Raw genomic sequence first — 72,089 nt, forward strand, 5'->3', positions numbered from 1 at the left:
ACAACTGAGGTGTATGTGATGTCAATTAGTGACAAGATAGAGACAAAGAAGTACATGGGGGTGTGCAGCTGTGAGCTGCAGGAAACTGTTGCCACAATAAGAAGGTTTCCACTCAGAGTAAGCAGGTACAGCACTAAAAACACACCAAAGAGTGGAGCTTGGAGGCGTGGAAGATCTGAAAAGCCAACAATCAGGATATCAGTGGTTGAATTTAGATGTTCTGTTTCCATTCAATGATCACTGCAACTACTGCAGGGATGGATTTGAAGATGATCTGCAAATAAACAAACAAGCAAAGTCATTATTATTATCGCTGAAACAGATGACTGTGCTCGAGTGCCTGGAAAATGGTACTTCTTGCAGTGATGTAAATAAAGGAGTATGATCTTTTGGAAAACTGAAAACCCTAATGAATAGTTCTTTTTTTCCTTTTATTCTGGCAGTGCTTATCTCGGAATATCTTATTATTCATTGTATAAATTACAGTAGGGCTTTAGTTGCAATGGTTGCATTTAGGAACATGGATCTTTTATGGAAAGCATCTTTTGATCTTCCCTCCACAATGCGAGCTCAGTTCTAAAGGCAAGAATTTCCATTGTGGACTTCTGAATTGTGAATATTGACAAAGTGAAGTTGCACCTCTACATCATTATCTAATTCAAATGCATACCTGACTATGGGCCTCATTCCGAGTATGGCGATAAGGGATAGCGGCCACCGGTAACAAGACCGGTGGCGGTGATCCCTTACCGCCATACTCCGAGTTCCCTTTGCGCCCTCGCCCTTAATGCCTGCTTTGAGCAGGTGTTAAAGTCGAGGGCGCAAAGGGGTCTCCAAGCCAATAACGGTGACCGTAATGAACGGTCACCGTTATTTGCATCTTCCCCATTCCCATTGAGCCCTATGGGGGCTCATTTGGGAATGGGGAAGAGCCTTGGTGAATGGGGAATTACCGCCCCGCCAACCTTGGAATGGGGCGGTAATTCCGCCATCCACCAAGGTGCTGCCGGTCCGGGTACGGCGTCAACCAAGGCGTTAATAGCGCCATTGGTTAGCGCCGTACTCAGAATGAGGCCCTATGTGACTAGTTTTCATGCCCTTCCTTGCATTTTAGACTTGCATCATGATAAACATGAGGAGAGCATGCACAAGCAGGGGAGGGGACGCCATCCTTGAGTGGGACACAATCATTGGTGATATCTCTTGTCTCTATATAGCCAACATGTGCTGTCACATCAGGGAACCTTCCACTTTATAATCTATTGTGTTGTCTAGGTGCACCCTTTGCCCTGGAGCCATGGATTGTGAATCTGCCTAGAGGTGTGCCTAGTGGTTATGATTAAGTCAAATATCTTAATGAATTCACCTTTTGTATGCCAATGTCTAAAGTGTGTGTAGTGGTGCAGATGTGAGTCCCACCCTTGTCATCTAAAATGTTAGCTTGCTTGACAAAAAATATATTTTTTAAATTGCTCACCTAAATATCAAATCAGCAGAGACAAATTGTAAAAATTAGAAATTCGTGCATCAGCTGATTTCATTCAGGGTTAAATTGTACATCATTAAATTCTAAACCATGAATACAAACGTCCTAATTTTAAACTGTCCGGCAACATGAAATGTGGAAAAGGTGAGGATGAAAATCATGGGTGAGGGTGAAAACCATCCCCATTCCCATTTGAGCCCCCATAGGGCTCAATGGGAATGAGAAGCATGCTAACAAAGGGCCCATTAATGACGGGCCTTTTGTTGGCACGCTGGGCCGCTCGCGGGACCCGCTAAGGACGTCTGGTAAAACCAGGCATCCTGAGCGGGGCCCGCAAGCGGACCTCGTAATGGGGCGGTAAGAGGTTAGCGGCTCCGGCACCTTTACCGGTGCTGTTAACCCCTTACCGCCCTCCTCGAAATGATGCCCTATGGCTTTCACAGAACACACATTGTCAATCAATTAATCATTAGACTATGATGCAGACATCTTGGAATCACAGCCCAATGTTAACTACATTTGTTAAATTCCGTTGGGTACAGTGAGGGAAGTTATTTGCAAAGAGCTGAACACAAGCTGCACAGAAGTGTAATCTGTCTCACTGCACAAACAGCTCAGAAATATATGTTTGCTTTGGTTTGAGATGACATGTTAGCATGTCCCCACTTAGATGGAATTGTGAATGTCAGCATGTCCACACTTAGATGGAATTGTGAATGTCAGCATGTCCACACTTAGATGGAATTGTGAATGTTAGAATGTCCACACTTAGATGGAATTATGAATGTTAGCATGTCCACTCTTAGATGGAATTGTGAATGTTAGCATGTCCCCACTTAGATAGAATTGTGAATGTCAGCATGTCCACACTTAGATGGAATTATGAATGTCAGCATGTCCACACTTAGATGGAATTGTCAATGTTAGCATGTCCCCACTTAGAATTGTGAATGTTAGCATGTCCACTCGTAGATAGAATTGCGAACGTTAGCATGTCCACTCTTAGATAGAATTGTGAATGTTAGCATGTCCCCACTTAGATGGAATTGTGAATGTCAGCATGTCCACACTTAGATGGAATTGTGAATGTTAGAATGTCCACACTTAGATGGAATTATGAATGTTAGCATGTCCCCACTTAGATAGAATTGTGAATGTCAGCATGTCCACACTTAGATGGAATTGTGAATGTTAGAATGTCCACACTTAGATGGAATTGTGAATGTTAGCATGTCCCCACTTAGATAGAATTGTGAATGTCAGCATGTCCACACTTAGATGGAATTGTGAATGTTAGCATGTCCACACTCAGATGGAATTGTGAATGTTAGCATGTCCACTCGTAGATAGAATTGTGAACGTTAGCATGTCCACTCTTAGATAGAATTGTGAATGTTAGCATGTCCCCACTTAGATGGAATTGTGAATGTCAGCATGTCCACACTTAGATGGAACTGTGAATGTTAGAATGTCCACTCGTAGATAGAATTGTGAACGTTAGCATGTCCACTCTTAGATAGAATTGTGAATGTTAGCATGTCCCCACTTAGATGGAATTGTGAATGTCAGCATGTCCACACTTAGATGGAATTGTGAATGTTAGAATGTCCACACTTAGATGGAATTACGAATGTTAGCATGTCCACTCTTAGATGGAATTGTGAATGTTAGCATGTCCCCACTTAGATAGAATTGTGAATGTCAGCATGTCCACACTTAGATGGAATTGTGAATGTTAGAATGTCCACACTTAGATGGAATTATGAATGTTAGCATGTCCACTCTTAGATGGAATTGTGAATGTTAGCATGTCCCCACTTAGATAGAATTGTGAATGTCAGCATGTCCACTCTTTGATAGAATTGTGAATGTTAGCATGTCCACACTCAGATGGAATTGTGAATGTCAGCATGTCCACACTTAGATGGAATTGTGAATGTTAGCATGTCCACACTTAGATGGAATTATGAATGTTAGCATGTCCACTCTTAGATGGAATTGTGAATATTGGCCTGCGTCGCATCTAGATAGAAATGTGATTGTTAGCACGTGAAAGTTGCATTAGAAAGTGTGCCCTATAGCCTCTCCGTGAATTTAGAAATGTGCCCAACATCCACGCTGGTAAATCGAATTTAGAAGTGTGCCCAAGACCCTCTGTGAAAGTTGCATTTAGAAGTATGCCCAATAACCTCGCTGTGAATTTAGTAGTGTTCCCAATAGCCACTCTGTGAAAGTTGCATTTAGAAGTGTTCCCAATAGCATCGGTGAAAGTTGATTATAGAAGTGTATCCAATGACACTCTGGAAAGCTGCATTTAGAAGTGTGCCCAATAGCCTCTCCAAAAAATTGAATTTAGAAGTGTGCCCAATAGCCTCTCTGGTAAATTGAATTTAGAAGTGTGCCCAATAAACCTCTCTGTGGAAAAGTGTATTTAGAAGTTCGCCCAGTAGCCTTGCTATGGAAAATTGAATTTAGAAGTTCGCCCAGTACCCTCTCTGGGAAAGTTGCATTTAGAAGTGTGCTCATTGAAAGAGCATATAACCCATCATATCACACCACCACGCTTACTCTCTCCTTACATCACCACTCAACTAGAACACAGAGATACTATGACACCATTCGGTATATCTGTTCTCATACCAACATCCGCCGCTTACTCCACATCATTCTATGTAAACACTGCTGGTATCACACCCCCAGCCAGGCGTTTTCCTCAGGCCTAACGCAGCCACATCCGTTCCGGATAAATCCTGCCAGAACGAACACATTCTCCTGATCTCTAAACCACCACATCTACCGCTAAGAAGCAGCTATTACACGAGTACCGCACGAGCTGCACACATACCCGGTGCTCACACGCACCTTTTTGACTCTCCGTTCTCTCTCTACTGATCTGAACTTCGGTTCCCAAGGGCGTTCAACCTACCAGCGCCTTCAGACCATACCAATGGTATATAAGGCGCTATATAAGTGCAAAATAACATAACATAACATAACATCTCACTTTATTTTGTATGTAGTGAGAATGCATTGTTCCATTCCCATTATTATTTATGTGTTCATTTATTGAAGGACAATTTAATGAAAACAGTCCATTTATGGCAGAAATCCTTAAAGAAAGGTTGTTAACATTGATTTACAGAGTGGAGGACCAGTGTCATTAACAATGGTGGAGAGGATGTGCATAGAAGACCAGATGATGCAGGCCATGTACAAGCATGAGACAGGGACAACATCAATTAATTTTAGTAGCACCCTTTCCAGACCACCCCCTTCTAGGACTTAGCAGAATAAAAGGTTTGCAGAGGGCACATATCATTTCATTTGGTGAATTTTCATATTGTTTTTGGAAATATAATGTTTGTTGTTTTTTTTTTGGAGGGATCAGCGTGTAGACTGGAAATCTCCCAGTGAAATTGGCCCTTTCTAATGTGCTCCCTTGGAGTTAGAATGGACCCAGGTTCCTCTTCTCTGCCTGTTACAGAAATCCTTCTATCAGCAACCTTTTGGTCTCTCTGATTAATCCATCTCCTCTTGAGCAGGTGTTTTCCTTCCCTGCAGCTTTTAATTCCAGACACGGAGTGATATTTCTTGTGTGTTCTTGCTTTTTAAAATGTGCACCATTCCCACACCTATATGGCACTATTTGATTGGTCAAATATTTCCATTGTCTTTCGTCATAGTCAAACACTCCTAAATGATATGTGACCCCCATCTTTTTTGGTTGATTATAATTTATGTGCATGTGAAAGGAAAAATTGTTGAGCCCAATCTGCTCTTGTTACTTGCAAAAGCAAAATCATATTTTCCTATACACTTAATCAGAGCAACATGCCACACTAATAGAACACGTTTGTGTATGTGGCATGTATGATTTGCATAGTTATTCATATTATGATTTTTGATAATTGTAAATATGATAAAAACGTTGTCAATTCGTGCTTGGCTTCATATGAAAGAGATTCTCAGCTTTAAAGCATTCCTTTTGGCTTGTATGTAACTGGTAGGGTTGTAGTTTAAGTAATGGTAATTTAAATGGCCCCTCATTTCTTACCAATGTTCCAACTTTGAATTTCTTTCCCTGGGATGATTTAACCAATGCCCGCTGGCCTCCCAGTCAATGATTAATCTGGACCTGCTGACACTGGCCTCCTTTACTTTGGTTTCAATTTAACTGTATCTGGTTAGCTCATTGCCTTAAATAATGTCAAAAGAGACACATGACTGGTAATGCCATCTGTTTGAAGGTAGGCCTTAGGGGAAAAGAGTGAGATATCATGCAGCTGTCCTGATGGGCATCAGCGAGCACACAACAAATTTCATTTTTGAAAAATATTAATGGATGTGTTAATCCTTATACTAGGCTCCAGCGGGTGGGCTTTGTGCAGATGGCCTTTTGTTTCTGATGGGCCTAATGGTTCTTCATGATTACAGGTAAACAATGGCCACACATTCCAGATGCTCAATGCAAGTCACAAGAGAGTCTTACCCTCCCCCACATTGGAGCCTGTATCCCAGATTGAAGCGAAAACATTAGTTTTTCATTGATGTCACTCAGAGACTAACCAGCAATGCATCAGGCCAACGTAGATCATGTTATGTCTCATTGAGCCTAAATGGCCTATTAACTTCAACTGCAACGTCAGAGTGAAAGCCAAAACACCATACTTTGCCATGTACATAAGGTATGTGTAATTCTGAATACATTTCCACTTGCCATTTTAAATCAAATGTAATCGTATAAACTGGTTTTCTCAAACGCATGTTTGACATTTTCTCCTGTTAGAGTTCTATGATTTATAAGAGATAAGGTCATTATTGATGATTAACAATGCATCTCTGCCCATCAGAAGTGTTCTTGTTTATAGATTCCAATGTATTTTATGTTTTAGCATAACAAATGTAATGTTTTTTCCTAAATATAGACAGTTCCTGTCCCGCATGGATGCAAGTCACTACCTGCATCCCACAGAGACATCACTTTGAGGTAATTGAAAAAAATATGCCCATGGGAAGAAAACAAGGCATTATTCTGGCACCTGAGTCAGTCTCCATGTCTTATTTTAGGTGCTGTCAATTAAATGAGGCCCCACCTTTGCACATGCTTTATTGGTGCAAGATTTCTACATAAAGTTGAATCATTTGCAACACCATTAAACAGAAGTTCATCTTGTCAGTGTCTCACGCTTTTGGATTCTATTTATGGTGACACGTTACATCATCTCCAACTCAATGACTCAAAATGACATTATTCTGTTGGTGCATGAGGGAAATGGGGATTGGAAGACATCACTATCCCTACTGTCCTTCACCTGCCCTACCTTGAACTACAAAAGTAAAACATCTGAGCGTCTACGAAAATGTTACCACGTATCCCAAATTAAAGCATTTTGATCAGGAAGAAATTTTGTTAAATATTAAAAAACTTTCCAATTCTCGTGCACCAGGTCCGGATGGCATAACCAATGCTATGTTAAAATCGGATCCGGAAGCCTGGGCAGAGTTTTGCAAGGTCCTATTTGATAAAATTGTTATGGAAGGTGCTACTCCTATGTCGTGGAAGAAGGCCATTGTTGTGCCTATTTTTAAGAAAGGCAACAGATCAAACCCAATGGACTATAGGCCTATTGCCTTGTTGGATGTTATAGGCAAGATATATGCAACTCAACTCCAGCATAAACTGATGGAATGGCTAGTTCTAACTAAACATATAGACGCCATCAAAGTGGGTTTGTGAAGGGTGTAGGATGTTGCCTAAATCTTACACTCATTAATTTAATGAAAATGGACGTGATTAGGAAAGGATCAAAAGTGTACCTTGCATTTGTCGACCTGTCTCATGATTTTGATAGCATAGACAGGGAAATTCTTTGGACAAAACTAAAAACTTGGAATTGTCCTGATAGCCTTTTATCTGCTATTAAGGATTTACATACTGATACTGAAATCCACATTCTTTGGATGCATGTGGCACTCTGTCTAAACCCATTTGCACCCTTTGTGGGGTCAAACAAGGGTGTCCTCTTGCGGCTATAATTTTCAATGCTTTCATTTCGGACATCGGTGAAGCTCTTGGAAAAGTAAAAGGATTCGATTCTAAAATAGTTGATTCTGCTCTGAACTGGATCCTTTATGCAGATGATCTAGTTTTAATGGATCTTACACGTATTGGATTACAACGAAAACTTCATGTGTTGGAGTAATATGTACGCGACAATGGTTTGCATATAAATCCAAGCAAATCTGTCGTTTTAACATTACAAGATCTTACCAAATGTGCATCCAAGAAGTTTAATTGGCACCTTGACGGCGAACCACTGCAACAGGTAAAACAGGTAAAATATCTAGGTATGTGGTTGAACTCCAACATAAATGATCAAACTTGGGTTGAGAAAACTAAAGCCAAATGTCGTCAATTAAGTGCCCAAGCAACAACCTTAGATAAAAAATATGGCAAGTTCTCATTGGTACCCACATTAAAGTTTTATAAGCAAAAAGCTGTGCCAGCTGTAATTTATGGTGCAGAAACTGCCTTTGGATGTCCATCAAATTTATGGGATAACCTTGAAAACATCTTTTGGGGTAGAATCCTGAAAGTTGCTAGGGGGATAACGGCAGCAGTGGTGAGATATGAATTGGGGTTAATCTCAATAAATGCAAAGGTCACATGGAACACTCTGTCAATATTCCGTAAGATAATTTTGCCCAATGGTGCACCACAAATGAAAATTCTTCATGACTTGGCAAATAAGCAATCAAATACAGTCTTTTCGGGCTGGATAAACCAATGTCATCAAATTCCAACAGACATAAATAGTGACGTAGTCACATTGGCGGAAAACCCGGATGCCGTAAAGAAAAGGTTGTGGGAACACGATTGGATAAGCACAGGCATAAATAGAGCTAAATATTCGCTCATGAAGAATGTTCCTCCTGAAGGAAAAGCCTATAATTCCACGTACAAATATCTTGAAAAATGCCCAGACAAACACAACAGAACTCTGCTCATGAAATTCAGACTTAATCAATTCAAGACCAAAGAAGTAATTATGCCATGGACTAAATATGAGAAGTTGAATCCAAAATGTAGATTATGTGACCACTATGAAGAAAACATCAAACATCTGATTCTCACCTGTAAAGCCTTCTCCACGATAAGAAAGACACTGTTTGAATCAATTGTGGCAAATAAACCTCATCATACTATGGAAGAATGGTGGGAGGAATGTTTTTCGGAGGCAAATAATAAATTAACATATGCTCTGACATTTCTCCTCAAAAACATTGATGAAGAACTATCTAAATCCAACGCAAAATGGACTTAAATCTTGTTTGTGACCTGTGGTTTATTTTGTCTAAATCAGTGTTCAGTGATTTCTTTTATCATTTTTAATTGCTTAATTTTTGATGTTTTTTCTTTGCTGTTTTCTGTTTTTGCTAATTATGATATTTAAATGTGTGATTTGTTAAATGTATTTTTATCATTTCTTCTTTTAAAGGTTTGAAAAAACCAATAAAAAAATAAATAAAATGAAATCATTTGTGCACAGATGCTTTTCAACTATAAACTCTTGTGAAGAATGCTGCCTCTTCTTTCTCTTAGACACATGGTGTTCATAGAAAGTGTGGCTGTAAATTCAAGTCTGCATTACTGCAATACTATTTATGAAGAACTGTCTCATTGCCTCCTTATCAAATTACAACGTAACCAAAATGCTGATGTTGCACGGCATGTGGTTTTTGAAAAGGTGATCATTCGTCCAAGGTCAGAACCTCCCTTCCCTAGTTACCAGTCCACCGCCAGATTACTTTAGACATTGCCTGTTTAATCTTCAAATGTCTCCATGACTTGGCTTCTGCCTTTGATGTGTATAAGTGCTGCCTTATTCTCCCTCACAGTGGTTTTGTAGTATTAACACACTTCTTATTACATCCCTAACTTTCAAATCACCATTAATGCAGGGAGGAATTGTGTAGGCCAAGGTCCAAAAATCGGAAATGGTCTTGAATCAATCAACAATCAATCAATCAGTTTGAATGTGTGGCTTTCCATCGTTAAGCATATTATTGGGATCTGTCAAGATTTGTTGGACACATGCACACTGGCATGAAGCACGAGATGATCCAGAATGAACCACCATAGACCAATAGTTTATCACATCGCCATCTCAAAGTACAGACTTCAACTTCCCTGTGTGGGTCCGCAAGCAGGAGATAAGAATGCTTACAGCCATGAGAAAATACTGGAGTTAGGATTCCACACTCGCTGACCGAGGTAATGCCATTAGTAAACACAACGATGGGGTGAACGGCAAAATGTTGGCCAACACTATTAAGCATCTGGCCCGTATTGCTGCCTTGAGATGCACAGACCAACCTCTGCAGCTGTAGTGCACCATTTGAATTCTTAGACCCAATATCCATTGTCAGGATTATGTGTCATGCAGAAGAGAATGGTCTAATGTTCTTGGGCCCTGGGGGTGCTCCACAGTCCTATAAAGACAGCCATTGTTTAAAATGGTTAAGGAGGAAATTAGTGGCATTTCAGAGTGGCAGGAATGGGAGAAGGAAGAGATAGAATGAGAACATGAATGAGAAGAGGAGGGGCAGATGAGCAGGAAAAAAGATAGGATGTAAGCAAACAGAGGGGAAGGAGAACAACGAAAATTGGTGGGTGAGATAGTAGGAAGGGATGGGGCAAGTGGAAATATCCAGAGATAGAAATACAGAGAAGGAAGGGAGAGAGTGAAGATAGTCGAACAATAGTTATAGCTGAGGAAAGATCAGTCAGCAGGCTGTATGGGAGGAAAGGTCTTCATGGCCCCCCTCCCCTCCATTCTCACCAAGCATTCAGACTATGGGCCTCATCACGAGTTGGGCGGTAACGCCGGCAGTATTACTGCCGGTTCTATTAGCCCTACTGCCAAACCCCCCGGCGCTATTAGCGCCGTATCATGGGTTTGGCAGAATGGTTAGTGCCCATTCCCCATTGGGCCCATTCGGGAATTCCTCATTCCCCATTCGGCCCAATGGGGAAAATTTGCGCTATTACCGCCGATGGATTTCCCGCCGGCGGTAATAGCGCCGAAAATCGGCAAATTTGCCACAGATTTCCCCCCAGCTCAAAGCTGGGGGGAAATCCGCCAAGGCCATGATCTGGCGGACCCTTAAATGCGGCGGTAATAGCGCTACCGCTGCATTTAAGGGTTACCACCAGACTCGTGATGAGGCCCTATGACTCGTCCAGCAGCCACCCGTGCGTCTATGGGCAGGGATGCAGAATGACTGCGGACCGACACATGTGGCTGCAATGCTCATCTGTTAGGATGGTACCAGACTCCATTTTGTGATACACTCAGACTCCATTTTGAACATGGTAATTTAGGCCTCACTGGCACAAGCAGTCTGCGGGGCTGCAGCTCTCCCCTCCTGAGCACGCACAGCGAGCCCGGCGCTTCCCTCACCCTCCTCCCCTTGGCGGCTCTGCTGCAGGCCTGTTCTCACGGGAGACTAGGCGCGAACAAGCTACATTACAAACACTGTATCTTTCACCTTCCGCAGTCCATCATTGACCTGCAGATGACCGGGCTCAAGCTGGGGTTTGAGAAAAACAAGCTATCTCCATAAAACGTGTTCTGTCCCCTCGCAGACCCCACGTTTTTGATATATGCTAAGGATAACCCCCAACCCTGTTCCCCGTCTGAAGTGCCAGACACGTATGCCAAACCTGTGTGCCACCGTGTTTCACCCTTGCAGATAATCCCCCTGAAGGAACTGTAAATTCATTCCTGTTGTTCTTTACCACGAGAATGATTGCATATAATGAAACAAGGAGACCCTCACTTGTCCCCCCATCTGCACACAGAAACGCCATGACGTGTATGTTTAAGACCCTCGACCCTGATCAAATAGCACTGGTTGCTGTAGACTGCACAGGGCAATGTTTAACACCAATATGTACTCAATGATGTTCTAAACATGTTTAATTTTGTGCATGATTAATCAGTAGCGCCATATGCAGGGACTTTTATGGTATGTGGTACAGAGGATATATAGAACAGTTTTCTCAATCGTATACATATTTGCTGAAAATTGACTCATGCAACCCATGTAATAAGTGGTGCATTGTACACCCTGTTATTGTACTTACACACTAACCTGTTCCTACCTCATTCATATGCTCAATGTGTGCGTGTGTGTGTGTCCCCTGCCCAGCTAAACAAGGCGCGACCAGCAAAGAGTATAAGGCCTCTTCTCCCCTCTCTAGCAGTGCTGCATACCAGCCCCCACCCTTCTCCCTCCTCTAGCCAGGCTGTGATGTAAAACCTTGGGCCCACCGGCGGTGTAATGCTATGACTGCAACACCTCACTTGTCCTCTGGAGTCAGCCCTAGGTATTCACCCTCCCGGGCCCCCAGGCCCTTCTTATCCTACTGCCTCTCTGATGTATATCATGTGTCCCCTGACTGGAGAGCAGTCCAGTTCACCCCAACCTTGACTGACCATGATGGCCATATATTTACTCCTAAACTAACATACTATAAAGATGTCACCCTGCCTTTGCCCCACTGATAAGCTTCTTAAACCTATGAAAGCTGCTCACCTTTTGCTCACCCCTTGTATAACATTCTTTAGAATAATGAACAACTCAGACCCAGAGTTATGTGTTATGTCTCCTGTGATGTTAGAATAATGGTTTGTAGGATTTACATGGCATCTTGAATTACTGTTAACAAAGAGTGAGTGTGTGAGGTCACAAGGGCAAATGTTAGCATAGATGAAGATGTATCAATCAACCATCATCGGACTAAAAGCTCCACCCTGATGAGTTCGGCCGACCTACAAGCATCACCCTGGCACCACGTGGACCTCCGCCAATCCCGGAGGACCGAGCATAAAGATCTTATAGTATCTGGTCTTCACCACCCAATCCCCACAATTTATTTGCCTCTTATAGCTTACATCATTATGATGCAACGTTGTAATAAATGTGAATGTTTGCTGATGTTTCGCCAGAGCGCTCTCGGAGTTTGCAGTTCTCTGGTTGCCCTATATTGGTTTAGATAAACCTTTACCTTTTTTACTTCACCCACACTTGGTCTTGGTGTCATTCCCATTTAGGGTGTGTCCATTATTGACTCTCACTGGGGAGTTCTAAATGCCTTATTGGGGGACGCTCACTTTCAAGGGTCCAGACTCTTCTGTAGACATTACGTAATATTATGCAAACCATTTTTCTATTTAATAAAAACAAATAAAATCTCAATTTTTTTAATTTCTGTTCAATCTTTTCTTTAGAATTATTATGAAGTGGCCAGTTTCCAAAAACATGTGTAATATTTATGCTCTTCAGTGCTCTTCATTTTTCTTTTATTGTGATTTAGTTCATAGAAATTAAAACACATTTTAATTACATATAAAATCACATTATCATACAACAAATTAGAAGTAATTGTAACTAACTACTTCATTCATTAATTTAAAGCTTTCTTAAGTATATTTTGTAAATTAAGTACAACTATAAAAAGACACAACAATCATTTAGACTGAGAGACATCTTACAGTCACAATCACTTTTCTCATCTTTCAACGTACAGACATAAACTTATATGACATCTTACAGTCCCATTTCTTACAAAGACTCAAGATCCAGCAATGGTCCTATCCTTAGCCAAAGCTTAAACAAGGCCATGTTCATCAGGAACTTTCTCCAGAACTGGTCACTTTTTTATTTCCTCAATCCAATGAGTACATTCATGTAGATAATTCATATGTAAATGGCCCATATATTTACAGCGTGTTGCACTGATTCTACTACAAATGGTACTCTAGATAGCCTCCATCCTCTATCTTCCTTCTGTAGTTTAAGAGAAACCATGGAACTGTTGCTTTGAGTGTTGAAATGGACTCACTTCTTTCCCCGAGATATCCTACTTGTGGGTGGGCAGGGAAAGGCCATTGCTACTGGATCCTGACACTGGGGGTGGCTATGCGAGGCATCAATGCGAAACTCCTAAGCCGGCAGTTAGCAGTGTTGTCATTTTTGGACCAATTAGGTTTTAAAGCTGGATTAACGGGGGAAATGGGGTCAGTTGTGTAAGCAGATCTGCGGACTGCTGGAGGAGTGCAGACCTCTCCTTGAAGGCGGCGCAGTGGATGGAGTTCTCGAGAACCCCAGTGAGATGCAGAGCATATGCAGCAGGAAGCAAGGCTGAAGGAAGCTGGAGGCCTATGGCAGACTGCGGAAAGGGAGATGGTGTGACCAGGCAATGTTTCGGAGTGAGGCCCAAGCTGCAACAGATGACAGATGCATCAGTGGCAGGAGCCGAAGTGAAACCACAGAGAGCTGCTGTGGAGACAGAGTGAGGCACCACACAAGAGAGAGAGCTTATGTCAGCAGGAAGCCTTGCTTTATCGCTGTAAGCATCGACCGGTGAGTCAACCTAGGCAGGGGGATACCTGGATGGCAGACGAGCATGTTAGTCCTGTGACAGCTGTAATGAATGCTGATCTGAATGAAAGCAAGTATTTTTGAATACCCATTTGAATGAACGCAAGTACCATTGAATACCGATCTGAATGAAAGCAGTTTTGTGGAATCTAACGCTACACAGGAACTGAAAAAAACAAGCATTGGCAAGAGACATAAGAACATGCACATCTGCAACAAGTGAATAGTGGCAAAACAAGCAATGGTAAATCATCTCAAGGATGTGAAATGAGAATAAGCCAAGCACCACTGTAGAGTTGCAACAGTGGCAACATGCATACAAGGAAGAGGAGGCAAGTACGGTTTGTGTTACGTGACCTGTAATGTGTGAACTAGAGTGAGGACACCTATCTATAGAAAAGTCATTTAAAATACCTGCAAAGAAACCTGTGATTGAATATATTGTGGGAATTCTGTGTGTACTGAACTTAAGGAACGGTAATTTGTGAAATTGGTGAAAGGTAACCAAACCAGAAGAGGTTAGAAGCATCACAAAGACTCTTGTTTTTAAAAAGTTGAAGACTTTAAAGCTTGGGGAAGAAACCCTTTTGCACTGTGAACTATCTCAGACCTTGGGGAAAGGAACCCCTTTGGAAACCAAGAGCTGGAAGAAGCTCTGTCCAGTTATTTGAACACTTATCATTTGACATTGAAATCCCTACACATTGTATACAAATAGATGCGTGGACAAGCATAGGAAGAAGAATACTTTCGCCATTTACAAAAATAAATACATTATATACAGATTACAGAGTTAAAAACATAGTAAAAACATAGTTTCTAAAAATATAAAACTGCACATTTATAACCATCTGCAATGTAAGAATATAATTAAAGTGTCCGTTCCAAAGCAACGACAATGTACTCGCACATATCATTAACAAAACATGTGTCGTTGCAAGACAAAACAAAATTCATTGCCTCCAAAACAGTTCTAACACTCTCACCAACAAAATGGGCCTCATGACGGGTCCGGTGATAACCCTGCCGGTGCTACCAATGGGTTGCCGCCGGACCTGTAATCATTTACCGGTGCCTGACTTCTTGGTGCCACCGGGCTAGTCCAAGTCTGGCGGTGGGAAGTCAACCGCCGGTACATTTGTTAATGTCCATTCCCATAGAGTCCATACTGTATGGGACTCTATGGGAGTGGGGACACGGGAGCACAGGCACCATTAGCAACAATGATGGTGCTCCCGTGACAAGTCTAGCTTTCGCTGCGCCCGGCAGGGTCAGACCTGTCAGGCACAGTGACTCTGGGCAGGCAGACTTGTAGTTTGCCAGTCCTGAAACAAGGGTGCCGGCACCCTTGTTTCCAGACCGGCAAACATCTAATGAGGCTGAATGTCTTTTAAGCCATTGGCATCTTAGATCCACTAATTTTGAACAGATAAGCAAAATGCTCTGTAACTCCTCAATTGCATCGCTGCCTAAGGGACAGAGCTTAGATCTACACTGCTGCGACATACGGCCCCTGAGTGGTAAAACATTCAACGGCACCATTGCAAAAAATACTTCTATGAATGGGAGACCGAATATTGCTCAGGATGACAAAATCCTGGTGTGAGCACCTTGCTATTGCCAAATAGCTCAATAAGCAGATATTTAGCATACTATTTATTGCAAGATTAAATTCTAACTTCCTTGCTTTATTTTTCAAATCACACAAGGACAGCCGACCCATGTTTAACTGTTTAAAATCGATGTCCCACTTCACATTTTACATAATACACATCACTTCTTGTACCTGGGGTATTCACCATAGCTGACTCCTTTTGTCAATTCGCCCAGGACATTGCTAAAATTCACATTTCTGGACAAGCCTAAGGGTGTTTTACGAAAGTAGTCAAGGGAACCAAATTCAACATGCACACCAATAATTAAAACACCAAATTCAAAGGCCAGAGCCAAGCCTGGGTTGCTTTGTCCCACGCCAAGTCACCTCCTCAGAGAAATGTGCAAGATACGATCCAGCTGCCCCAGAATTTGCTACAATACAAAACAAATGAAAACACCTTTGCCGTAGGACATGGTGAGCTTGTGGAAGACTAAGGAGGGGCCATAAGGAACAGTGCGTGCAGTGGCAGGAGACCGGAGCAGTGATGCCTATGAACAGGTGGGTGTCATGAAAAAAAATAAATAATAATTATAATGGATGCATTTATGTGAATTCATGCATACCAGGGATTTGTGTTTCTTTGAGATTGCATGAATGGATTATGTGCATGAGAAAGAGAGGTGTAATGCATGTGGGCATGCATGCATGCCAGAGACTTTATTCCCATAAGTGTGTGTGTTTGTATGGGTTCCAGTGTGAGTGAGTGCACATTCGAATGACTGGGCATGTACGTTCCAGTGAGTGCACATTGTAATATGTGGACAGGATATGGCCAAGGAGCACTGTGATGTGGCTTGGCCTCCAGAACAGAAGGACACTGATTGGAGGAGGTTGTGGGGTCAATGGGGAGAGAACATGGCACCGACTTTGAAACATTGCAGACACCATTGAAAGGTGTATTAATACATTATGGGCATAGCCAACATGAGTATGTTCCTTATATGCGAATACTAAAATATATTGAAGGAGTCAGCAAGGAAATGTTTTCTGGCAGTAACATCCTGTGCAAACTGAATATTATTGTGTCTTTAGGTGACCACAGTGGCATCTATTGGTACTGCCAGCATTGGTATTTCTTCTTATAGTGGTATTACTGGTAGGGCATTACATGCAAAGGTAACAGTAATGTTCATTTTGATGGGGATACTGGCATATACTGGCCAGCATGGACAGTAGAAGCATATGATTTTAATCTCCCTCAATGTTGCTTTCTTTAGAGCAGTATCAATCTCTCTCTCTCTCTCTCTCTCCAGGTTGTCTCCTCCTTCGCCTCACTCATGTGCTCATTTTCTTTGCCTCTCACTCATCGCTATTTCTATCTCCTTACATGCTCACTCTAGGGGCCTGATTTACAAACATGATTTAACTTCAGAAGCTCCCATTGAACATGTTTTTTAAATCAGACCATATGGGCCTCATTACGACCCAGGCGCTAAGTGGTTAACGGCGCTGTAAAAAGCTGCAACGCTGTTAACCACTTAGCGCCTTACTACGAGGTCCCTTTGCGGGACCCGACCTTAACGGCTGGTCTAGACCAGCCGCTAAAGTAGGGGCCGCAAAGGGACTCTCGAGGTAAGTATGGTACTGCAATTTGCAGTACCGTACTTACCGCCTTCCCCATTCCCATTAGGCCCTATGGGGCAAAAATGGGAATGGGGAAGGGCCAATTTTCAATAGGGAATTACCGCCCCGCCAACCTTGGAATGGGGTGGTAATTCCCCATTGAACATTGGCGGACTCGTTACATTACCGGCAGCACCCATGGTGCTAATAGCGCCATGGGTTACTGCCAGTATTGTAATGAGGGCCTATATCTGTTTCCTTTTATGGAATATATTTGCCCACTTCCTCTCTCTCTCTCTCTCTCTCTCTCTCTCTCTCTCGCTCTCTCTCTCTCCCCCCTTTCTCTCTCTCTCTCTCTCTCTCTCTCTCTCTCACTCTCTCTCTCTTTCTCTCCGTCTCTCTGTCTTTATCTCGCTCCTTGTCTCTGTAACCCCTGTGCTCTCTTTGTTTCTCTCTGTCCCCTTGCCCTTTCACTCTCACTCTCTCCTTCCCATGTAGACTTTCTCTAATCATACTTAAACCGTTCTCTGTCTTTCTATCGCCCAATGCTCACGTATGCTCTCTCCTCTCATGCTCACACGTTCACCTTTCATTTGATCTCTCTCTCTCTTTCTCTCACTCTCTATCTCCTCATGCTCTGTCTCTCTCACCTTACACCTTGTGTATCCCTCTCCTGTCACATATGCTCTCTCTTTCGCTCTTGCTTTCTCTTTCACTCTGCCCTCACTCCCCTATGTCCTCGCTCTCTCAACTTCTCCCTGACATCATTGCATGCATACTCATCATATTTTCTCTCACCTTCACATGCGCCCCTATTTTCCCAACCAAACATCAATAGTACAAAAGTCCAAAATACAGAAATGTTCAATCAAGTTTCTATAATAATACAGACTTTAATTAAACACAACAATATGCACTAAACTATACTTAAACACATAAACAAAATCCTACCCCTGGAAAGGAAGACAAAGAAATGCCCTATGTTAATTTGGGCTGCTGGAATACACAGGGCTTTGAACATTTGCTGGGAGAAGGCAGTATTCGACTCAGAGACTTTAATGTTATTTGTCTCCAGGAGACATGGCTGCTTGTATCTCTCTCTCTCATCTCTCTCTCTCTCTCTCTCTCTCTCTCTCTCTCTCTCTCTCTCTCTCTGAACTGAACCCAGATAGCTCCTAGCCGGGGCTTCTGAGGTTTTATTAAATGTCTGGATGCCTGCTTCCGGGGCGGATGGGCTTGGTCCAGATGTCTGGGGGTAGGCATCATGACAGCAGTCCCCCCCAAGGCCCCTCCTAAGGTCGTTCTTCCTCTGGGCCCTGGTTTGTCTGGGACGTTCTGATGGAATGTTTACACTAACCGGGGTGCATGGACGTGGTCACTGGGTTCCCATGACCTTTCCTGCGGTCCGTAACCTTTCCAATCAATTAAATAAAAAAGTTCGGATTTAACCATCTTAGAGTCTAGGATACTCTTTACCTCGAATTCAGGTTCTCCATCTATCAGGATGGGGTCAGGTGGTTTGGTTAATCTTGTTCCCGGTTGAACTGGTTTTAGAAGTGAAACATGGAAGACAGGGTGGATCCACATATTAGAGGGTAATTCCAATTTAACTGCTACTGGGTTGATAATGTTTTTAATGGTATAAGGTCCCAAATATCTAGGATTAAAAGTTCAAGTCCCTTTTAGAGGTATGTGTCTGGTAGCCAGCCACACTTGATCTCCAATCTGGTATTGGGGAGTGTCACTCCTATGCTGATCTGCATTCTTCTTGTATTTCTATTTTGCTTGTTTCAAATGTTCAGTTGCTTCCTTAAAGGCTTGAGTAATAGTAGAGTGCAGATGGGTCACTCCCGGCATTTCCAAGTGCTGAAGTGAATCAAGTTCTGATGTTCGAGGATGATGACCATACATTGTATAAAAGGGGCTTTGTCTGGTTCCTGAATGTACTGAGTTATTGTATGCATATTCAGCAATCCATAATATATCCTTCCAATTGTTCGAGAGTCTGGTTGTTCCTCTCCGTCTGACCATCGGTCTGGGGATGATGACTAGTGGATAACCTCACGTCGATTTGAGCTAGTTGACAACATTTCTTCCAGAATTGCGAAATGAATTAACTACTTCGATCAGAAACCAATACAGAAGGAAATCCATGTATTCGAACAATGTTTTCAAGAAATTTCCATGGCCAAAATTGAAGCGGAAGGTAATCCCTTTAAAGGAATAAAGTAGGAGTAAAAAGATCAACAACAACTAGGATGGTGTTAAACCCATTACATGGAGGTAGATCAGTAATAAAGTCTAGGGACAAAGTGTGCCATGGTGTAGGTGGAACATCCAAAGGTTGTAAAAGGCCGGCTGGTTTTTTCTTCTGACTTTTGTTTTGGGCACAATTACCACAAGACAGCACAAATGACTTTACGTCCTTTCGCCAGGTGGGCCACCAGAATTGTCTTTTAATTTTAGCTTCAGTCTTGGCAATACCTGGGTGTACTTGCATCAGAGCATCATGGTAATTGGATATTACTAGTTCTTGTAGTTCTTTGTGTGGTAGAAATAGACACCCTTGATAGTAGGGTAAATCATTGATGGCTGAATAAACTGGGCCCTTTTTTACCCAGTCCTGCAGGCCAAACTGGATGCATCTGTTTCAACTATGTATGGGAGCTCAGGGCGTGGATGCTTCAAGATAGGTGCCGACGTGAATTTCAACTTCAGCTCTTGAAAGGCCTTTTCGGCCACTTCGGTCCACAAGAAGCGTTTGTTTTTTTGCAAAAGTGTGGTGATGGGGTGTACGACCTGTGAGAAGTCTGGAATAAATCTACGGTAGAAATGAGCAAATCTGAGCATGCTTTGTACTCCTTTAACTGAATTGGGTGATGGCCATTTGAGAATTGCATCCACTTTTCGAGAGTCCACTCAGACTCTTTTTGGAGTCAGGATAAATCCCAGGAATTCAACTTCAGTAGTATGAAAAACGCATTTTTCCAATTTCGCATATAACTTGTGCTGACGTAGTTTCTGAAGCACTGCACAAACGTGCATAACATGATCTGATTCTGAGGAAGAGTACACTAGAATATCGTCGATGTATACGACAACACAGACGTAGAAGGACATTGTTCATGAAATACTGGAAGGCTGCTGGTGCATTGCACAACCCGAAGGGCATCACCTGATATTTGAACAATCTGTATTTGGTACGAAAGGCAGTTTTCCATTCGTCACCTTTCTTTACACGTACCAGATGATACGCCCCTCTGAGATCTAATTTAGTGTAGATGCAAGCATCCTTTACTTGGTTTAGTAACTCGGGAATCAAAGGCAATGGGTATCGGTTCTTTACAGAAATCTGATTTAATGCGTGGTAGTCTATACATGTTCTAAGGTCACCTTCCTTTTTAGGTACGAAGAACAAAGCTGAGGAAACAGGGGACTTGGATGGACGGATGAAGCCATTAGCTAGGTATTGGTCTAAGCATTGTCGGAGGTGCAGGTTTTCAGGTTCTGTAAGGGCGTAGATCCTATTGCATGGAGGTTGTGCACCGAGTATGAGGTCGATTTGACAATCGTATGATCTGTGTGGCGTTAAGGTGTTTGCCTGTTCTTTTTGGAAAACGTCCTGGAATTCTTGATACTCCTAGGGTAACTGTACGACGGGATTAGTGACTGTGGCTAGGCCTTTGTTCAAGGTCTTTTCCGGGTAACAGGTGCATGCACAATCCGGGAAGGTTATTCTCTTCTCTCGCCAATCAATGCAAGGATTATGTGTTTCAAACCAAGGTATCCCCAATATTATTCGGAACTGCGGGGATTTGATTAAATCAAACACAATAGTCTCTCGATGCTCATCCTGACCCAGCAATGTCATCTCTGTAGTGGAATGAGTTACAGGCCCAGAGGCAATTTCAGTTCCGATGACAGTGGTGATGACATCCGGAGTGGTCTTTTTGCAGAGAGATAGATTCATCCTAGAAGCCAATTTATGGTCCATATAGTTTCCTACGGCCCCGCGATTGATGTATGCCCTTGCTGCGTGCATACGTGAAGGGAGCCTTGGATCAATAAGGACCATTGGTATGATTAAATGCGAGGTCTGAGTGTCTTTCTTCAAGCTCGGCAAGCGGACCTCTATGCTTGTCAGGCGTGTTTTTTTCCCGATTCAAGCTCTGTTTGATTTTTATCAGCTACTCCGGCCACTTTCTTGGATGGTTTTATAGGAGAAAATGTCCTGAAGCCCCACAGTAAAGACACAATTGCATCTGACGTCTTCTTTCTCCTTCCTTTTGCGTTAGGGGTTCCTTAACCCCCCCAATCTGCATAGGTTCTGATGCGTCTGTTCCTTTGGAGGTAACATTTGGTTTAACCAATACTCGGTTTTTGAATTTAGCTCGATCAGCATTTCTATTCTGAAGTCGGTGGTCTAACTGGACCACTAAGTCTATATATTCTGTGCAATCCTGGGGTGGGTTCACAACCTGGGCCAAAACATCTTTGAGTTCACCCCGAAGCCCATGATGAAATAATGTAATTCGTTTTTCCTCTGGCCAGCCGGTTTCCACCACTAACCTATTGAAGGTTGCGATACAGGGTAGCAAGTCCTGAGTGCCTTGTCGCAAGGATAAAAGTTCATTATCCAGGGCCTGACACTGTGAATGACTGGCAAACAATTTTTCCATGCTCAATTGAAAACCTTGAAAATCCCGAAGAAGAGGGTCATCCTGGTTGACCAGCGGGATTGACCAATCTGCTGCGCTGCCACTAAGGTATGATAGTACAAACGCTACTTTAGCTTGGTCGTTTGGGAAAGCCCCTGGTCTGCATAGAAAGTGCAAGCGGCACTGGTTCATGAACACTGCAAATCTTTTCGGGTCCCCAGAAAAACGTTCGGGTGGAGCTAAAGGAATGCTCCCTGGTAGAACCACTTGCACAGGATTGCTCGATGAGACAGGAGTTGGACTACCCCCGAGTCCAGGTAGTGGTGTTTGGCCAGCTTGGCTTTGCAGCAGTGTTCTAGCAAGATCATCAGTGCGTTCCTTTGACATAATCAGTTCTCTCCTGAGGGCATTAGTATCTTGGTGCGCGGAGTGCACCTCTGCCCTAAGTTCGCCTAACAATTGGGCTAGTTGGTCGGTTTCAGAGGTTTCCATTACGCCCGGGTGGGGATTTGTAGGTCGGCTTCGCGTTCTGTTATGCTCACCTGGTTCCCACAGGGGCGTCGATAGAACCCAGACAGCAGCGGCCTCCACCAACGTGAAGCACGGGGCAAAGATGGCTGTCTGGACGGACCCGCCCAGTCTCGTGTACTTGACTCGTAGGAATATACTCCTGTAGATGGAGAAAGGGATTTAGCCCCGTAGATTTGAGTGCAGACCCCTCCCACGGCTCCCGCTCTCCCCACTGGCCACCTCCGATATTCCCAATTAGTGTCCTCACCTTATGTTTCTTATTGATGAACTCTCCATCCTGCGTGGCTTGCAGGGGCGCGTAGATACCAAGTTTAAGAGTTCAATATGTCCAAAGTTCACTCTTGCACCCATAGGTGATTTTGCTGCAACAAATACTGTCTGGAGGTTGCTGGTGGCATTCAGGTAAGAGTCTGTATTACCCAACACTATCTGGTAAAGTTGTGTGAGTTTAACTTGTTGTTTCTTCCTCCCTTCATAGATGCGACGTAAGAAGATGCGGCTTTTTGAAGGATAATGCCTCCGGTGGTAAATCAGGTAAGCCTTGTGGTAAAATTATTGTCTTTGTAGTCTCTCTAGGCTCACCTCGCTATTCCTTTGTTTTTTCCCCCAGGTATGAAGATCGGTGTAGAAATGGTGGAGGCAGCGCCAGTCGGAGATGCTGTGGACTGGTGAGAAAGGAGCGGCGCTGCAGCTGCGATGCGACGCGTGTCGAGGTAATGTCCCTTCAGGCTCGGAATGGTACAAGATCCTGAGTCAGGTAAGGAATTAGATTAATGTCCGTAATCTAACCTCTTCTCCTATTTTCCCTTTTCTTCTAGGAGCATCGGTTTCAATGTGGGCGTGGCAGAGATTGGATGCAGTTTCGCAGGCACGGTGAGCGTTACGCTGCTGAATGCAGAATAACGTGAAGCGTGTGTTGTAGATCGGGCGTGGTTTAAATAGCCTCAAAAGTAGTCCCAGGTAAGAAGTCCCTACAACCACACCCGAGTAAAAAATAGTCCTTGCAGAAAAATAGTCCCTTCCAGGTCTCACGTTGGCCTGGATGCATGTGCAGCATGGTCTGCCTGAGGTAAGTGATGACTATGAGCCTGGCGCCTTAGGCGCCAGGACTGATTCCTACAATGAGCCTGGCGCCTAAGGCGCCAGGACTGAACCCAGATATCCCCTAGCCGGGGCTTCTGAGGTTTTATTAAATGTCTGGATGCCTGCTTCCGGGGCTTATGGGCTTGGTCCAGATGCCCGGGGGTAGGCATCCTGTAACACTCACCTGATTCCCGCAGAGGCGCCGGTCTTGACTGGGTGAATGCCGTATCTTCAAAGGTGATGTGTAACACACGGTTGGCTCTTTGGGCTGGACCTCTGTGCACTGTATGTCTGACTCGAAGAGTAAGATGTCTGCAGATAGAAAATATGGGATTAATGAACTGGGGTTATTGGGTGCCTCTCTCCTCTTCCCTTTCTCTTCTCCTGTAGAACCCCAAAGGTTAACGCCCTCACCTTAGGTAAGTGAACGCCGAGCTCTCCATCTGCCTCGGGGCAGGGTGCCGTAACCAGTTTCTTCACTGGATAAGGGTGCAGGCCTCTTGACCTCAGAGGACTGCTGTCCGTCGTTAACTGCACAACCGGTAACTTCTGGGCACTTCAAATGTCTTAAAAGTCTTTTGTAATGATATCTCTTGTTTTGCAGGGTTCCGGCGATGGCGGATGGCGGGCTGATGAGAGTTGAGGATCGAACCCGCGTGAGGAATAGAAGCGCCTGGAAGCACGTAAGTAAGCGCTTGTAGCCTGCTTCACGATGCGCACTAACTGTCCCTTTTATCTTGCAGGTACAAGTTCGGAGCTTTAGAGAAGCTGAAGGGTGCTGGAATACCCACTGGATTCGGCGTGGGAAGGAGTAATGGCACGTGAGTAATAAAGTTGCCCAATGTCTTTAAACGCACCTTCTTTTGTCTTTCAGATGCGGGATGCAGCGCCGAAGGCCTCCGGAGCGTACGAAGAGCTGGTAAGCTTTTGTCTTTCAGATGCCGGAATGCAGTGCGAAGACCTCCGGAGCATGCGAAGAGTAGGTAAGCCTTTGTCTTTCAGATGCCGGAATGCAGCGTGAGGCGTTGGTGACAGCCGATGGACCAGGTAAGAGATGCGCTGCCACTGAAGACCGTAGTGCTAACCTGTTCTTTCTTTGTCTTTACAGGTGCTGCTGAAGACTGGATTCCAGGATGGTAAGCCTTTGTTCCCTTAGGCCCAGGATCAGAAGCAGAAGACACGATGAGCGTTCTGCTGCAGAGAATGCAGAATAACGCAAAGCAAGATTCATCCATCGGGTGTGGTTTAAATAGCCTCCTGTAGTGCTTAGGTGTCTCCTTCCACAGCCACGCCTAAGAAAAGAGTTCCTGCTTTCCAGAAGAGTTCCAGTGTTCTGAACCTAGGGAGTGGCTCCTGCCCCACCCAACAGGAAAGGTAGTCCCAAACAGAAGAGGATCAGGGGTTCAACTGGCAGGTAAGTAAGCAGCATGGTCTGCTGCAGGTAAGTCCACCCAAGCATTATGAGCCCGGCGCTTCCAGCGCTGGGACTGGGCATCTTTATGAGCCTGGTGCCACTGGCGCCAGGACAGGGTCCAAAAGGTCCCAATTGGGACTGGCTGGCACTTGGAACCGGGGTTATGGGTCTGCTTCCAAGGGAGTCGGGCAAGTCCTGATCTTTTGGAAGCAGAGATCATGACAGCACCCCCCCTCAAGGCCCCTCCCAAACCGGGCTTCTCCGGGGGTTTGGGCTTGTTAGGAAATGTTCGATGAAATCTTTTGATTAGACGAGGCGCGTGGACATATTCTGTAGGTTCCCAGGATCTTTCTTGGGGACCGTAGCCTTTCCAGTCAATCAGGTAAAATAGTTTAGATTTGGAGATCTTGGAATCCAGGATGCTTTTGACTTCAAACTGGAGTTCTCCATCAACTAGAATAGGTTTTGGAGATGTAGTTAGTCGGGTTTGAGGTTGCACGGGTTTTAATAGAGAGACATGGAAGACCGGATGTATCTTCATGTGAGGGGGCAAGTCCAAATTGACCGCTACTGGATTTACTATGGTAGTGATGGAATAGGGACCAAGGTATCTTGGGTTGAATGTGCGTGGTCCTTTTAGAGGTAGATATTTGGTGGATAACCAGACTTGACCTCCTACTTGATATTGGGGGGCTTCCTTCCGATGTTGGTCTGCTCCTTTCTTGTATTGTTCTTTAGCCCTTTGAAGGTGAGAAACGGCTTCCTTAAAGGCTTGGGTGATTGTAGAATGCAGGTGGTCTACTGCTGGTGTTCCAAGATCTTGGAGTGGATCCAACTCCGAGGTTCGAGGGTGACTACCGTATAAAAGAAAAAACGGGGTCTTCCCAGATCCTGAGTGGACAGAGTTATTGTAGGCATATTCAGCTATCCAAAGGATATCTTTCCAAGTTTTTTCAGTTTGTTGTAGCATGCAGCACAAATACTGTTCCAGAGTTTGATTGGTCCTCTCGGTTTGTCCGTCGGTTTGAGGGTGGTGGCTGGTCGAAAGTCTCACATTAATTTGAGCCGACCGACAGCAACTTCGCCAAAAATGAGAAATAAATTGACTACCTCGATCCGAAATTAGAACTGAAGGAAAACCGTGCAGTCGGACGATGTTTTCGAGAAATTCTCGGGCCAGAGTTGCTGCTGTTGGTAAGCCTTTGAGTGGAATGAAATGCGCCATCTTGGAGAATAGGTCCACGATTACTAGGATCGTATTGTATTCGGAGCATGGAGGTAGATCGGTGATGAAGTCCATAGAAAGCGTATGCCAAGGGCGAGGCGGGATGTCAATAGGGCGTAAGAGGCCGGCTGGTTTTTCCTTTTGACTCTTGTTTTGGCATCTTTGTTCGGGAATGATAGGTACAGGTTTAGGATTGATCAAATGTTCTTCCACTCCCATCCGAGAAAGGGCATCAGCTTTACCGTTTTTTGTACCAGGTCGATAGGTAATTATGAAGTCAAACTCGGCAAAGAATAGTGCCCAACGGAGTTGCCTAGAGGATTGAGCTTTTGCGGTTTTCAAATATTGCAGGTTTCGGTGATCTGTAATCACAGTAACAGTGTGTCGGGCCCCCAGAAGATAATGCCGCCAAGCCTTAAAGGCGGACTTGATAGCTAGAAGTTCCTTATCAGTAATAGTGTAATTGATTTCAGGAGGCGAGAATTTGCGGGACCAAAATGCCACGGGATGCAACTGATTGGTTACTGGGTCCTTTTGTGATAGAACTGCCCCCATGACAAGGCTCGAAGCATCAGTTTCAACGATGTAGGGGAGTTCTGGGCGAGGATTTTTTAAGATCGGTGCAGAGATAAATCTAGTCTTCAAATTCTGGAAAGCTTGTTCCGCCTCGGTAGACCATTCAAAACGTTTGTTTTTCTTTAACAAGGCGGTGATGGGCTGGACTATTCGAGAGAATTCGGGGATAAACCTGCGGTAAAAGTTAGCGAAGCCTAACATGCTTTGAACACCTTTTACGGAGGATGGCGATGGCCATTTGAGAATTGCATCGACCTTCTTTGAATCCATACGCACTCCGCTAGGTGATAATATGAATCCCAAGAATTCAACTTCAGTCACGTTGAAAACACATTTTTCCAACTTAGCGAAAAGTTTGTGTTGACGCAATCTCTCGAGGACCATTTTCACGTGTTTCCGATGTTCAGTTTCTGATGAAGAATAAACGAGGATGTCGTCAATGTAAACAACAACACACACATCTATGAGCTCTCTGAGGACATCGTTCATAAAATATTGAAAGGCGGCCGGGGCATTGCAAAGTCCGAAGGGCATGACCTGATATTCAAATAGCCCATACTTGGTGCGGAAGGCCGCCTTCCATTCATCGCCCTCTTTTACTTGTACCAAGTGGTAGGCTCCTCTAAGATCCAGCTTTGTATATATGCATGCTTTTCTGACTTGGTCCAGGAGTTCAGGGATCAAAGGTAACGGATATCTATTCTTAACAGTGATCTGGTTCAGGGCGCGATAATCTATACAAGTTCTAAGGTCCCCTTCTTTTTTTGGAACGAAGAACAAAGCTGAGGAAGCAGGGGACTTGGAAGGACGAATAAACCCATTCGCTAGGTATTGATCCAGGTATTGTCGGAGGTGAAGATTCTCAGGCTCGGTGAGGGCATAAATTCTACTACAAGGAGGAGTAGATCCAGGTATCAGGTCTATCTGGCAGTCATAAGACCTATGAGGAGGTAGAGAGTTAGCCTGATCCTTCCGGAAAACATCTTGGAATTCTAGGTATTCAGGAGGTAACTGGGGAGCCTCCGAGGAAATTGCTGCCAGTGCAACACCAGGTCGAGGGTGACAAGTAGAGACACATTCTGGAAACTGAACCGTTCTTGCTCGCCAATCGATCTGAGGATTGTGCTTCTCTAACCAAGGAATTCCTAGAATAATCTGGAACTGAGGGGCCTTGATCACATCAAACACGATCTTCTCATGGTGTCCATCTTGACTTACTAGTGTCACTTCTTGGGTGGTATGCTTTACTGGTCCGGAGGCTATCTCCGTACCATCCACCTTAGTAATGACGTCCTTTACAGCCTTTGGACAAAGAGTCAGATTCATCCTCAAAACCATTTCATGATCCACATAATTGCCGATGGCACCGCTGTCGACGTAAGCTTCAATCGCATGTAATCGATCCGGATGTTCAGGGCTAATGAGGACCATAGGTATCACGAAATGCGAGGTCACGGAACTGGTTTTAACGCTCGGCAGCAGGACCTCTATTCTTGTCGGGCGAGGTCGTTTCCCTGCTCAGAGTTTGTGACCCTGGTAACTGCAGCTCCTACTGCCTTCTTGGCTGGTTTCACCGGACAGTCTCGAAGAAAGTGCCCCGAGTTTCCGCAATAGAGGCATAATTGCAGCTGTTTTCTCCTTTCCCGCTCCTTTTGTGTTAGTGGTCCTTTCAGGCCCCCTATTTGCATGGGTTCCCCGGAGTCTACTCCTTTGGTAAGAGTTGGTGGTTTGGAAAATACTCGAGCATCAAACTTGAAACGATCGGCCTTCCTGTTCTGCAGTCTGTGGTCAATTTGAACGACTAAGTCAATAAAGTCCGAACAGTCTTGCGGGGGATTCACTACTTGGGCTAACACATCTTTGAGCTCTCCACGTAGACCTCTATAAAACAGCGTAATCCTTTTGTCCTCAGGCCATCGAGTTTCCACTATCAGTCTGTTGAAAGACGCAATATAAGCCAAAAGGTCTTGATTACCCTGTCGCAATGAAAGGAGCTCATTGTCCAAGGCCTGCCCCTGTGAATGTCTTGCAAACAGTTTTTCCATACTGAGCTGAAAAGCTTGAAAATCATGGAGAACCGGATCATCTTGATTAACTAGAGGGATCGACCAGTCTGCCGCATTGCCACTAAGGTACGAAAGCACGAAAGCTACCTTAGCTTGATTAGTTGGAAAGGCTGCTGGCCGGCATAAGAAGTGCAACCGGCACTGATTAATAAATACTGCAAACCTCTTTGGGTCACCAGAAAATCGTTCGGGCGGAGCAGAGGTACATTCCCAGGTAGGTTGATCTGCACTGGGTTCGTAGAGGATGTTGAAGGAAGATTTGCCCCTGATGCGTGTAACGGAGTTTGTCCGGCTTGTGACTGTAGCAATTGTCTAGCGAGATCGTCTGTTCGCTCCTTGGAAATAATCAGTTCCCTTCTTAGAGCATTTGTTTCCTGACGGGCTGCATGCACTTCTGCTCTTAGTTCCCCAAGTAACTGGGCTAGCTGGTCGGTATCCGAGGTTTCCATAGCGCCTGGGTGGGAGTTTTGCGGTAGGCTTTGCGTTCTGTAACACTCACCTGATTCCCGCAGAGGCGCCGGTCTTGACTGGGTGAATGCCTTATCTTCAAAGGTGATGTGTAACACACGGTTGGCTCTTTGGGCTGGACCTCTGTGCACTGTATGTCTGACTCGAAGAGTAAGATGTCTGCAGATAGAAAATATGGGATTAATGAACTGGGGTTATTGGGTGCCTCTCTCCTCTTCCCTTTCTCTTCTCCTGTAGAACCCCAAAGGTTAACGCCCTCACCTTAGGTAAGTGAACGCCGAGCTCTCCATCTGCCTCGGGGCAGGGTGCCGTAACCAGTTTCTTCACTGGATAAGGGTGCAGGCCTCTTGACCTCAGAGGACTGCTGTCCGTCGTTAACTGCACGAACAGTAAGTTCTAGGCACTTCAAATGTCTTAAAAGTCTTTTGTAATGATATCTCTTGTTTTGCAGGGTTCCGGCGATGGCAGATGGCGGGCTGATGAGAGTTGAGGATCGAACCCGCGTGAGGAATAGAAGCGCCTGGAAGCACGTAAGTAAGCGCTTGTAGCCTGCTTCACGATGCGCACTAACTGTCCCTTTTATCTTGCAGGTACAAGTTCGGAGCTTTAGAGAAGCTGAAGGGTGCTGGAATACCCACTGGATTCGGCGTGGGAGGGAGTAATGGCACGTGAGTAATAAAGTTGCCCAATGTCTTTAAACGCACCTTCTTTTGTCTTTCAGATGCGGGATGCAGCGCCGAAGGCCTCCGGAGCGTGCGAAGAGCTGGTAAGCTTTTGTCTTTCAGATGCCGGAATGCAGTGCGAAGACCTCCGGAGCATGCGAAGAGTAGGTAAGCCTTTGTCTTTCAGATGCCGGAATGCAGCGCGAGGCGTTGGTGACAGCCGATGGACCAGGTAAGAGATGCGCTGCCACTGAAGACCGTAGTGCTAACCTGTTCTTTCTTTGTCTTTACAGGTGCTTCTGAAGACTGGATTCCAGGATGGTAAGCCTTTGTTCCCTTAGGCCCAGGATCAGAAGCAGAAGACACGATGAGCGTTCTGCTGCAGAGAATGCAGAATAACGCAAAGCAAGATTCATCCATCGGGTGTGGTTTAAATAGCCTCCTGTAGTGCTTAGGTGTCTCCTTCCACAGCCACGCCTAAGAAAAGAGTTCCTGCTTTCCAGAAGAGTTCCAGTGTTCTGAACCTAGGGAGTGGCTCCTGCCCCACCCAACAGGAAAAGTAGTCCCAAACAGAAGAGGATCAGGGGTTCAACTGGCAGGTAAGTAAGCAGCATGGTCTGCTGCAGGTAAGTCCACCCAAGCATTATGAGCCCGGCGCTTCCAGCGCTGGGACTGGGCATCTTTATGAGCCTGGTGCCACTGGCGCCAGGACAGGGTCCAAAATGTCCCAATTGGGACTGGCTGGCACTCGGAACCGGGGTTATGGGTCTGCTTCCAAGGGAGTCGGGCAAGTCCTGATCTTTTGGAAGCAGAGATCATGACACATCCTGACAGAAATCCAGCCCAGTGTGAGGAAGAGGAACACATCTACAGTAAAACATGTAAGACCTTACCTTCAGATCCTCAGTCTTCACCGGGGTCAAATGGCCCCAGGAAACACTGTAGGCTTTCCACATCAACGGAGGCTGACTTGAGGACGAATGTGTCTATATCAGATGAAGACTTATTATTGGACATGATTACTGCTCAGGTGGAGGAAAAGTCATCCACGAGTGCAACCCTAGATACGAACATTATTGCAGCATTCTCTGTGACCATGAGTCCCTTCATGATATTGTATGAAATCATTGCCGATCAACTAAAAGATCAATCCACCTTGATTGCTATGCTCCACACTAAAATGATTTTTGTGGAAGGGTTCATCTCTGCCCTAACTGAAAACAAGCATAAGCAGGAAGAATACATTACCAACTTTTTGAAGTCTATTCTGGAACCCTTGATTAAAGACAAGGAAAAAGGAGACAATCTATGTCGAGCTCCACCCAGAATGGTACCATTTTTGACACAGCCTCAAGTAGCACCCATGCAAGCCTTGGGGGAACTGACACAAACCCGGGTGCTATAACAACTTTACCAATTCCAGCAACTAGTCCCACCATAGTAGTGGACAACCCTGATGGCACTGATAAATCATCTCAGGAAGGTAATAAGATGAGCCTAAAATCAACCAACAATGCACATTCAGAGGTTTTCATGCCTCCTCCAGGGTAATGGAACCTCATTGGAGTGGAGGAAAATCAGTTCCCCGGGACCTCAAAGCAGATCCCCTCCAAGAGACAAAATGGAGGGATTGGTGAGGATGGGAGGAATCACAGGAACCCAAAGTAGACTGAGGGTGCATCCCAGCCAAAATTATTGAGACCACTGGGCCACTGGCAGTCACGTCCTCTTCGTCTTCGAAAACCTATGAAATCTTCATAAATGGTGGTGACATTGGAAACGGCCTCATAGGAAAGACTGGGCAGGGAAAGAAATGTCCACAGTCTAACAAAAAAACTAAACATGTGAATTTTGCCCAAAAAATTGGGAAAAGCAAACAACAAGGTCCACCTCCAGTCATAAAGATCTTCAATGACTTGGCTCACGAACAGGGAAAAAGGCAAGATGGGACCCAAATACCCCGAAACATAGATCTAAATGAAGATTCTTTTACAAGCATGGATACTGTTGAACTTAGACAGGAAACTAGAAAGATCCCAATTGACTCAAACAAAACAACAAGGCCAAAAAAAGTTTTGAATTTCATAGACTTGGAGGACCTGATGAATCTCTTAGTGTTCTCCAGCTGATTGGGATGAGGTCCTTGGGATCGATACTTCCTTGTAAGACCGATTTAAGGCACTGATAACCAACAACGCCAGGGTATACTCGCCTAGCATTTTACTGGAGGCCATTAACTTTGAGGGTATCGACGGTGAGACATCAAGCGATTCTGATTGCGAGGATCAACAACAACTGCCCACAACATCGACTGTAATCCCTTGTTTCAAAATAAGAGTTGTATCCAGAGTTCACATGAACATATCCTTTAGAGAGGATACCCCACCATTGATGAGGTGAAGATTGTTGAAGTTCGAACAAACTAGCAGGGCAACTGATAAACAATCAAAATGGTCAAATAGGAACCAACTGTGGACAACAGGAATTATGAGAACAGCACTTCGAAGGAGACTACATCAGCTCCCATTTGCATGTTATTAAGTACAATCCTTTGCATTCAAGATAACCTTGTTTTGAATAGAGCTCATATTTTGAGACTCTTTCGCAGTATTAATACACTTTCTGGGTTCAATACTAAGGTAGTAGAGTTTCCGGATGACTCTAATTATGACAATGTCATACTGCATCTTGCATCTACGGAAGTGAAAACACTATTACTGCAAAACACGGACCGAGAAAGAAGAGAAGATGAAAAACTGCAGGCTCGGTTGCTGGCCTAAAATTGGCAAACTAATAGCAATAACTGAAGACCAAGGCATGGGAAGAAAGGCAATGTCGAAGTGAATTGGCCCTTGAGAATAAACAAAACTCTAAGTGATGAAGCGCTGAGCAAAACCCATGATAAATTCAGAATTATGATCAGTAACTCTAAATCATCAAATATTTCAGTTGGTGTGCCACAGGGGCCCATGAACATTAAAGACAGGGACAACTGGGATTTGGTGGTCAGTACATTGACCCAGAGATCATAATGCCAGGGCCCAGGAAATAACAAACCCCGCCCTATGTTACTTTGGGCTGCTGGAATACACAGGGCTTTGAACATTTGCTGGGTGAAGGCAATATTCGACTCAGAGACTTTAATGTTATTTGTCTCCAGGAGACATGGCTGCTTGTATCTCTCTCTCCTCTCTCTCTCTCTCTCTCTCTCTCTCTCTCTCTCTTTCTCTCTCTCTCTCTCTCTCTCTCTCTCTCACTCGCTCCTTTCTCTCTGTCTGTCTCTCTCTCTCACTCTCCTTGTCTCTGTAACCCCTGTGCTCTCTTTGTTTCGCTCTGTCCTTCCCATGCAGACTTTCTCTAATCACACTTAAACTTTTACTCTCTCTTTGCACGTTCTCGGTCATTCCTTCCTCACACATGCGCTCTCTGTCTCCCAACTCTTCTGGCGTGTTCTATATCTCTCCCTACCTCTGGTCCCTCATTCATTCTCTTTGCATTTTCTCTCCATGCACTTTCTATCGCCTAATGTTCACTCATGCTCTCTCTACTCACATTCACGCTTTCACATTTCACTTGATCTCTGTCTCTCTCACTCTCTATCTCCTCACGCTCTGTCACTGTCTCACCGTACACCTTATGTATCCCTCTATTGTCACATGTGCTTTCTCTTTCTCTCTCGCGTTCTCTTGCACTCTACATTCACTAATGTCTGTGCTCACTCTCTCAACTTTTCCCTGATATAATTTCATGCATCCTCATTATATTTTCCCTCACCTTCCCATGTGCCCCTATTTCCTCAACCCAAACAGCAATAGTACAAAAGTCCAAAATTGAGAAATGTTCAATCAAGGTTCTATAATAATACAGACTTTAATTAAACACAACAATATGCACTAAACTATACTTAAATACATTTACAAAACCCTCCCTTCTAAAGGAAGACAAGGAAATGCGGAATGCAAAGATGCAATCACTCTGGAAAAAGCAAGGAGGATAAAGGTAGTAAAACAGCACAATGTTCACAAAGGATCTGCTTTTTGAGGAAAAAAAGTGGAGGCTTAAACAGTCTCTATGGTCCCAACAAAGGAACCCAGGGACTGGGCATTCCAGAAGTACCCTAATCAGTTCATGGGGGTTGACAGTGTCAATTATTGTGGAAGAGGGTTGAACCAGGTTTGATGCAGAGAGTCGTGGAGGTTAAAGTGGAGAGTGGGACGTTGAGTCAGTCCGAAGTGCCACCAAAGCAATTCTAAGGTGGAGTTCAAGGTGTGCAGTTAGGATGGGTCACTAGGGTCAGTCCGAAGGTCGAGCAGTTTGAGATGTCTCGCCACTGCTGGTTCCAGTTCATAAGTGATGCTTCAAGGGATTAGAGCCAAGGTCCAGCGATGGTTGGAAGCTGTGATCTTAATGGTGCAAATTGCTGTTTCATGAGGTAGAGGTTTGATGTTGAGCTGGATGCGAAACATTGGCAACTACTGGTTCAGATGGATGCATGTTGTGATGCTGCCAGTGGTTCAAATCAAGGTCCTGTTATGATCTGGTGGTTGAGCCAAACAGGTGATGGACTTTGCTTGATATGATTTGGCAACAAGCTGTTTTGAAGTGTGTGCCAAAGGCAGCAACGACAGATCAAGTTGGTTTGAATGTGGTGAACTAGGTTTAAATGTGGTGTTATTGGTTCATGGGAATGGCTGTTCTGGCACTCAGGATTCTGTGAGTCCCAATCCAGGGACGCAGGTGCAAGATGGGTCCATGCTTTCCTCTCCCACCAGCAGAGGCTGGCAGGGGTCTTACACCTACTGTCAGGACCTGGGTACAGGTGTAGAAGGTAGAAATGCAGGACTAGCTTGAGCAGGTCACCTCCAATCTTCATTTCACTGGTGGAGGAATTTGGAAAGATCAACTCTCCCAAAAGATGTTCAAATGTATTCTTCCTGATATCCAGGAATACATGCCAAAGAGTAATCAAGCACGGAGTGGGAGATCACTGCCTTATAAAAGGTGAAGTCCAGAGGAAATTGGGTAAAATAAAGCCTTCTTGAAGGGGACCAATACCTGTTAAGGTCACAAGTAGTATTTGCCTTATTGTATAATACCTCTAGCACTTTTCGCTGTATGAATTTTATTAGACAAGAAGGAAAGAAGAATCCAGTGAAAAGCAAGATGGTGCAAACCTTCCCAAGTCTGCTGAGCTCCTTCTGAGTACACTTACTTTGTCCCATACCCTTGCGTAAGGTTGGTCGTTTTGTTTAGGGTGTGTCTTTTGAAGGTGGTTTCCCAGGACAACGCCTGCTAAGATGTGTCGGCCCTGTCCTCACAAAGGATCAAATGAGATTCATAGGACTTCATTGCAAGTGTGGCGGTCTCGAAACAAGGGTGCAAGTAAGCTTACTGCCACCCTTCTATCCGGACCGCCACACTACGAGTCTGCCTGCCAAGGCTGCAGCGTTCGTCAGGTCTGACCCTTCCAGGCGCATCAGTCCCGGTAGGCAGAATCGTCACTGAAAAACCGGCACCATTAGCAATGGTCCTGAGGCTTAGGTCTCCCCACTTCGTAGGACTCCATGGGTATGGGGACTTACAAAATCTAACGCCTGACTTGTAGTGTCCTGGTGGTACTGGGATGTCAGGCATCAGATTCAAGGTTTCAAGGTTTTAATTTATTTATACATGTATAATGTGCCGGTGCCCGCAGGCATCAGGGAACAGGAAAAGAATGAGGATAAAGAGGGCAAAAAGCCATGACAAGGAGGACAAACAAAAGAAAGTTATTCAAAAAGAAGGGTTTTCAATATCTTTATAAAATTCAAAACGTTTTCATCCAACCGTAGTCGGATGGGGAGTTAATTCCACTTTTTTAGTTGCTAGCACAGAGAAAGCTCTGCCCAGGCAACTTGCTCTTTCACACCGGGGTTCCAGCAAGTACGCCCCATCGCTTGACCTTGTAGTTTTCCCTGAGAAGGGACGGTTAGGCCTGCTTTCAGGTACACGGGGGCATTACCATAAAGACATTTATGAATCAGGTTCAAGGCTTTAAACTGAATGCGTGCTTTCACAGGTAATCAATGTAGTCTCCTTCTGTGTGCTGAAATGGGCTCATGTCTAGGGACATTTTTTACTATCCGCGCAGCATCATTTTGAGGCACGTGCAAGCGTCTCAGATCGTTAGTGCCGATTCCGACCATGAGCGCATTATAATAATCTAGTCTAGGTGCTATACATGTGCAAACCAATGTAGCCCAATTAGCTTCGGAGACATAAGTCTTAATCAATCTCAAAAGTCTGAGGAAAGATTGGGTTTTATTAAAGACGTTTGTAATGTGAGCATCTAAGTTTAAAGACGCTTTGTGTGTAACACCAAGGGTTTTAACCATGACCACCACCTCAATGGGTCGTTGCTCAATCATGAAACCTTTGTACTGACAGTCCAGCTTCACTCTGGCCTGGGAGGAGCCAGCATGTAGGCACATGCCATTTTTAGTTATCCAATTCTGGATTTTGGTGTATACCACGGTATCCTCTCACAACCTATGGTGTAACAGTCACTCAGCTCAAACACGAGCTGATTGTCATCAGCATGATTCGTAACATGGACTCCTAGCCCTTCCAGGAGATCACAGAAAGGGCAACATAACACATTAAAGAGAGAGGGAGACAAGCGTGCACCCTGTGGGACTCCACATTTTAGCAATTTTAGATGAGAAAACAATACCCCAAACAATCTGAGAGATTTGGTTTGTTAAGAACAAGTTTATCCAGGTAATAACTCCAGATGAATAAATACCAGCCCCTTTCATGTTCATCAAGAGCTTTTCGTGGTCGACAAGGTCGAAGGCTGTTGGCAAATCCAACAAGAGTAGCCCCGCCGTGGCCTTGTCCATAATCCGAAACATCTCTAATTGCATGTTCAACAAGGCACTTTCCGTGCCAAAGCAGGGTCTAAAGCCCGATTGCTGAGGATGAAGCACTCCATATGTCTCCAAAAATGCCTGCCGTTCTGACATAGCCACTTTATCCAGCACCCTAAGTAAAAAGGGGGCATTCAAGAAAGGTCTAAAGTTCAAATATATCTTAGGGTCCAGCACAGATGTTTTTAGTTAATGGGTAACCGAGGCGTCTTTAAGGCATTTGGAACCTGACAGTCTCTTAAACTACCCATGGTAAGACGCACACGGTGTCACAGGTTTCCCCCTTTCTCACCTGAGCTCGATCCTTGCAGGATTTCTTTGAAGGAGTCTTCTTGCGTACGGATCGGGATTTGTACAAGCCCCTGCGAGCCTCTTCTGGTTCCAGCGTGAGTACAGCATTCATCGTCCAGGGGTACCTGGGGTCTCCGGGAAGTCCAGGAAACGAAGGAAGTGTACTCGGAGGCGGTACACGAATCCGGGAAGCAAGGTAGAGTGAGGAGGGAGGAAGGGAGAAGGTAATCTGAGGGTCCGGGAACCAGGAAACAAGAGATTAGTTCTGCGATAGCATTGAGACGCGCGGGGCCGCGGGGGTGGGGTCTCTTTGTAGAATGAGCTACGTCTGACGTGGAGGCTGGTGGAAGGCGTAGCACATTAGACGGCCATGTTGGAAGTATCAAGGAGTGCAAGCCCCGTTGTGACAGGTACCAGGAAGTCCAAAAGGGCCGTGTTCTATGGATCATGACACACGGAAAGACAATCATAAATCCCTATTGGCAAGAATAACTCTAGAGGGTAGCGTGTCCCCCAGACAGGTAGTGGGCCTCATTTTCTTCAAAATGTCAGCCAGGTATTAACTCGATATGTGAGAACAGTAACAAGGAGATTTATTACCCAAAATTGGATTTTCTTCATCAGGATAGTTACCAGACAGCTCTGAGCTACACAATTTACCAGCAATCAATGACTGTGCAGCGGTTATTTCTGTGCAAATGCTTGTTGAAAGGCATCGCAATCATGAGTACAAGGGGAAAATTCTTACAACATTGTCTTCGGTTTCTCAAGTTGCCTGAGAATCTGGAAAAGTTTCTTAGGGTTATTTTCAGCCTGTGCTATTTGGTCATAAAAATACGTTTTTTTAGCAAGTAGAATCTCAGAGTGGTACACCTTTTCTAATAGTTTCCATCAGGCTCTATTGACCTGGGATTGATCCTTCACCCATTCACATTCTGCTTTCCTTTTTTCTCTTTTATGATCCTGAAGAGCGTCAGAGAACCATTTCTGGTCATTAGATCCTTCTCTGACATTCTTAGAGGTCATAGGAGCTACGCGATTCAATAACTCCAGAAAAAGTCTATTGTATTCCAGGTTGTCAGGGGAATCTGAGACCAATATACCTTGCATGAGAATTACTACACAGGTTTCTAAATCTTTGTAACACATGTTATTGTAATTCCTACTTAGGGAGGTAGAAGAGGGATTCTTTTGGTGGACCAACAGTCTACTCAATACCAAATTCCTACTAGTAACCCAGTGTAACACATCATCTAATTTATGTGTGGGGTCCATATGGTTATCTATGGAAAATCTGTTAGATTCAAACAATTGGACTAAGAGGGAGGCCTCTACATCCAGTTTATTTCCCAACCATCTAATTAAATCCCCAAGACGATGGATGACAAGTTGGGTCTATAAAGTGAGGAAAGAATAGCTGCCAGGTAACCTCATAATGAGGCCCATAGTCTTTCCGCCCAATGTTCTGCTGGCTGTGAAGAGACAGGCTGTCTGATTTGAAAACACAAAAACTTTCAACAGTTGTCCTGGGCACATGGTGTTGACATGTGTATGATACAGATTGCGTATGACTCTTAATAGTTATGTGAACTCCCCACCACCATACCAACAGATGTATGGCTTAAATGTTCAGATTACACTGGCACAAGGTTGTGAGTGCATCATAATAACATAAAACTTGGAACTTTTCTTATCTTAAATGTAACATCTGCACTGCAGTTACTTGGCTGTCACAGCAGCTGCAAACAGGGCTGCTGTGACAACTCAATATGCTCTGTGCCTCTGGAGAGATGAATCAACAAATCAGGAGACTGATGCAGCAGGGCACATGACAGACTATGCTCTTGGAATGGTGCTTACTGAATGGGAGTTCTGGTCAGCCTTACTCTTGTGCAAGTTACACCCACAAAAGCGGTAAGGGGTTTTACCACTTTCCAGCATTCTATCTATGACCAGCATGTTACACACATGTCTTGGCAGCACTCACATGAATACTGCATAGCGCCTTTTATGACAACAGAAATGCACAGGGTCAAGAAGTGAGGGTGATGGTAATGAACATCCACATAGTGCACAACAACACAAAAAAAAGAATGCATTGAGTATGAACATGAATGAATGAATGAATGAACGAACGAACGAACGAACGAACGAACGAACGAACGAACGAACGAACGAGTGAACATTATAGTTCTACTTACTTACAAACAATAATGGTAACAACCCAGAAACATACTTGTCATACATTTGTTTAGATACCAAATGCTAATACTTCACATCTAAATGGTACTGACTTTCATAAACTCACAAGCTGGAAGGCTGCATACATACACAGGGCAGACATTAGAACTCTGGAAGATGTATCAAGAAGAAAGGGAAAGAAACGCCACCTGAGGTGTCGATGCTTAATTAGCATAAGGGGGTAGGTGTTGAGCCCTCGGCTCCCCCTTACCTTGTCTGAAGCAAAGTGTGTTGTTGCTTTAAAGGAAATAAGAGCAGCAACAGGGTGTAATAATCTGATATATGAACCCTCCACGTACAGGAGTGATGATAGTCCGGAAGAGAATATAAGAAAGGAAGAGATTTATATGTTCATACACGACAAGGAAAAAAACAGTGAGCGGTCAATTTTGTCGAGAGATATAGACAGAAAAATCAAGAGATGGAAAGGAGAAAAGGATAAGGATGACAAGGTAGCACTCCAACAAAACGAATGGATGGGAGGGCAGATATTACTTAAAATAGACAGGAAAAGTATCAAGGAATTTAGGCAAAGAGAAGACAAGGACAAACAAGAAAGGAAGGATATGGAACAAGAGAACAGATTAAAGGAGGATGAACAGATATATCAGGATGAGCAAGAGAAGATTGAAGAGAAGACCGAAGAACAAAGAAAGTATGACAATAGACAAAGAGCGATAGAAGAAAGAGATAGAAAGGAAAGAAAAAGAGAGGAGGAAAAAACACAGAGATTAAGGAACAAAAGGTTATAGAGACAAAGGAAAGTAGAGGAAAGAAGGGAAGGAATAAGAAGAGAAGAACGAAGGCAAGAGGAATAAAGGGTTAGAAGGGATGCAAGAAAACAAAGGGAAATAGATGAAGAAATAGAACAAAAAAGGAGACAGCAAGGTCGTGATGCCAGTCTAATCTGCAAGGAACAAATGAGGTCAAGCCCAGAAATACGATGGGATGTAGTGGATGAGATTCTTCTGATAAAAGAAGTAATACCAGCAGCATCTAGAGTAGCGCTAGAAGAAGAAAGAGATGAGGTAGAAAGTGTTGGAGAATGGGTCGAAGGTCTATTGAAAATTAAGACTATGTCGCGAGTATGAAATTTGAGGGAATGGTGATCATACCTCAATAACAAAGTAAAGATGGAAACCTGTTTGAACGTTAGGTATTGTCCTTGAGCAGACTGAACTTAGACAAGATTGAGGGGGATGATAGTCACACTAGTTGGGGCCTAGACATTCGGTCGAAGAAAGAGAGTCCCATCTTGGGTCAGAAGGAGGGAGCATGTGTGCCCCTGAAGGAAACCAGTAAATGGATAAGGAAGAGAGATGGTCAGATCTGAAACAGCCTAAAGATAGAATGCCAGATCCTATAGCATATCCTGAGCGTCCTCAATGACAATCGCATAGTGAGAAGGGAGAGTCACCACCATGTGTAAACGGGTTAAGGTCATTACCGACAAGGAGATGGACAGGGACAATCGTCCTTGCCGTGGACAAACTAATAATAGGATCCGACTATGGAAAGGGGTTTACACAGTTCCCCTTGATAAAAAAAATGGGGGATCGAGACCCCATACATTCCACGGTCATAGCTGGGCAAGGATAACTTAAAATGCAAGCTCCCTAGTTTGTCTTCGGGGCTGGGAAATGGACATACGAATTAGAGAAAATAACAGTAGGGTAGGTAATACGCTGGCCATAGGGGACACAAAAAGGTCTCCTGGCAGCCATTCTTGGAGAGAGGACTGATGACATATGGAGAAGAGTGGGATATTCAAGGGTGACTGCACAAAACACAGCACATGACTGAGCGCAATTTAATAATTGTAGAGTAGACGATTGGAAGGCTACAGTATCTTGACACATCAAATACCGGTGCAATTATGACACGCAAAATTAAAGAAGATGAAGATCATATTGCTTACAATAAGGATATTCAGGAGAAGTGGCAGGTTGCAACTCATGAGCTGTGGGAAAAGTCAGGGGTATCCTGATCCAGTAGAATCAAAAAACAAGTGGGGATGGAAGTGGCAGATGAAAAAACAAGTGGGGATGGAAGCAAAGCCATAGGCTGAGATACAGTTGAAAACAGTGCACCATTGTCGGTTATTACAATAGAAAAACAAGTAGAAAGATGAGAATAGGAAGATTGAGGAAGCCAAGTTGGTTCAGAAATAGTTGGCGAAGTTTGCCATAGAAGGGGTGGTACTGACAAGCAGAGAAGGATTGAGAATGCAGGAACCAATAGGTACATCACAGGCAAATAATCTGCACCCAATGGACCAAGGTGGGCATGGGTTTACGCTGCAAGGCAGAGGTATAGGTTATAGGGGAAGAGGAGGCAGATTTCAGAATAACCCAGGGGGGTTTTATAACACACAGAACTAGAACTGCAGTGATCAGGGAGGATATAACCAAGGAGGGATTAACAGAAGGGTTCCCTCATTATGTTGGAATCATGGAATGATTGGACATAGTGTGGGTGTATGCAAGAGCTGAGGGAATGTACAAAATGGCAAGTTTTACAGAGGGAGGATAGTTTATCCTCTGCCATACAGCACACTGACTACAGAGGGCATTGTCCAAGGTCACAATTTTATCATGCACAAGCACTGCAAATGTAGCAAGTCCCAGAGCAGGGACAGACACAAATTAATCCACCCTAAAGGAAGCCACAACAAGCTCCTATGCAAACACAGCATTACGTGAATACAGGACTAGTACTAACACCTAGAATATAAGGTCTCACTATGTTAGGAGGAAATCCTAATTCAGAGATGGGGATGAGCTTATACTAACAATAGGACAGCTCACAGGGTGACTTGAAATGTTCAGTACTATCAGTGACACCAGACCCCCAAGATGAATTAAGGGTCGATGGGAGTCAAATCCTGTTCTTTTCTTGTGGACACTGGATTGACTCGCTCTTGTATTTGAGAGGGAACATATCCAATGTCAGGTATTGCCATGAATGCTCAAGGGTTCTCTGGAGCAATGAGTCTAGTACCTTTTACTGATTTACCAGTCTCCATTAGAGAAAAGTGGCTCTGTGAGTCATTTCAGTAGAGATCTTTCTATATGGAGTAGGCATTTTGTTGACATGGCTACCTGGTTTGGTAGGAAAGATTGGGAGAATACCTGATGAGTTTTTATTTAGACCACAAATACCTATGAGTGAAGAAGGTTGACAGGCTATTCCTATGGAGCTGGAAGCATCGATACTACAAAAAGAAATGGCAATGCTTGAAGGGAGAGACGATGAGGGTAGACCATTGAAAACAGTGATAGCTCTTGAGGAGGGGTGTAGACTGATATAACCGATGACAGCCTGTTCAGGGAGACCAAACAGATGACAAAGTGATGTTCTTCACGAGCATCACTTACTGATAAAGATAGATAAAGGGAGGTCTCACAGAGAATGGTGATAATGCGGCAACAACCAGCATTTTTTCAGAAGTATTTTGAAAAAGTGGCAAGTGCCCTGTGCAATACAGGCCTCTATGATGTAGGTTTATTAAAGGGGATAGGGGAGGTTAAATTAAAACTTAAGCCACAAAGCAAGTTTACCCCAAGAAAAACACCACTGCATGTCTCGAGAATCTGATGAAGGTATATTTCAGACTATGTCAGAACTGATGAATCAGGGGATTCTGGTGCCATCAGAATCATTGTGTATTACCACAGTGTATCAATTAAGAAATCTAAATGGGGTCATGGATTCATGGATATTTATCCAGGATATGAGACCGCTTAACCAGATTGTAGATGCTGAGTTTCCTTTAAGTCCCAATCCAGTGCAAGATTGTGCAGTATCCCAGTAGAGGCTCGATATTTTACAGTAATCTCTTTGAAAAATGTTTTTTTTTTCGATCCCGTTGCACAAAGACTCAAAAGACTTGACTTAATTTACATTTCACCAAAAGGGACTAAAACATGCTCAGCTTCTCCAGGGGTACTGTGAGTACCATCAATCTTTAACAGAGTCCTGCAGATGATCTAGATGATCTATGCAATATTGATCTCAAAAGAGTGGTGATACAGTACGTAGCTGCCATATTTATTTGTAACACCACAAAGGATGAGTGAGGGAAGATTCTGTCCAACCATTTTAGCAGACAAAGGAGATAAGGTGGACAAGGAGAAGTTACATTATTGTCAGGAGGAAGTTAAATTACATACGTCTGTTAATTTCACATGAAGGAAAGAAAGTGACACCTGAAAGTGCTGAGACAATTATAAAGAAACCCCGACCAAACACAGTGAGACAAATGCAGCAGTTTCTAGGTTTGTGTAATTACATTAGAGCCTGGGTGTTTGATTATAGCACATACACAAAGCAACTTCTACAAGTATTAAATAAAGGACAAGCTGGTAAGATGAAAATAGAATGGACTGAAGAAATGGGAAGGGATATGAGGAGTTGAAGCAAGCAATTTGTACACCCCAGGTTTTAGGGATTCCCATCTATGGTGATGAATTTCATTTGTTTACACACTTGAATGGGACATTCATAACAGCAGTACTTACACAAAGAACCACATTGGGGTACAAACTTTTGCCATATTACAGTGGGATTCAAGACCCAGTTATGATAGGACACTTCCCTTGTGAACAATCTTTGGCAGCCACAGTGAGAAGCCCACAAGTATTGTCATGGGCTGCTCCATGACCCTTTACATCGAGCATGCTCTATTTGCCATTTTAGAGGAACCCAAGGGCACATTAACATGCCAAAGATCATCAGCTTATAAGGTAATGATTTGCAAACTGACAATTAAGATTGTAAGATATACAATAGTGAACCCAGCAACATTCATAGCTGAGCCAGTAGAAGAAGGCGATCATGTGCATGATTGTACAAATTATGTTGAATTTTATGACTGTCTGAAGGAGAATGCTTTGGCAGGAGGGGAGATTCTTTTTATTGATGGTTCTTCAAAAATTGATCAGGCTAGTGAGGAAGGCATTTAAGCGCTATAGTAGTAAGACACAGATTAAATGGAGAATTCAAGGAAGTGGCAAGTGCCAAGCTACCGTCTCATTGTTCAGCCCAAGCCGCAGATGGAGACGCCAAAAGGGTTGCATATTGTCCAAAAATGTCGAGTTTTGATGCTGAAAATGTTAAAGAAAATTTGAATTCAACAATGTTAGTACAGAAAGGTTTAATATGTTGTCAATAGCCCGATTAATAGAGGTTCAGGGAAGTGCACCATAGGAAGAGCAAGAACTTTGGAAATTAAGGGGCTGTTCTTTATCCCCTACGTAAGCATTATCATTACAGAACAGCACTGGAATGCCAGTAATGCCAGTAACTTTATAGAAAGTCGCCCTTGAACAGCTGCACCACCCTGCACATGTAACCAGAGAAGTTTTGCTGCTAATTTTGCAGAAGATTGGTTCATTACTAATTTGTTGGAACCCATTTCACTGTTTATGGTCAATTGATTTGTGTGTCAAAAGTTAACTGCTGAGTACACACTGAGAATGATTAGGGGAGTAATACCTCAACCAAGTGGTCCATTTTAGCATTTACATATCGACTATGCGATATGCTGCAGACATGTAATGTATATAGCTATCAATTAGTGGTGGTGTGTCCCTTTTCTAGGTGGATCAAAGCAGGTCCGTGATGCCACTTGCACAGCACAGTTTGTATTTCGCAAGGTATAACCAAGGTGGGATGCGTGTGATGTACTCTGATAATGGGACACATCTTATCAATGAGCTATTTGAGCAAATAGGTCTCCTATTAAGAATAAAACAAAAGTTTTCTTCTGCTTATCACCTGCAAGTGAATGCAATATGCAACAGACTCAACGGCCTCCGTACAGAAAGGATTGGCAAGATTAAATTGACTTTGAAAAAGGGATGGCTCTATTCCTACCACTAGCCTTTGTTGCCTTTCAGAATCAGCCAAGGTTGGACGACCACCTCACCCTGCATGAGCTAGTGACAGGACATCAAATGAGAATACCCCTTACACCTCCGTCTAGAATTAGGAGTGATGCCCAGAGTATAGCCAAAACTTTAGTTGATGAGATGCATGATTATTTGGCATGTATGACTACCAGTATTTCTTTTTATTTCAGATCAAGTCAAGCGGTCGGGGGGATAGTCTAAGAACACAGAAAACGATAATCCGGCAACCAATCCAAGTGAACTATTACCACCACGTAGGTTATATGTTGGGAACCAAACCCCAGTCAGAATTGTCACTGAAAGTGTTATTAGACTCACTTTAATCACCCTTTCGTTGTTGAGGAAGTGTCCCCTTCCGCTGTCAAAAACAGTAGGAAGATGAGCTTGGTTGCATCTGAATGATGTGAACGTTTATACAGGCGAGACCTTCCCTCCCACCATTGCTGATCCAGAAGCAAGACAAGAAGAAGAATTTCAGTGTGTGCAGACTTGATTGATGACTAAGAAGAATGATGATAAAGCAACGATTGATTAACACATACTTTATTTGGACTGGAATTCAATAGCTATTTCTTATATATATTTTAGCAGAGAGTGCGAGGACTAGTAGAGGAATTTCAGAATTTGAAATTAACTTTTAGAAATATATTGAAGTAGTGACCAATGCATCAAAATTATACCTAAACATCAGTATTTTGATCAGAAATTGGAAGAGAGACCAGTATCCAGATGAATTTAGTAGTGAGTATTTGTTTTAAAAGTGATAAAAACACCTGATACCTGTCAATGGTGACATTCATTGGCTTGTGGTTGCTGTCATTGTGTTCATACTTCTTTCCTATCCTGCTCTTGTCAGAAGAGATGTTAATTTTTACACTTTCTTACATAATCCTAAAAACGTCCCAGTAAAAAAGAAAACTTCTTATTGCTATAATTGAACACATTATACAGTTGCAATTGTAAAAGAATTGGATGATTGTGTTAAAAATTATTAATGAAGAAGATGGCATGATCATAGAGAGTGAACAAGTTCAGCAAGCGGTGGGATGGCGTGAGAAATGGTTGCCTAGATTTCTATGCATGATATATATTTGCATGATGGTTCTCGTGTCTTTTTGTTACTTATTTTCCCCAGTCTCTGTCATCTTAATGCTTCTACTGAAGAAAAAGTTCCTATGGTTCTCCCAACTATACAAAAGTATAATGACACATTCCTTGATCTCTATAGGTATATCAGGAGACATAAAAGAGATGCAGAGGAGGATAATGAAGGGATAAACACATAGCTATATAATCCAGCTCACCTGGGGAATAACATATGGTACCAACACATGCACAAGGTGGAGGAAGAGAAAGAGCATCTGATGAGGGCTGCTTGTCTGCTTTCTAATCCCCTATGCCATGAATACAGTAAGGACTTTTAACAAGGTTTCAGCACATGATGCTAAATGCCTAATCCAGCTTACAAAATAATCCACTCAAGAACAGTTCAAGGAAATTGGTTGACCGTGCAATTGAGATCAAAGTGGTCATTTCCATACTAGGATGACTATATCAAGACCCGACAAATGGGAAAGGAGCCTGGATGGAAAAGCAAGATGCTGTGTATCCTGCTGCAGGACAGGATGCGGTGATCATTGAAGAACTGAAGAGTCTGGACTGTCCTAATGTGACAGAAATAGCTGGATCAGCTGGATTCTGGGAACAAACCAACTATTGATGCATGGACGAGCAAATAATTAGAAGGGATGGGAAGAAGGAATTATGTCCTGTGCATCTCATTTGAAGAAAACAGAATACAAACAAGAAGTGCAGAAAGTTAATTATGGATGCTTAAAGTCATGGGCAAAGCCCTCCAAACTACTGGCATGGGTGGAAGATAAATCAGGCCCAGTAGTAATCCCTTTGATTAATGTGCCACTGTGCTTCCGAAGACATGGACAAATCCATGCAGGATATAAAAATGAATGCAAAACCACAATTGACATTCCTAAGGAACACAAGTTATTCAGCAAGACTGCTATGATAATGACAACCATATTTATGCCTGGAATTCAGAAAGTAGCAAATGCCAAATGGTTTCAAATCAGCAGATGGGGTCTTCTGCAGACAATCTACGCTAAAATAAAAGGATTCAATGTCATTAAAGAAGAGCTGAAAGCCATACGATTGATGACCATCCAGAACAGGTATGTTCTTGATATGATCACAGTGATGGAAGGAGGAGTTTGCGCAAAATCAAGCCAAATTGTTGCACATTCATGACTTCTCACAATGGCCAGAATTGGACCTTGATGGAGGCCATAATGATGTTGACAGACATGCATAACAAGATGGAAGATGAAACAGATGATATTGAAGCTGACAGTTGGTTTGCTCCATTGTTTTCATGGATTCCTCAGTGGTTGGCAAATCTATTCAAGTTTCTTGGAGGTAATCTGTTGTTGGTGATGTTTGGATTCTGCATGGTCAGGATGATGATCGCCCAATGCAAGAAAACAGCCAAAAAGGTAGTGGGAATGAAAGTCATGGTTGATGGCAAAGTTGAACCAAACGCCAGACAGCTGACTGATGACGCTGTCAGAAAATACATAGAGGCCAGCATAGTAGCACCTGAGGGAACAAAGTTTCTATCCAAAGAATCTTAAGAAATATTTGGGACAATGGGTCTATTGTATTCTGAATGGACAGTGTAACTACATGACCTGGAGTGTAGATGAACATCAAATCAGGAGGCACCGTGAGGGGGGTGATGAAAATATGGATGCCAAAGAAGCACTTCTTCAACAGAAAATACCAAGATGTAGAAACACTTGAGGAGGCCGTCGAAGACTCGACCAGAGGGGAATGTAGAGAAACAGCGGTATACCTCTGCAGGAGATGCCGCACCCTTTCTCCCATATGTTGGAGACGTGTGACCATGCCATGTTTGACACCTGCCACTGTGCCAATACTGTAGCGTTTGTTCGAAAGAAGATTCCCATTAAGACAACTCTATCGAATGTATCCCCGAAGTGATGACAACCTAAGGTGAAGGAATATGAAAAAGAGCAAAGCTAGTGACATCACAAGAGACATAACATGACATCCTGAGATAGTGGCTAAAGAAGATGTAGGGATCCTATAGAAATTATGAAGAAGTTAAGAGTTAAGTGAAGTTTTAAATATGAAGAAGAGTACTGGTGCACAAAGTCCTGCAGAAACTCAACTGTACAATAATTGTACAGATGCTGAAAAGCAAGTAGACTAAGTCATCATAGAAGCTGGCTATACATAGTAAATAGAAAGCAGCCAAAGCCATCATTGTATAGGAGATGGACATCAGTATCATGAATTTCGTAAGCCAGTACCCATGGAGAGGGAAGGGAAAAACTGTGTTGCAGCAAGAATGAGCAGAATCATGGAGCTACATGGTGAGGTTGTCTGGCCCGGAGTCAAGACTGAAGCAGCCAAGGTCAGCTATCTATTCTGGAAAGTAGAGAACATGCAAAGGATGAATCATCACTTGTTAAGGTGCAAGGAAAGAACACCAAGAGTGCCAAGTTTAATTCATATAAAGCATTTAAAGCCTGTAAAATGGACCAAATTCTGATCTCCTTTCATGAGGGGAAAGGATGAAAATAGAGTTTGAAATTGGAGTCCCAGAACACGATAGTGAGTGCTAAGTTCAAAGACAATCTTCATGGCAGAAGGCATGGGCAATAAGAGATGTTGGGCTAATTGGGTGTGGAGGTAGTGTCATGCCCCCATCTCCCTGCACCTGGGTCTGGGTTTTTGTGCTGCTAAGTGAACCAAATGTTCCAGACATGGCACAAGCATGCAAACCGATTTTAGTAATCCATATATTGAAGGACTTTATAGTGGAAAGCCAATCAAAATCCCATCCCTTGATAGGATCTTTCATTATTTGCCATAGTATGAAGTATGTTTGATATAAAAGCAATTGTTGTATAAATATCGCTAGAGAACCTGAGCGTACGTCTGTTGATGCTCGTTGGAAACTCCCTGTTTTAGATAATTGTTAATGAAGCAGTACTTTGGGACCTTCCTGAGTTGGTTCTGTTATTTGGAGTCAGAGTTATTCTGTGTGATCCCATACATTGCATGCACGTTCCTAAAGGGCTCTAAGCTTATGATGCTCTGACTTTGGCTCACCTGGCCTTCAGAAACTCCCTGAAAACCTTACTATTCAGGCATGAGAACAGAAAAAAAAATCATCAAGCAATCGTTGCCCTCTCTTGGTATAGTCAGTTAGAAGGAACGTACTCTGTCTAAAACGTCATGAACATCTCATCATACTGCACACAACACATCAGCCAAACACTATGTGCAAATCAGACTATAATGGGTTGGTCTCACCAGAACCTTTACATAGAATCACACTGACATTCACATGACCATACGACATCCCCGCAGTTAACATGTTTGCTATAAAGCCCAGGAGAGTAGATTCATTTGGAACGGTTTTATCAAACATTTGTTACCTCATCTTTCACTGCACATTTTGTTCCCAAATTTATTTCCTAAAAAATGCTGGAGGATACTGCCTCGTCGCCCTTGGCCCGCCTCATCCCATATTGCCTCACTAAAACCCACTACCTTAATGTTGAAAGACAAAAATGGTCAAAATGTGCAGCAAAATAATCAGAAGTGAAAGTTCTGTGGTAGAAACTCTGGACAACCTCTTCATCCTTTAAACTGAAGAAAACGAAACTGTCGCTCCTTTACACTCCATGGCTCATCTCTCTCCACCTTACTCTATTAACACAAACAATTATCACACAACAGCAACTGCCTACAAGGAAACCTGAGCAGCAGCACTGCTGACTTTTCTAGCCTTAACAAATACCCCTGCACACATGCAGCTAGCTTGGTACTCACAGCTCTTACTCCCAGGGATGTATCCTGGGCTCTCCCTTCTGACTGAACAACACACCCAATGTTCTCTAGGCCACCACCCACCTAGAAACACACCCACACACTAGAAGAGGGTACCTCCAGCTTGCAAGCAATATCATCACTGGGTTTACATCTGTCTCTCTTTCTATCCTGCTAACAAACCCCTCCCTCTCTTCATGCAGGGCCATGCATAGCGAGCCAACCAAAATGGAAGAAGTGCTCTACACATAATCGATTTAGAGTACAGCACATTAGATTAAACATACTTTGGACTTCACTGGGACTATAAGTCACTTGTAATCAGAGGTTCTCTCTAGTAATTCTTTTAAACCTCTTTTGAAGCTCAAGAAGTCCTGTTGGTCCCATAATTATTTCAGCAAATTATTCCAAAGAGACAGCCTTTGAGATGATAGACATTGAGATGAAGATTTTGATTTCTTTAACTGGACTGCTGAAGTCTTGTTGCAGTGGATGATCTTAGAATTATTGGGTTGGATGATGTATCAACCTGTGGCATAAGAGAATGGGGCCCTTTTCCCATATATCAGGAGTGCTACATAGGAGTTGAGTTGTTTCGGATAGTAGCAAAATTATGACACCATTCATGTGGTTATAAAAATGACAGGAAGACATCCTTGCATTACTCATACAGCTTTTGTAATGAAGACATACTTGCATAACCAATTCATATGTATTAGTTCAGTAAACACTGCAACATCTTAAATACAGAACACATTCTGTTCACTACTGGTTGGTACATCCTATTCTGCAATCAAAGTTACATCTTGGGGGCAAAACCGCAGATATGGAATGGTACCAGAGAAAGACAGAGCAATTTCCAGAGCGGCAAGAGAGTAATACTTTTCAATACAATGAACCTCTTATTATGCCACATTAGCAAATTGGAGAGGGGTTAAGGCAGCCTCCCAGCCAACCTGGAAGCGTGGAAAGCCCCCATTCCCATCCTTCTCAAAAGCAGGAGGCAGCCATCTTCCCTGTTGGGCAGCAGGTAAAGACTCCTGCCCCCTTACATGCAAATGTCTCATCACAAACCAGCACTTGGAACACTTAGTGTAGCCACACATCAAAGCTGTGGAATTGGCCAACATGGTAAGGGCTACAGTACTATGGGCCTCATTAGGACTCCGGTGCTAAACCATGGTGCTTTTAAAAACTAATTGAGAAACAGCAACCACACTGTAGCTCAACATAAAAATATAACTCGGGTAAAGCATGCCAAAAGCAATAAACCTCTCAGTGCGGGAGAATTACCGATGAGGTGATGCCCGTCACATCATGGGTTTATTGCTTAATAGTTGATTTGCATTAATCTTCATTCCTGTAGACCATGATTTATTATTTTTCTTCCTAAGGGCATTTTTAAAGGTTGTGTTCTTCAGACTGTATATGATGGGGTTACACAAAGGACTGATTATGATGTAGGTCAAAGAGGAGATCTTGCTGTCCCCCATTGCTGATTTTGGGCGAATATATGTACCACAGATAGATGCATAGAAAACAACAACCACAGTCAGGTGGGAGCCACAAGTCGAGAAGGTCTTCCAACTCCCTCCCTTTGCCTTGATTTTCACAATAGAAGAGATAATGTTGACATATGATGTGGTGATCAAACTAAACGATGCCAGTGTCACTGAGGGTCCTAAAGTATAGATTAATACTTCAATCGTGTGAGTGCTGGTGCATGTGATCTTCATCAATGCTGTCACGTCACAAAAGAAGTGATTAATGGTGTGGGAGCCACAATAGGAGAACTCAGACACAGCTACAGTGACTGGTAAAGCAAGCATGAGACCAATAAGCCAGCTTCCTGCAGTCAGCCATATACACACAGCTAGATTCATGATGGAGGAGTAATGTAAAGGATTGCAGATGGCCACATACCGATCATAAGCCATCACTGTGAGCAAAACAAACTCTGCGATTGCCATGGCAACAAAAAATGTCATCTGCAGGATGCACTTTGTGAGTGAAACATACAAATCCTTAAGAAAGAAGTGTGCTAGCATTGCAGGGAGAATAACTGAGGTGTATGTGATGTCAATTAGTGACAACATAGCGACAAAGAAGTACATGGGGGTGTGCAGCTGTGAGCTGCAGGAAACTGTTGCCACAATAAGAAGGTTTCCACTCAGAGTAAGCAGGTACAGCACTAAAAACACACCAAAGAGTTGAGCTTGGAGGCGTGGAAGATCTGAGAAGCCAACAATCAGGATATTGGTTGAATTTCGATGATCTGTTTCCATTCAATAATCACTGCAGCTACTGCAGGGATAGATTTGAAGATGATCTGCAAACAAACAAACAAGCAAAGTCATTATTATTATCGCTGAAACAGATGACTCAGCGCGAGTGCCTGGAAAATGGTACTTCTTGCAGTGATGTATATAAAGGATCATGATCTTTTGGAAAACTGAAAACACTAATGAATAGTTTTTTTTTCCTTTTATTCTGACAATGCTTATGTCGGAGTCTCTTATTATTCATTGTATAAATTACAGTAGGGCTTTAGTGGCAATGGTTGCATTTAGGAACATGGATCTTTTAAGGAAAGCATCTTTTGATCTTCCCTCCACAATGCGAGCTCAGTTCTAAAGGCAAGAATTTCCATTGTGGATTTCTGAAATGTGCACCTCTACATCATTATCTAATTCAAATGCATACCTGACTATGTGACTAGCTTTCATGCCCTTCCTTGCATGTCAGACTTGCATCATGATAAACATGAGGAGAGCATGCACAAGCAAGGGAGGGGACACCATCCTTGAGTGGGACACAATCATGGGTGATATCTCTTGATGTGTCTATATGGCCAAAATGTGCTGTCTCTTCAGGGAACCTTCCACTTTATAATCTCTTGTATTGTCTAGGTGCACCCTCTGCCCTGGAGCCATGGATTTTGAATCTGCCTAGAGGTGTGTCTAGTGGTTATGATTAAGTCAAATATCTTAATGAATTCACCTTTTGTATGCCAATGTCCCGTAAAGTGTGTATGGTTGTGCAGATATTAGTCCCACTCTTGTCATGTAAAATGTTAGCTTGCTTGACAAAACATATACTTTTTTAAATTGCTCACCTACATATCAAATCAGCAGAGACAAATTGTACAAATTAGACATTTGTGCATCAGCTAATTTCATTCAGGGTTAAATTGTACATCATTAAATTCTAAACCATGAATACAAACGTCCTAATTTTAAACTGTCCGGCAACATGAAATGTGGAAAAGGTGAGGATGAAAATCATGGGTGAGGGTGAAAACCATCCCCATTCCCATTTGAGCCCCCATAGGGCCCCCATAGGGCTCAATGGGAATGAGAAGCATGCTAACAAAGGGCCCATAAATGACGGGCCGGTTGTTGGCACGCTGGGCCGCTCGCGGGACCCGCTAAGGATGTCTGGTAAAACCAGGCATCCTGAGCAGGGCCCGCAAGCGGACCTCGTAATGGGGCAGTAAGAGGTTAGCGGCTCCGGCACCTTTACCGGTGCTGTTAACCCCTTACCGCCCTCCTCGAAATGAGGCCCTATGGCTTTCACAGAACACACATTGTCAATCAATTAATCATTAGACTATGATGCAGAAATCTTGGAGTCACAGCCCAATGTTAACTACATTTGTTAAATTGCTTTGGGTACAGTGAGGGAAGTTATTTGCAAAGAACTGAACACAAGCTGCACAGAAGTGCAATCTGTCTCACTGCACAAACAGCTCAGAAATATATGTTTGCTTTGGTTTGAGATGACATCTCACTTTATTTTGTATGTAGTGAGAATGCATTGTTCCAATCCCATTATTATTTATGTGTTCATTTATTGAAGGACAATTTAATGAAAAACATTCCATTTATGGCAGAAATCCTTAAAGAAAGGTTGTTAACATTGATTTACAGAGTGGAGGACCAGTGTCATTAACAATGGTGGAGAGGATGTGCATAGAAGACCAGATGATGCAGGCCATGTACAAGCATGAGACAGGGACAACATCAATTAATTTTAGTAGCACCCTTTCCAGACCACCCCCTTCTAGGACTTAGCAGAATAAAAGGTTTGCAGAGGGCACATATCATTTCATTTGGTGAATTTTCATATTCTTTTTGGAAATATAATGTTTGTTGGGTTTTTTTTGGAGGGATCAGCGTGTAGACTGGAAATCTCCCAGTGAAATCGCCCCTTTTTGATGTGCTCCCTTGGAGTTAGAATGGACCCAGGTTCCTCATCTCTGCCTGCAACAGAAATCCTTCTTTCAGCAACATTTTGGTCTCTCTGATTAATCCATCTCCTCTTGAGCAGGTGTTTTCCTTCCCTGCAGCTTTTAATTCCAGACACAGAGTGATATTTCTTGTGTGTTCTTGATTTTATAAATTTGCACTATTCCCACACGTATATGGCACTATTTGATTGGTCAAATATTTCCATTTTCTTTCATCATAGTCAAACACTCCTAAATGATATGTGACCCCCATCTATATTGGTTGATTATAATTTATGTGCATGTGAAAGGAAAAATTGTTGAGCCCAATCTGCTCTTGTTACTTGCAAAAGCAAAATCATATTTTCCTATATACTTAATCAGAGCAACATGCCACACTAATAGAACACGTTTGTGTATGTGGCATGTATGATTTGCATAGTTATTCATATTATGATTTTTGATAATTGTAAATATGATAAAAACGTTGTCAATTCGTGCTTGGCTTCATATGAAAGAGATTCTCAGCTTTAAAGCATTCCTTTTGGCTTGTATGTAACTGGCATGGTTGTGGTTTACGTAATGGTAATTTAAATGGCCCCTCATTTCTTACCAATGTTCCAACTTTGAATTTCCTTCCCTGGGATGATTCAACCAATGCCCACTGGCCTCCTACTCAACAATGAATCTGGACCTGCTGACACTGGGCCTCCCTTTCTTTTGTTTCCATTTAGCTGTATCTGGTCAGCTCATTGCCTTAAACAATGTCAAAAGAGACACATTAATGGCAATAACGTCTGTTGAAGGTAGGCCTTAGGGGAAACGAGTGAGACATCATGAGGCTGTCTTGATGGTTATCAGCGAGCACAGAACACATTTCATTTTTGAAGAATATTAATGGATGTGTTAATCCTTAGACTAGGCTCCAGTGGGTGGGTTTAGTGCAGATGGCCTTTTGTTTCTGGTGGGCCTAATGGTTCTTTATGATTCCAATCAAACAATGGCTACACATTGCAGATGCTCAATGCAAGTCACAAGATTGTCTTAACCTCCCCCACATAGGAGCCTGTATGCCAGGTACAAGCGAAGACATAGTTCTTATTGATGTCACTCAGAGACTAACCAGCATTGCATCAGGCCAACGTAGATCATCTGATGCCTCATTCAGCCTCAACGGCCTATTCACTTCACCTGCAATGAAAGAGTGCAAGCCAGTACAAAACACCATACTATTCCATGTACATAATAAGGTATATGTGTAACTCTGAATACATTTACACTTGCCATTTTAAATAAAATGTAATATTTAAAACTGGTTTTCTCAAGCTTATGTTTCACATTTTCTCCTGTTACAGTTCTATGATTTATAATAGATGAGGTGATTATTGATGAAAGGCAATGCAGCTCTAACCATCAGCATTTCTGGGCTATAGATTCCAATGTATTTTCAGTTTTAGCATTACAAATATATTGTATTGTCTTAAATATAGACAGTTCCTGTCCAGCATGGATGCAAGTCACTACCTGCATCCCACAGAGACATCACTTTGAGGTATTTGAAAAAAATATATCCCGATGGGAAGAACACAAGGCATTATTCTGGCACCTGAGGCAGTCTCCATGTCTTATATTAGGTGCTGTCCATTAAACGAGGCCACACCTATGCACTTGCTTTATTGGTGCAATATTTCTACATAAAGTTGAATCATTTGCAAGGCCATTAAAACAGAAGTTCATCTTGTCAGTGTCTCATGCTTTTGGATTCTATTTATGGTGACACGTTACATCATCTCCAACTCAATGAGTCAAAAGCACATTATTCTGTTGGTGCATGAAGGAAATGGGGATTGGAAGACATCACTACTCCTACTGTCCTCCACCTGCCCTACTTTGAACTGCAAAAGTAAAGCTTCTGAGAGTCTACGAAAATATTACCACAGCGCACAAATGAAAGCAGTTGTGCACAGATGCTTTTCAACTATAAACTCTTGCGAAGAATACTGCATCTTCTTTCTCTTAGACACATGCGGGTAATTCATAGATTTCAGCGCAGAGGCAGCGCAGAGAGGGAGCATTCTGGCGCACTGCATATTCATGGAATTTACAAGCCATTTTGAGCGCTGGCGCAGCGAACATCCCGCAGCGCCAGTTACGCCCCCAAGAACGCCCCTTGCACAAGGAAAAGCCATTGAAATCCCCAATGCAGCGCAAACGGCGGCACTAACCCTGGACCAGCTTACAGGGCCGCTGCACTGTAATCGCATGAAAATACTACGTGTAACCCGCTCACCTCAGCCAAAACGTGTGAAAATGTAATTGCGCACCCCTCGTAATACGTGTACTCCGCTCGCACCAGGTAAATTGCATTGAAAAATGTATCCTCTATGGAGTGCCGGATGCCTGTGGGGCATGCCCAGGGTGGATGGCCTGCCTGCAGGGCTTGGGGAGGGTGAGTGGGGTGTCTGTGGGGCATGCCCAGTGTGGTTGATGTGCCTGCGTGTATTATGGGGTTATGCTGGAAGTGGGCAAGTGGGGAACGTGTATTTCGGGGGTGCGTGGGAAGTTTCACATGCGATAGTCTTGGCGGGAGCAGGGTGCATGTATTTGGGGGGTACGCAGGGAGTTTCACATGCGATAGGCCTTGGGCAAGCGGGGTAGGTGCATTTGGGGATACGCAGGGCGTTTCACACGTGATAGGCCTCGGGCGAGCGGGTACGTGTATTTCAGAGATGCACGGAAAGTTTCACACACGATACTCCAGGTGAGAGCGGGGTACGTGTATTTGGGGGGGTATGTGTGGAGTTTCACACGCGATAGGCCTTGGGCTAGTGAGGTACGTTTATTTGGGCGGTATGTGGAAAGTTTCACACGTGATAGTCCTGGCGGGAGCAGGGTAAGTGTATTTACGGGGTGCGTAGGAAGATTTTACACACGACAGGCCTTGGCCGAGCGGGGAACGTGTACTTAGGGGGTGCGCGGGAAGTTTTACACGCGATAGGGCTTGGGCGAGCAGGGTACGTGTATTTAGGGGATGCGCGGGAAGTTTCACACGTGATAGGGCTTGGGCGAGCAGGGTACGTGCATTTGGGGGCTATGCGGGGAGTTTCACATGCGATAGGCCTTCGGCGAGCGGGGTACGTGTATTTCGGGGATGCGCAGGAAGTTTCACATGCCATAGGCCTTGGGCAAGTGGGGTACGTGTATTTCAGGGGTGCGCGGGAAGATTTTACATATGACAGGCCTTGGGCGAGCGGGGGACGTGTATTTCGGGTGTGTGTGGGAAGTTTCACACGCGATAGAGCTTGGGCGAGCAGGGTACGTGTATTTCAGGGGTGCGCGGGAAGCTTCACATGTGATAGGCCTTGGGCAAGCGGGTTATGTGTATTTCAGGGGTGCGCAGGAAGATTTTACACACGACAGGCCTTGGGCGAGTGGGGAATGTGTATTTCGGGGGTGCGCGGGAAGTTTCACACGCGATAGGGCTTGGGTGAGCAGGGTACGTGTATTTCAGGGGTGCGCAGGAAGTTTCATGTGCGATAGGGCTTGGGCGAGCGGGGTACGTGCATTTGGGGGCTACGCGGGGAGTTTCACACGCGATAGGCCTTGGGCGAGCGGGGTACGTATATTTTGGGGATGTGTGGGAAGTTTCACACGCGATAGGCCTTGGCCGAGCGGGGTACGTGTATTTCGGGGGTGTGTGGGAAGTTTTACACGCAATTTGTCATTGTGGCCCCTCCCGGGTGTGCCCTTTCCCTCCTCCCCATGCCCTGCAGGCAGCCCACACCACAGGGGACTACCCTACAACCCTCACCATGCCCTGCAGGCAGCCCACATGGCACCATGCACTTGTGAGCGCACTTGTGAGCCCTGACTCATGTCGCCCATCCACCCACCCACCATTGACGGGCACCTGCCAGCAAGCCAAACTCATATCCAACCCACCATTGACGTGCACCTGTCAGCAGGCCCCGACTCATGTCCCCCAATCTAAGGCACACACCAACCATTAGCGGGCACCTGCCAGCAGGCCCCGACTCATGTCCCCCACCCGAAAACCCACCTACCATTGACGGGCACCTGCCAGCAGGCCCTGACTCATGTCCCCCGAAACTGACACCTGCTGGCGGATGATTGAGTAATGTGCACCTACACATGGCCTGCACACAATTGCTTTGGGGCCCTGTTTGAATGTTGAACATGACAATTGCCTTCTGTCATGCACCCTGACTCATGTCGCCCATCCACCCACCCACCATTGACGGGCACCTGCCAGCAGGCCAAACTCATGTCCAACCCACCATTGACGTGCACCTGTCAGCAGGCCCCGACTCATGTCCCCCAATATAAGGCACATCTGTCATGCCCAAGTGACCAACCATTGATGTATCCATGTGCCTGCCATCACTGCATTACAGAACACTGGCTTTGTTGCAGCATGTGGCACATGTGTGTTTTGTCACACTCTTTTGCATGTTCTATTTCATGATGTCCATCTCACATGGATGGGTGAGAGTACTGATTTGGTACCAGCTGGGTGTCCTTGTCAAATCTGCCATTGCTATGCTACGTGCCATCTGTGTGGTGGCATGTGTCATGTATGTGGATTGTCCATGCCACTCACAGGCTAATGTGTGATGACGGTGCTACGCAGCGTGTTGCTTTTCCATCTTGGAGTCCTCATTGTGTGCTTTTAGGGTCCCCTTCCACTTCATTGCCAGTGCATACATGCCAGAGTTATTGTCATGTGTAACATGTGTCATTTATGTATTCAATGTGTACCTTGTGATGCCTATGTGTTTGGGATATGCTGCTCATGCCTGTCTTCATTACTTTACTTTTATGTTTTTGCAGGCGATGAGGCACTAGATGCTGTTGACGAGAATGAGATGGCGCAGAGGCAGGAGTACTCACAAACACAACCAGGCACCAGTGGAGGATGTGGGGTGGTTGTGGGTGAAAATCCATTACTCCTACAGACCATCATGTCCACGGGTGTCACTGGGTACACCTCCGCAGACCTCTACAGCTCAGGTGCTGAATCTGACATTGAGACAAATGTCCCGTCGCAGGTGATTGTTTCTGGCAGGGATGCTGTTCTGTCCAACCCACCTGCACTGGGGGTATACTCCTCTATGGGGCATTCAGTGTTGGAAAGTACACCTGTGGCCTATACGGATGCAGGGTCACACTCCAATATATTTGCTCCTGTTCCTGGGCCAGCAGATCAAAGGAGGAATGCAGTCCTGCAGCATCAGGCAGTGCCAGCACAGCAAAGTGCACATCACCTTGCCCCAAACAGGTGTGGTGCCCGCCAACGTGGTGGCTGGGCGCCACAAGGCAATACTGTGTGGGAGAACTCCATGTATACTATTGCAGCACAACAGGGAGCATCGTGTGAGATGATGGCTCAGGCCGTGGATAGGGTGGCCACTTCCATTCTCCCCTCTGAAAGGCAGGTGGGGCTCCAGCAGCAGGGAACAGAGTGCATGTGCCACTCACACAGGGAGGACATGTTGGCATCCAACAGGGTCCGAGGGGCTGGACTGGAGACTCTGTGCACAGCCATATCTGTAGAGTCACAGGCCCACAGGGATGCCCTGAAGTTAGAACACAGGTCACTCAGAGATACTCTGGGTGCACCTGAGGTGTCCCAGAGTACAAGATCAGAACACCAGCTGGAGCAGCTAACACGCGCACTCTCAGCTGAGCTCCAGGCAAACCGTGAGGAGATCCGGGCATCACGCGAGGCCTTGCAGGCAGAAATGCGTGCTACCCGTGAGTTGCTGCATGGGGATCTCCGTACCATCATCCTTCAGAACTAAACCTTTCAGACCCGAATGCTTGCTGCCATGGAGGAGCATGCCAGGGCTTTGCATGGTCTGCCTCCCATATCACAAGCACCTTCTAATGTATCACCAGACGGTGATGACAGCGAAGGCAGTTCTCCCACTGTAGGGTAGCGGTGCAGGCCATGAGCCCATGGAGGTCTTTTTTTCTCAACATCCACGCATGTGGGTGTTGGGGTGCACCCTGTACCTCCTCCCTCCTGGCTGGCCTCCCACCGGTCGACAAATGGCAATTTTTGATTTTTTTTCAAATTTCATTCGAATTGCAAAATAAAATTAGTATTTAATTCACTTATTATGTTTTTTTCATCTTCTTTTTTCTATTTATTATTTTCATTTTATTTTCATTTGTGATGTGTTATTTAATTTGCATTTACTTTTTTGTTCATAACTATTTTCTTTCAGATTATGAATTCATGTTACAGTGTGTTGCTTTGTGTGGCTCCCGTAGGCGTCCACTCTTTATTCCAGCTGGGCACATGTAGGCTTGTCCTGTCTTTGGGTTTGAAACACACGCCCCTCCTGCTTCCCCTTTCCTTGAGCTCGCAAAGGGTATGAACAAGTGATAGTTACTTAGGCATTGGGCTCCCATAAATTGTGTGGGCAGTCTGTAGTCCAAACTGTATATACATCCCTAGTGGGGATTGGTGTTGATTTCTCCACTGCATGGTGGATTTGTATATGGTTTTACATACAGGATTCTTTGCATATATACATGTAACTTCTTCATGTCTTAACGAGCCTGTCTCCATTGCAGATGCAGTTCATGTTGTGTGCAGTACACTGCCACATTTGCCTACCAGCAACACACTGCAGTTGGAAGGGGTCCATGTGCTGCCTTTGTCAGGTTGTGACACTTGCAGTACTTTCATTTTTTACTGTCATATGTTGCCACTGTTGGATCCTGTGCAGATGTTTTGTCTTGCTGGTAAGTATTTGTTTATGTGTACTGCTTTTTTCTCATTGGTGAGAGGAAATTGTCTCTGGCCTGTTTCCATTTGGGACGGTGCACTTTGTGACACTTGTGTCATGTGCTGTGCATTCATTTGGTTGCTTTCACATCGCATGCCATGCCATGGTGTGTTGGGTAGCTGAGATGGGGTTAGGGAGGGGTTGGGTGACATGCCACTATTTGGATGTAGTATTTTTCAACGGCGTAGTCCTTCATGCTGCATGATGTGTGTCTTTTACTGACACATCATTGGGTGTCTTTAAGTAGCTTGGGATACACACAATGTAGTACTTCCAGGTAAACAATCTCAGGGTGGTATGGTTGTGACAGTTAACTGTCCCTTTTGTCATCATCATAAATTGTCAGCTGGTATGTGCCAGGCCTGTGTGCACTCCGCAGGGGTGGGATTTTAGGTGAAGAAATTTGCCACAAGCTGGGTACAGGCTGGGCACCACGTGCCCTTTCACCTCCCATGCGCAGCGGCCATGCATGTGGTTGGGGAGGTGGGGGCACCACCGTGTCCATGTCCACTGGCACGCCCCGCCGGGTTGCAACGTTGTGCAGGACACACGCTGCCATTATGATCCTTCACACTACTGGGGGCGCATATAGCAGCTGCCCACCAGAGCAGTCAAGGGAGCAGAGCACTCCGAGCCAAAGCTTAAACAAGGCCATGTTCATCAGGCACTTTCTCCAGAACTGGTCATTTTTGTATTTCCTTAATCCAATGAGTATATTCATGTAGATAATTCATACATAAATGGCCCAATTATTTACAGCATGTTGCGCTGATTCTACTACAAAGAGCACTCTAGATAGCCTCCATTCTCTATCTTCCTTCTGTAGCTTAAGAGAGGCCATGGCACTGTTGCTGTGAGTGTTGAAATGGACTCACTTCTTTCCCAGAGATATCCTACTCGCGGGTGGGCAGGGAAAGGCCATAGCTACTGGATCCCGACAATGGGTGTGGCTATGCGAGGGAGCAGTGCAAAACTCCCAAGCCAGCAATTAGCGGTGTAGTCCTTTTTGGACCAATTAGGTTTTAAAGCAGCATGAATGCTGGAAATGGGGTCAGTTGTGGAAGCAGGTCTACAGACTGCTGGAGGAGTGCAGACCTCTCCTGGAAGGCAGCATGGCGGACAGAGTGCTCGAGAACCCCAGTTAGATGCAGAGCATATGCAGCTGGAAGCAAGGCTGAAAGAAGCTGGAGTCCTATGGCAGACTGCGGAAAGGGAGCTGGCGTGACCAGGCAAAGGTGCGGAGTGAGGACCAAGCTGCGAGAAATGCATCAGTGGCAGGAGTGGGCGCGAAGCTACAGAGAGCCACTGTGGAGACAGAGTGAGGCCCTCTACAAGAAAGAGAGCTTGTGTTGTCAGAAAGCCTAGCTTTATCGCCATTAGCACTGACCAGTTAGTCAACTTAGGCGGGGGGACAACAGGATTGCAGGCAAGTATGTCAGACATGTGAGAACTGTAATGAATGCCGATCTGAATGAAAGCAAGTACCTTTGAATACTGATGTGAATGAAAGCCGTTTTGTAGAATTTAACGCTATACAGGAACTGTGTAACTTGAGAAAACAAGCATTGGCAAGAGCCATAGGAACATGTGCAACTACAACTTGTGAATAGTGGCAAAACAAGCAATGGTAAATCATAACAAGGATGTGAAATGGGAATAAACCAAGCGGCGCTGCAGAGTTGAAACAGTGGCAACGTGTATACAAGGAAGAGGAAGCAAGTAAGGTGTGTCCTTTGCTTGACCTGTGATGTGTGGACTAGACCAAGGACACCTACCTATAGAAAAGCCATTTAAAATACCTGCAAAGAAACTTTTGATTGAATACATAGGCAATTGTTTGTGTACTGAACTTAAGGAACTGTAATTTGTGAAATTGGTGAAAGGTAACCAAACCGGAAGAGCTTAGCAGTATCACAAAACCTTGTGTTTTTAAGAAGATCAAAGACTTGAAAGCTTTGAGAAGGAAACCTTTTGCATTGTGACCTTGGGGAAAGGAACCCCTTTGCAAACCAAGAACTTGAAGAAGCTCTGACCATGTATTTGAACACTTATCATTTTGTCATTGAAATCCCTACACATTGCATACAAATAGATGTGAGAACAAGCATAGGAGGAAGAATACTTTATTTTGGCGTTCGCCATTTACAAAAAGAAATACATTTCCAAATGCTTAAAAGCAGCGAAAATGTACTTGCACAAATCATTAACAAAACATGTTTTGTCACAAGACAAAACAAAATTAATTGCCCCCAAAACAGTTATAACACTATTATCAAGAAAATGGGCCTCATGACAGGCCCGTGGTAACCCTGCCGGTGCTATCAATGGGCTGCTGCTGGACCTGAAATAATTTACTGGAGCCTGACTTCCGGTGCCACAGGGCTATTCCAAGTCCTGCGGTGGGAAGTCAAGCGCTGGTACATTTGTTAATCCCCATTCCCATAGAGTATGGGACTCTATGGGAGTGCAGACACAGTGCAGTGTTAGCAACGGTGCCGGTGAGACCTAGAAAAGTCTGCCTACCATGGCCGATGTGCCTAGCAGGGTCAGACCTGTCAGGCACAGTGGCTCCGGCAGGCAGACTTGTAGTTTGCGAGTTCTGAAACACGGCACCCTTTTTTCCAGACCTCAAACATGTAATGAAGCCCAATGTCTTTTAAGCCATTGGCATCTTAGATCCACTAATTTTGAACAGATAAGCAAAAATCTCTGTAACTCCTCAATTGCATCACTGCCACAGGTACAGAGCTACCACGACATGTGATACCTGAGTGGTAAAACATTTAATCTCTGGAGTAAAGAGACCTTGGCCGTGTGGCTAGCGGTGCAGGCTGCACACCCTAAAACCACTACTGAGTGGTGTAGTTCAAATAAATATATTTCAAGATCGATTTCTTTTTCCAAAGGTTTTAATTAATAAAGTTGGCATGGTGATCTCACTAATTATCCGTTGCTGACGGTATTTTTGTTTGGGATTTATAAAGAACTATTATTATTATTTGGTCTCTCTACTCCATTGTTTACTTGGTGCCACGGCACTTCTTTCAGTGGGTTTGCATCCCAAGCTTGAAAAACTATATTGATACAATCGAATGTAACTATTTTTTGTAATTTAAGGAGTGCCCGACACCACCAGCAATTAAAACATTTAATCTTACCATTGCAAAAATACCTCTATTAATGGTAGACCGAATATTGATCAACATGCCAAAATCCTGGTGTGTGCAGCTTGCAATTGTCAAATAGCTCAAAGAGCGGAGATTTAGCATACTATGTATTGCAAGATTGCATTTTAACTTCCTCGCTTTGTTTTTCAAATCACACAAGGACACCCAACCATCGTTTAACTGTTTCAAATCGATGTCCCACTTTTTACATAATACACAACACTTCTTTTACCAGGGGTATTCACTGTAGCTGACAGTGTTTGTCAATTCGCACAGAACAGTGTTAATATTCACATTTTTGGACAAGCCTAAGCGTGTTTTACGAATGTAGTCAAGGAACCAAATTCAGCATGCACGTCAATACTTAAAGCACCAAATTCAAAGGCAAGAGCCAAGCCTGGGTTGCTTGGTCCCACGCCAAGTCACCTCCTCAGAGAAATGTGCAAGATACGATCCAGCTGCCCCAGAATTTGCTACAATACAAAACAAATGAAAACACCTTTGCTTCCATCGCCTGGATACATTTGTCTAAACGGAGGCTGCCATATTTACAAAAAAATCTCAGAAGACCCACAGGCCAGTGCGTAGCGGATTTTGCAGCTGCTGTAAATGTGCAGGCCATAGACAGTTGTTCGAAAAAAGCACACCCAGACAGGAGTATGAGTCTGCCGTAGTAATAGTTGCATTATTTATGTCCCATTTGTATTTCTTTTTGTTGGCACCAAAAGCCACTATCTTTGTTTTATTTAGATTTAAGCTCAAGCTGTTCGCCCCAAAGTATCTGGTTGCATTGCTCAAGCCGGCCTTGATCCTCTTGGTATTAAATCTAATAAAATGGCATCATGTGCATATACAAGGAAAGGGTAGAGAACTCTGCTTAGACTCAGCAAAAACAGACCTTGCTGCAAGTGATTCAGCACAAAGTCTGAAAGAAAAATAAGAAAAAGAAGCAGGCCATTGGGCAGCCCTGCCAAGCACCCTTATTCAGCACAAAGCATAGGCTTTGGACACTGACAGACCTTTACTTTGGACGTCCTGTTCTACACTCTCCATAGTTTTCATTTTGGTATGGAAATCCCACCTTGGCATAGGGCAAGATAGGCCTTTTCCAGCTTTTTTTATGCTTGTAACCAAAACCTCAGTTCAGTTGTCTGTGTCTACTTCATGATGCCTGCACATTACACTCTTATTCAATAAGTCAGTAATCCACCTGGAGGCAAATACCCGGTTGGCATGGCACCTGACAATGCCCGACCATCCAACCGGAAAAGCATATTTCTTGGAGCTCTGCGCTTTTTCAGTCAATCAGTGCGTGTTTAAGAAATATTTGGTCAGTCTTGAGATACTTTATATATCACATGATTTTATGTTTGGCGACCTTGATGCACTGGATGAGCCTTACTATTCTGGCAGGTTTTATGTGTAGGCCTTGACACATCACCAAATGCAGATTACCAAGGTCTGCCATAATGAAGGCCATGTCCCTTAAGAAATGCTGAGCTTGTGGAAGACTAAGGAGGAGCCATCAGGAACAGTGTGGCAGTGGCAGGAGACCGGAGCAGTGATGACTATGAGAAGTAGCCGTCATGGAAAAAAAACTCCTAGCTAGAATGTATGCATTTATGTGTGTGCATGAATTCATGCATGCTAGGGATGTGTGTGTTTTTTATATTGCATTAATGAAGTATGTGCATGTTAATAAGGGATTGCATATGTGCATGGGACAGCAAAGTGTAATGTGTGTGTGTGCATGCATGCCCAGGCTTTGTTTCCATAAGTGTGTGTGTTTGTATGGGTTCCAATGTGAGTGAGTGCACATTTGAATGCATGTACCTTCCAGTGAGTGCAAATTGTAATATGTGGACAAGATATGGCCAAGGAACACTGTGATGTGGCTTGACCTCCATTACAGAAGATTTCTGATTGGGGGAGGTTGTGGGGTCAATGGGGAGAGAACATGGCTCTAGCTTTGCAAAAATGTGCAACATTGCAGGCACTATGGAAAGGACTTCTTACAGGTATATAAATACATTATGGGCATAGCCAACATGCGTATGTTCGTATGTTGGAATACTAAAATACATTGAAGGAGTCAGCAAGGAAATGTTTTTGGCAGTGACATCTGTGCAAAGTGCAAAGTGAATATTATTGTGTCTTTAGGTGGCCAAATTGGCATCTATTGGTACTGCCAGCATTGACGTGTTTCCTTATAGTAGCATTACTGGTAGGGCATTACGTGCAAAGGAAACAGTAATGTTTTATTTGATGGGAATACTGACATGTACTGGCAGAGCCAGCATGGACACTAGAGCAGTCTCAATGCCCCTCTATGACACTTTCGATCTCTCTCTCTCTCACTCTCTCTCCCTCTCTCTCTCTCTCTCTCTGTCTCTCTCTCTTTCTCCTTGTCTATGTAACCCCTGTGCCCTCTTTGTTTCACTCTCACCTTCCCATGCATACTTTCTCTAATCGTACTTGCATCTTTTTCTCTCTCTGTCATTCCTGCCTCACACATGCACTCTCTGTCTCCCGACTCTTCTGGCGTGTTCTATATCTCTCCCTACCTCTGGTCCCTCATTCAATCTCTTTGCATTCTCTCTCCATGCATTTCCCTGTCTTTCTATCGCCCAACGTGCACTCGTGCTCTCTCGACTCACACTCAAGCGTTCGCCTTTCACTTGATCTCTCTCTCTTTCTCTCACTCTGTGTCTCTGTCTCTCTCAAGTTACACCTTATGTATCCCTATCCTGTCACATATGCTCTCTCTTTCTCTCTCTTTCTCTTTCACTCTGACCTCCCTCCCCTCTGAATTCGGTCACTCAACTTCTCCCTGACATCATTGCATACATCCTCATCATCACTCTCACCTTCCGATGCACCCCTATTTTCTCAACCAAACAGCTATAGTACAGCAGTCCAAAATAAATATATGTTCAAGGTTCTATAACAGTACATACTGTAATTAAACACAACAATATGCACTAAACTAAACTTAAACACATTGACAAAATCCACCCCTTTTAAAGTAAGGCAAAAGAATGCAGAATGCAAATATTATGGAAAAAGCAAGGATGATAAAGGTCTTAAAACAGCACAATGTTCACAAAGGATCTGATTTTTGAGGAAATAAGTGGAGGCTTAACCAGTCTCTATGGTTGCAAAAAAGGAATACGGGCACTGGGCATTCCAACAGTATCCTAATCAGTTTTTGGTGGTTTTGACAGTGTCGAACCAGGTTTCTCATCACTCTGAAAGTAGGTCGAACCTGGTTTGATGCAGTGTGTCATGGAGGTTCAAGTGGAGAGTGGGACGTTGAGTCAGTTCGAAATGTGTACTACAGCAATTCTAAGGCGGAGTACAAGGTGTGCAGTTAGGAGGGGTCACTACGGTCTGTTTAAATTTTGAGCAGTTTGAGATGTCTCATCACTGCTGCTTCCGGTGATGAGAGATACTCCAAGGGAATCGAGTCAATGTCCACTGCTGGTTGGAAGTTGTGATCTTGATGGTGCAAATTGCAGTTTTATGCGGTAGACGTTTGATGTTGAGCTGGTTGCGCACATTGGCAACCACTTGATCAGATAGACGTATGATGTCATACTCCCACTGGTTCAAATCAAGGTCCTGTTATGAGCTGGTGGTTGAGCCAAACAGGTGATGGGCTTTGCTTGATATGATGTGGCACTGAGCTGTTTTGAAGTGTGTGCCAAATGCAGCAATGGCAGATCATGTTGGTTTGAATGTGGTGAACTAGGCTTAAATGTGGTTTTATTGGTTCCAGGAAATGGCTGTGCTCTATCTCAGGATGCTGTGAGTCCCAAGCCAGGGGCTCGGGAACAAGATGAGTCCCTGTGTTCATCACCCACTGGGAAAGGCTGTCAGGGGTCTTTCGCCTCCAGTGAGGTCCTGGGTACAGGTGTTGAAGGACGAAAGTCAAGACTAGCGCCAGCAGCAAGTCACCCCCAATCTTCATTTCATTGCTGGAGGACTTTGGAAGGATCAACTCTCCCATAAGATGCCCAAATTAATTCTTCCTGATATCCAGGAATACGTGCCAAAGATTATTCAAGCAAGGAGTGGTAGATCCCTCCTTAAAAAGGGTAAAGTCCACAGGGAATTGGGTAAAATAAAGCGTGCCTGAAGGGATCCAATCCCTGTTAAAATCCCAGGTAGTATTTGCCTTATTGTATGATACCTCTAGCACTTTTCACTGTATGAATTTTAGGAGACATGAATGAAAGAGAAATCCAGTCAAAAGCAAGATGGTGCATACCTTCCCAAGTCTGCTGAGCTCCTTCTGAGTACACTTACTTTGGCCCCTACCCTTTCCTACAACATCAAAGGCTCTTTGGCAGGCAACACCCTTGCGTAAGGCTGGTCGTTTTTTTTAGGGTGTGTCTTTTGAAGGTGGTTTCCCAGGACAACGCCTGCTAAGATGTGTCAGTCTGGAAATAGGTGCTACTGGTCCTCGCAAAGGATCAAATGAGGTTCATAGGACTTAATTACAAGTGTGGCGGACTGGAAACAAGGCTTTCCAACCCCGTTCTTTCCGGAATGCCACACAACGAGTCTGCCTGTCATGGCTGCTGCTTCGCTTGACAGTTCTGACCCTGCGAGCCGCATCAGCCCCGGTAGGCAGAATCGGCACTGAAGAACCAGAACCATTAGCAATGGTGCTGGTGCTTCAGTCTCACCACTTCATAGGACTCCATGGGAATGGGGACTCACAAAATCTGACTTGTAATGTCCTGGGGGTACCAGGAAGTCAGGCAACGGATTTGGGGTTTCAAGGTTTTTATTTATTTATAAATGTATAATGCGCCAGAACCCGCAGGCATCAGGGTGCCGGAACAGGAAAGGAATGAGGATGAAGAGGGCAAAAAGCCATGACAAAAGAAGACAAAGAAAAGCAGATTATTCAAAAAGAGGGGTTTTCAATTTCTTTATAAAACTCAATAAGTTTTCATCCAACCATATTTGCTTTGGGAGTTCATTCCCCTTTTTAGTTGCTAACACAGAGAACGCTCTGCCCACGCCTCTTGCTCTTTTACACCGAGATGCCAGCAAGTACGACCCATTGCTTGACCATGTAGTTCGCCCTGAGGAGTACACGGGGGCATTACCATAAAGACATTTATGAAACAGGGTCAACCCTTTAAACTGAATGCATGCTTTCACAGGTAACCAATGTAGGCTCCTTCTGTGTGCTGAAATTGGCTCATGTCTAAGGACATTTTTTACTATCCACACAGCATCATTTTGAAGGACCTGCAAGCATCTCAGACCATTAGTGCCGATTCCAACCATGAGTTCATTACAATAATTTATTCTAGGTGCTATAAGTACGCAAACTAATGTTGCACAATTATCCTCCTAGACATAAGGCTTAATCAATCTCAAAAGTCTTAGGGAATATTGTTTTTTATTAGGGACGTTTGTAATGTGAGCATCCAGGTTTAAAAACAATTCAAATTTAACAATGAGGGTTTTAACCTTGCCTTATCAACCATCTCATTGAGGTGTTGCTTGATTATGCGACCTTTGTACTGACAGTGCAGCCTCACTGTGGCCTGGGATGAGCCAAAGAGCAGAAGCTGGGTTTTGCCAGCATTTAGGCACGTGCCATCATTAGTCATCCAATTCTGGATTTTGGTGTATAGCATGTTCATCCTCTCACAATATATGGTGTGGGAGCCACTCACCTCGAACACGAGCTGAGTTTCATAAGCATAATTGGTAAAGTGGACACCTAGCCCTTCCAGGAGATCACAGAAAGGGTGACATAACACATCTAAGAGAGAGGAAAACAAGCATGTGCACTGTGGAACTCCACATTTTAGCACTTTGTTAGATGAGAAAACATTACCCCAAACAATCTGAGAGACTTGGTTTTATAAGAATGAGTTTAACCAGGTAATAATTCCAGGTGAATAAATAGCAGCCCCTTTCATGTTAATCAAGAGCTTATCATGGTCAGCAAGGTTGAAGGCTGCTGACAAATCCAACAACATCAGCAGTCCTACCTTGCCCTCCTCCATAATCCGAAGCATGTTCAACAAGGCACTTTCCGAGCCAAAGCAGGTTCTAAAGCCCTATTGCTGCAAATGGAAGGGGGTATTCGAGGTAGGTCTAAAGTTCAAATATATTCAAATATATCTTAGCACCACCACAGATTTCTTTAGTAAAAGGGAAACTGAAACTGTCTTTAAGGCATCCGGAACCTGATAGTCTCTTAAAGTACCCTTGGTAAGACACACAAGGAAAGGCAAGAACAAATCCCTATTGGCAAGAAAAACTGAAGGGTGGCGTGTCCCCCAGACAGGTAGTGGGCCTCATTTTTGTTCAAAATGTCATCCAGGGATTCACTAGATGTGTCAGAAAAGTAAAAAGGAGATGTATTACCTAAAATCGGGTTTTCTTCATCAGGCTAGTTACCATACAGCTCCAAGCTACACAACGTATCAGAAATGAAAGACTGTGCAATGGCTATTTCTGTGCAAATGCTTGTTGAAAGGCATCACAATCATGAGTACATGGGGAAATTTCTTGCAACATAGTCTTAGGTTTCTCAAGTTACCTGAGAACTTGGAAACTTTCCTAGAGTTATTTCCAGCCTGTGTTATTTGGTTATCAAAATAAGTTTTTTTACAAAGTAGAATCTCAGAGCGGTACACCTTTTCTAATAGTTTGCATCAGGCACTCTTGGTTCGGGACCGGGATTGAGCCTTCACCCAGTCACGTTCTGCTTTCCTTTTTTATCTTTTACAATCCTGAAGAATGTCAGAGGACCATTTCTGGTCATTAGATCTTTCTCTGACTTTCTTAGAGGTCATAGGAGCTATGTGATTCAATAACTCCAGAAAAAGTCTATTGTATTCCAGGTTGTCAGGGGAATCTGAGACCAATGTACCTTGCATGAGAATTACTACACAGGATTCTGAATCTTTGTAACACATGTTATTGTAATTCCTACTTAGGGAGATAGAAGAGGGATTCTTTTGGTGGACCAACAGTCTACTCAATACCAAATTCCTACTGGTAACCCAGTGTAACACATCATCTAATTTATATGTGGGGTCTTGTATACCAGGATTAAGTTGTCAGCGGAAGCTGAATCTGAAGTACCTTGCATAAGAATCACTACACAGGGTTCTAAATCTTCGTAATACATTCTTTTGTGATTCCTACTTAGGGCAGTAGACGAGGGATTCTTTTTGTGGACCAACAGCCTACTCAATACCAAATTCCCACTAGTGACTCAGTCTAACACATTACCTAATTTATGTGTGGGGTCCATACGGTTATCTATGTAGAATCTGTTAGATCCAAACAATTGGACTAAGAGGGAAGCCTCTACATCCAGTTTATTTCCCAACCACCTCATGAAATCCCCTAAGACGATGGATGACGAGTTGGGTCTATAAAGTGAGGAAAGAATAGCTGCCAGGCAACCTCGTAATGAGGCTCCTGGTCGCTCAGCCTAATGTTCTGTTGGCTGTGCAGAGACAGGCTGTCTGATGTGAAAAAAAACAAAACCCTTCAACAGTTGACCTGGGCACATGGTGTTGACATGTTTATGATACAGATCGGATATGACTCTTAATAGTTTTGTGAACTCCCCACCACCATATCAACAGAGGTATGGCTTAAATGATCCGATTACACTGGCACAAGGTTTTTGAGTGTATCATAGTTACATAGAAATTGGAATAGCATTGCTATCTTAAATGCAACATCTGCGCTGCAGTTACTTGGCTGTCATGGCAGCTGTCAACCAGGGCTCCTGTGACCACCTAACCTGCTCGGTGCC

Source organism: Ambystoma mexicanum, chromosome 3p (genome assembly GCF_040938575.1).
Source record: "Ambystoma mexicanum isolate Mex_15411 chromosome 3p, UKY_AmexF1_1, whole genome shotgun sequence".
Classification (NCBI taxonomy): Eukaryota; Metazoa; Chordata; class Amphibia; order Caudata; family Ambystomatidae; genus Ambystoma; species Ambystoma mexicanum.